Source organism: Cervus elaphus, chromosome X, assembly GCF_910594005.1.
Source record: "Cervus elaphus chromosome X, mCerEla1.1, whole genome shotgun sequence".
Classification (NCBI taxonomy): Eukaryota; Metazoa; Chordata; class Mammalia; order Artiodactyla; family Cervidae; genus Cervus; species Cervus elaphus.
In genome coordinates, this window is record NC_057848.1 from 77,941,539 (window position 1) to 78,012,543 (window position 71,005).

The 71,005-nt window shown below is 46.6% G+C and overlaps 3 protein-coding genes and 2 pseudogenes across 3 annotated transcripts; all 5 read left to right on the forward strand.

Annotated features, from left to right (window-relative positions):
* Positions 1-6,342: 6,342 nt before the first annotated feature.
* LOC122690369 (PAX-interacting protein 1-like) lies at positions 6,343-12,249 on the forward strand. The gene is made up of 6 exons (XM_043897397.1): positions 6,343-6,455; positions 6,938-7,122; positions 8,283-8,326; positions 9,450-9,520; positions 10,857-10,959; positions 11,974-12,249. The coding sequence occupies exons 1-6, from the start codon at positions 6,343-6,345 to the stop codon at positions 12,247-12,249; spliced, it is 792 nt and encodes a 263-aa protein (XP_043753332.1).
* Positions 12,250-20,539: 8,290 nt separating this feature from the next.
* LOC122690370 (testis-specific Y-encoded protein 1-like) lies at positions 20,540-22,047 on the forward strand. The gene is made up of 3 exons (XM_043897398.1): positions 20,540-20,544; positions 20,726-21,227; positions 21,964-22,047. Exons 1-3 carry the CDS (start codon positions 20,540-20,542, stop codon positions 22,045-22,047), a joined length of 591 nt encoding a protein of 196 aa, XP_043753333.1.
* A 107-nt stretch (positions 22,048-22,154) lies between these two features.
* LOC122690371 lies at positions 22,155-25,188 on the forward strand (annotated as a pseudogene).
* Positions 25,189-29,728: 4,540 nt separating this feature from the next.
* On the forward strand, positions 29,729-36,624 carry LOC122690372 (PI-PLC X domain-containing protein 1-like). Its single transcript, XM_043897399.1, has 4 exons — positions 29,729-29,786; positions 34,531-34,712; positions 35,420-35,600; positions 36,352-36,624. The coding sequence occupies exons 1-4, from the start codon at positions 29,729-29,731 to the stop codon at positions 36,480-36,482; spliced, it is 552 nt and encodes a 183-aa protein (XP_043753334.1). The 3' UTR covers positions 36,483-36,624.
* Positions 36,625-68,529: 31,905 nt separating this feature from the next.
* LOC122690373 overlaps positions 68,530-71,005 on the forward strand; it is a 3,346-nt pseudogene continuing 870 nt past the window's right edge.

Below are 71,005 nucleotides of genomic sequence, written 5' to 3' on the forward strand. Positions count from 1 at the left end.
GTCCACAAGTAACTATCACCACTAATTGCATATTTTCTGCATGTAAGTCTGTTTATCAGCTTAAATATATTATTTCACATAATTCCCTCAATAATCGTGACATTAATGAGTCATTAATTCCAATTTGCAGATAAAATATTAGATGTTTGGAGATGTACTGTGAGCAGTGGCACAGCTGGCAGTCAGCTGGTTTGGAATGGGAATTCAGCTCTCACGCCATGCACCTGCACTGTCCTACACATGTCCATCCAGGCGGTCCATTGGAGATGCTGTACTCCTTCCTGCCAGACACCCTTGGCCTCTCCAGCGAAAATCTGGGGTGAACTCACTTCAACTCTCTGTTCAACCATGTGTTTGAGTCTGCCTTCATGTCTCAGTGATTCCAAGGGCACCAAAGGCAGCAGTCTTGCACTCCCTGCCCACATTCCCACCTACTTCTCCCAGAGCAGCCTCAGTGGATGATGCCCCAGTGTCGACCTGGTCAAGTTCCAAATAACCATCTGCCCACCGATGGACCCGTCCCATCGGAAGAGCAAAACTAGAAGTGATTGATCTAACTAGCGTGTCCCAGCCTCTATTACTCCATGTCCACCAAATAATTCATCCCTGGTGCACTATTTAATCTCCAGGGTTGAGCTCAGCCCCAGTGCCAGGAAGTTATTTGCGGGACTGAACCTCATTTGAGGCAACTCAGGACACAGGAGTGACATGTCCAATCATGATTTGTATAGGCTCAAGCAACCCTGGAGTTCTACCTGCAGGAGGGAGGAAAGCACATTCATGCCAGGAACGAGCAAGGGTAGTGTGGAAAGCCAATGGGGTGGGGGAGTGGAGACAGGAGGCCCCTGGCCACCAAAGTCCCCCCACTGGCCTTCAGTCACCTGTTGCTCAGACACAAAACCCAACAGCAGAGTGGGAGAGAGCAGTGAAGTGAGCCTGTGCACCAGCCAGGAGCTAGAAAGGGGAGCAGGTACTGGGGGTGGGAACAAGGGTTGGTTGGGGAAGAATCTAGAGAAGGGTGAAGGACCTTGGTAAGGGCAAAAGATTGGGAGAAGGCCCAGGCATCCTAGGAAGGTCATGAGAGAGGGGAGGCCCAGGACTGGAGAAGGACGAGGGGGTGATGCCGGGTGGCCTATGGCTTTCTGATGAGACAGTGGGTTTCTCCAGTGTCTGGAGAAAGCTGCAGAGTATGGGGTGAGAAAAGGATGTGGGGATGTGGCGGGGAGTAGGGCCAATAAGCAGATTTCAGAGATGGGGAGAGGGCCTCAGGCTTGGGGGAGGGGAGAGTGCTCCAAGGAAGACAAGGGGGTCCAGGAGAGGGCTCAGGATCAGGATCAGGATGGAGCCACAGAGTCTTGGGAAGAACAGGGAGTCCTGAGGATTTCCAAGAGGACCCCAGGGGTCCAGGGAGGTCAACGTGGTAAGAGAGGTCGCTAGGTTCCTAGGAAGGGGCGCAGGGTCCGGGGGAGGAATTTGGAAACAAGGGAAAGGCAGGGGATCTCTGGAAGAAGCACGGGGTTGGAGATGGATGCACCCAGAGTACAGGGAGGAATTCGGGACTGGCAGAGGCTTGGGGTCCCAGGAAGCAACTCAGAATCCATAGGAAGAGCATGGGGTCCTGGGAAGAGATGCAAATTCTGGGGACAAAGCCGGGGTCACAGGGCTGGGGCCTCAGGGGGCTGAGGCAGCGCTTTACCTGCTTCAGATGGGGTTGTCCAGACCCCAGAAAATGTACCACAGGATCACATAGAGGATGAGCAGGATAGCGAAGAACAGGGCCACGAAGATGGCTTTGGTCACTGTGGACAACAGAGCCTGCATGGTCCCCCCGAGGGGGCACCACGGGGTCCTGAAGGAGGGATAGTGATGAGAGCAGCATGGGCTGCCACTTGCACCCAGGGAGAGACGCCCTGACAAGGAGGAAACTTCTGTGGGCTAGCATCCCTGGGACAACTGTGCACTTGGGGCCAAGGGCTTGCCCGGTCGGTGGAGACATCAGGTCCCCTGGACCCCCAGCCCACAGCTCCTTCCATGTGGTGCAGCCTGGAGGCTCTGCCATTGGCTGGTGGGAATCAAAGAAGCTTAAGGATGAGGGAGAACTGTCAGGTGCTGCAGGGCACCTCCAGAGTGGACCAGGGGTCTCCTTGAGAAGAGAGACTGGGGAGAAGTGGGGGGGGTCTCCTTTGTTCCCCAGGGCATCCCTAAAAGATGATCCCACTCATCTCTCTGGCACTTCAGGAAAGGACAGATTGGAGAGGTCATACGCTAGCCCCAGCCTGTCCCAACTGGTGCCCAAAATTACACACTGAAATTTTCCTGCACACAGTGACCTGTTGCAGGGCCATCCTTTGGTGGGTCTTAAATGAAAAGTGAAAGTCGCTCTGTCATGTCTGACTCTCTGCCAGTCTCCTCCACCCATGGAAATCTTGAGGCAAGAACAATGGAATGGTTTGCCATTCCCTTCTGCAGGGGATTTTCCTGACCCTGGAATTGAACCCAGGTCTGCTGCCCTGGAGGCAGGTGCTTTACCATGATTCCCAGACACCAGGGACTCTCTGATCTCTAAGAAGGGAGGAGCCAAAAGGAGCCACGAGGGGCCAGGGCTGCTTGAACAAATCCCGAACCTTCTCAAGGACCACCAGGGTGCGTCCACCTGTGCCTGGGGTGAGTAAAGGACCACTCTGGCTGCTTTGTCTCTATTGCAACCCACCCAACCCCCCACCCCACTCCTGCCCTCCTGTGCAACCCACCAGTGGTTCTGGACCAGCAGCATCCCCACCACCTTGGTGCAGAGAAGAGAACCAAGATCTCAGACTCCACCCAACTACACAGCGAAGATCTTCATATTAACGAGATCCCCAGAATGGAGAGGGACTTCCCTGGTGGCTCAGATGGTAAAGAATCTGCCTGCAATGCGAGAGACTCAGGTTCGATCCCTGGGTCGGGAAGATGCCCTGGAGAAGGGAATGGCAACCCCAGAATTTCATGGACAGAGGAGACTGGCGGCTTTCATGGGGTCGCAAAGAGTCAAATGCGACTCAGAGCCTCACACTTTCACTTTCAGGATGGGGCAAGTCACCATGTGTTCACTGCCCCTTGTGCTGTGGTCATCTGCCTGGTATAGTCTGTGAATGCAGGGTCATTGTGTCTTCCATAGTCAGGAATGGCTTCCCCAGTGGCTCCTGCATGCCTACTAAGTCGCTTCAGTCCTGTATTGTGTTGACAAGCGGGTTCTTTAACCACTACCGCCTGCCAGTGGTAAATAATTCACCTGCAATGCAGGAGATGCAGGACACACGTGTTTGATCCCTGGGTCGGGAAAATTCCTAACGGGAGGAAATGGCAACCCACGCTAGCATTCCTGCCTGTGAAATTCCATGGACAGGAGAGCCTTTTGGGCTACAGTCCATGAACAACTTAGCACAAACACATAGTCAGAAGTAATCAAGCCTGATTTCTTCAGTGGAAACTTTCTAGAAGCTCCAGTTAGTTACCTAGCAAGAGTTGTTTCCAGTTTTTTAGGAGCATGATTTCATTCATTCTTGAGAAGACATTTTTTCATGACTGACGAGCAAGGACCACGGAGACAAAAACTGATCTTAATGGTTTAAAGGAAAACAGAAGTTAGTACTTCTCTTCCCAGCACCCGCTCCACCTCCAAACCTCTGTTCTTGACTTTGTCCTACTCTCCAAGTGGTTTCTCAGGTAGAGACAGGTAATAAGTAGTGATTTCTGTGCTATGCACGTCAACCCTGCAGTCTAGCCTGTTCTAGTGGGAGGGAGAAATAGCATTTTGCCCATGGGGTTGTCAGGAAACATGACTGTCAGATTTGCAAGCACTGGCTGCACAGGCCAGATCACCTTTCATTCCTCCAGCTGCCACCATGCCATTTACCAGCTACTGTCAGGAGAGATCTTCTGCTGGAAGGAATGAGGCCACTTCCAATTTGAGTGAGATCCTGTGTGCTCAGTCGCTCAGTTGTGTCCAGCTCTTTGTGACCCCGTGGACCACAACTGCCAGACTCTTCTGTCCATGGGATTTCCCAGGCAAGAATACTACAGTGGGTTGTCATTTCCTCCTCTAGAGGCTCTTCCCAAACCAGGGACCAAACCCTCATCTCCTGCATTGTAGGCAGATTCTTTTTTTTTTTTTTTTAAGTAGCAAAACCAAAGCAAAACTTTTGTTTATTTATTTATTATTTATTTAACTTTACTATATTGTATTGGTTTTGCCATACATCGATTTAAATCCACCATGGGTGTACATGTGTTCCCCATCCTGAACCCCACTCCCACCTCCCTCCTCAACCCATCCCTCTGAGTCATCCCAGTGCACCAGCCCTGAGCACCCTGTCTCATGCATTGAACCTGGACTGGTGATCCATTTCACATATGGTAATATACATATTTCAATGTCATTCTCCCATATCATCCTGCCCTTGCCCTCTTCCAGAGTCCAAAAGACTGTTCCATACATCTGTGTCTATTTTTCTGTCTCGCATACAGGGTTATCATTACCATCTTTCTAAATTCCATATATATGCATTAGTATACTGTATTGGTGTTTTTCTTTCTGGCTTACTTCACTTTGTATAATAGGCTCCAGTTTCATCCACCTCATTAGAACTGATTCAAATGTATTCTTTTAATGGCTGAGTAATATTCCATTGTGTATATGTATCACAGCTTTCTTATCCATTCATCTGATGATGGACATCTAAGTTGCTTCCATGTCCTGGCTATTATAAACAGTGCTGTTATGAACATTGAGGTACACGTGTCTCTTTCAATTCTGATTTCCTCAGTGTGTACGCCCAGCAGTAGGATTGCTGCGTCATGTGACAGTTCTATTTCCAATTTTTTAAAGGAATCTCCGCACTGTTCTCCATAGTGGCTGTACTAGTTTGCATTCCCAACAACAGTGTAAGAGGGTTCCCTTTTCTCCACACCCTCTCCAGCATTTATTGCTTGTAGAGTTTTGGATAGCAGCCATTCTGACTGGTGTGAAATGATACTTCACTGTGGTTTTGAATAACCTATCTCTGATAATGAGTGATGTTGAGCATCTTTTCATGTGTTTGTTAGCCATCTGTATGTCTTCTTTGGAGAAATGTCTGTTTAGTTCTTTGACCCATTTTTTGATTGGGTCTTTTATTTTTCTGGAATTGAGCTGCAGGAGTTGCTTGTATATTTTTGAGATTACTTCTTTATCCATTGCTTTGCTTGCTATTATTTTCTCCCATTCTGAAGGCTGTCTTTTCACCTTGCTTATAGTTTCCTTTGTTGTGCAGAAGCTTTTAATTTTAATTAGGTCCCGTTTGTTTATTTTTGCTTTTATTTCCAATATTCTGGGAGGCAAGCCATAGAGGATCCTGTTGTGGTTTATGTCAGAGAGTGTTTTGCCTATGTTTTCCTCTAGGAGTTTAATAGTTTCTGGTCTTATATTTAGATCTTTAATCCATTTTGAGTTTATTTTTGTGTATGGTGTTAGAAAGTGCTCTAGCTTCACTCTTTTACAAGTGGTTGACCAGTTTTCCCAGCACCACTTGTTAAAGATATTGTCTATTCTTCATTGTATATTCTTGCTTCCTTTGTCAAAGATAAGTTGTCCATAGGAGCCTGGATTCATCTCTGGGCTTGCTATTTTGTTCCATTTATCTATCTTCCTGTCTTTGTGCCAGTACCATACTGTCTTGATGACTGTGGCTTTGTAGTAGAGCCTGAAGTCAGGCAGGTTGATTCCTCCAGTTCCATTCTTCTTTCTCAAGATTGCTTTGGCTATTCGAGGTTTTTTTTTTTTTTTTGGTTTTTTGTATTTCCATATAAATTGTGAAATTACTTGCTCTAGTTCTGTGAAGAATACTGTTGGTAGCTTGATAAGGATTGCATTGAATCTATAGATTACTTTGGGTAGTATATTCATTTTCACAATATTGAATCTTCCGATCCATGAACACGGTATATTTCTCCATCTATTTGTGTCCTCTTTGATTTATTTCATCAGTGTTTTATAGTTTTCCATGTATAGTTCTTTTGTTTCTTTAGGTAGATATACTCCTAAGTATTTTATTCTTTTTATTGCAATGGTGAATGGTATTGTTTCCTTAATTTCTCTTTCTGTTTTCTCATTATTAGTGTAAAGGAATGTAAGGGATTGTCAGCAGTGACAGCATTCTCAGAGGTGATGTCACCAAGTGCCCCTCAATGCCGGAGGAGGAATGGAAACACGTGTGTCTGTAGCACAACCAACAGGGAGAAGAGTCATACTAACTGGGTTAAACCATCATTACATCTTGACCTTACTGGACCTTCCCGCCCGCCCCCCCCTCCCCAGTTATCTCCATGACTGGGTTCGTCGACAGCAACAGGGACGACCTGAAGCGAATGGTGTACCTGGCAGGTGCCAAGTACATGGGCTACCTGTGCCGCAGCAACACCATCCTCATCTGCAGAGAGTAAACGCAGCCACCACCACGTCTGCCCTCAGCCTGCTTGGCACCACTCTGGGTCCCTCAGTCAGCCAGGGTTCCATCTCTGCCTGCACAGGGCCTCTGAGGGTCCCTCAGTCAGCCAAGGTTTTGTCTCGGCCTGCACAGGGCCATTCTGGAACTCTCAGTCTGTCAGAGTTCCATGGTGGACGTCAGAGTCTGTTGAAAGAATGGCAGTGATATTTGTCGTAATGTTAGCAGAAGAATGAAATCATATGATTAAGGAGGCTGCAGTCAAATTAGGTGACAGTGGTGAGGTGAAAGCAGGGTGGGCGATGATCTCATGATCACATGGACACCTCCTTACAGCCCAATCAGCTCTGCAGAACCGTCCCTGCCATGTCCAGTGTGAGCAAGTGTGGGCTGGTTTGTGTTAACAGAAGTACAAATTTGAACACCGGTAACTCTGATGAATGTGTTTTCTCTCCCCCCGACCCCAACCAAAAAAGACCAACTGGTTTAAAGTACGAGAAAGCCAAAGAGTGGCAGATCCCATGCGTGAATGTCAAGTGGCTGGGGGACATCCTGCTGGGGAACTTCGAGGCCCTGCAGCAGACACAGTATGGCTGCTACACCGCCTTTGGCCTGCAGGACCACTTCGCCCCAACCACACACCTGGTGGTGAACCTTCTGGGTAAGCAGGCCAACTCCCTGTGCCCATGGGCTGGGGCTCCAGACACTGCTCTTGACTTCAGGGTCATGTCGGTTTTTATCTCCTCTCCTGTTTCCTCTCCACGCTGTCTCCCACTGCACTGAGCCCAGAAGTTTTGTTGGCTTGTATTTTTGTTTGCCTTTTTTAATGGACTCTCAGAAGTGGAAGGAACACTAGAAAGCCTTTTGATCTTGTCTTTCAAGCCAGCTCTCATTTAACTTGCTCTGTGAGAAACAGCACCCCCCTGCCCCCACTTTCTGCTGCACAGATCCCGAGGAAGGCCCACTGCCCTGACTGTACACCAGATGGTGCTTACATTTACCCACCTGAGCATCACTCCAGGAAGTGGTCGCTCGAACGCTGCTTTAACATGTGCTTCCATGAAGGAGCCCATCCAGTTCTGGTCCTAAAGGTCTCAGTTGCAAGAAATCCCTTTCTGCTTTTGAGCCACAGCCAGCCTGCTTCCCTGGGACAGACCTGGCTATGACGTCCACTCTGAAGCCCTGGTGCAGACGCCAGGCCCTTCCTCGGTGGACACGTGTCCTTGAGGGCCCAGCCGGGCCGCCGCCCCCACGTGCTGTGCTCCTCACAGTCAGTTTCTAGGACGCCAGACCACGGGGCTCCCGGAACTGTCTGGGGTTCAGCACATGCAGGTGGGCGGTGCCTGCACTGGGCCACAGGCTGCTGGTTTGCTCAGCTTTGTCTCGTACGGAACACTCGGCCCCCGCCAGGCTTCCCTGTAAACTCAGGAATAGTCCTTATGGTCCCCTTGTTGGAGGCCATCACCTGAACCACTGCGTGTCCAGGATGACCCACACCTGGAGAGGCTTCTCATTTCTGCTATTATTGATACACTTCCATTTTAATTTCTTTATTGGGATACGGTTGGTTTATAATGTGCTAGTTTCAGGTGTGCAGCAAACTGAATCAGTCATACTTGTACATATGTCTACTGTTTTTAAAGATTCTTTTCCCACGTAGCTATTACAGAGTATGGAGTAGAGTTCCCTGTGCTATATGGCAGGTCCTTATTGTTAAACTGTTTTATAATAGTGTGTGTGTGTCCTGAAAGGGCTTTTATATTGATAAGGGCTCCTTTATGTACATAGTGTTTCTGAAAAGTAACCTGTTTCTCTCTTCAGATGCTTGGAGAGTTCCGTTGAAAGTGTCAGCAGAGTTGTTGATGGTATGTCAAGTTAGTCACCTTACTTACTGTGTTACAAAGAAGTAGGGATATGCTTGTATCTGTAACTAACTCTTAGTAATTGGCCGTCATGACCAATGAGGGCTGAATCTTTTCGCCTGTCATAAGCTGTTCAGTGCACCCTGTGTCTTTATCCTCTCCGTTGATGATATTTGGAGTTACTCAGTCACATGACACACGTTAGCCCCATGACTTCTTCAGAGGGCTACGTGAGTGCTTACAGAACTGCAGAGCAGAATACATGGAGACCGTGTGTTTCCGTGGTGTTCAGGAGGTGGGAACTGGGGCGCCAGAGTGTCAGCCCTGACCAAGCGCTTCACTGTGGCAGTGGACTTCCAGGCCACTGGCTGGGGTCTCTGATGGGCTGCCTTCAGGATGGGCTGTTCTGCACTGGAGTGCCAGGGGTTGGTTGGTAGGCAGCTCTGGTAGGGCTGCCTTTCACTTGGGGGGTAGGGTCATCTCCACCCTTATCTCAGATGGAGAGGTGGTTGCTCCCCATAGTAGAACATAAATGTGTGTGCTTGTGTAAGAAAGACTGGGTTAGAGGCAAGGAAGGGGTGAGGGGGCAGCAGCCACAGTGCGAAGCTGGCTGTGGGGGCCTCTAGGGGCACTGGCTCCCCATCGGGCTCCACATCTCTGCACGTCAGGGCCTCCAGCTGGTTTTAGGAGCATGGGCGCTGTGCCCGGGACACAGAGTGGCCGTCAGAGGCCTGCCTTCCCCTCCAGTGTCCTGTGACCCGACCGTCCTGCACCCTTATAGGGGAACCTGTGTCTTTCTGGAGGGGTGTAATTGCAATCATTGTGTTTTCCAGATTCCATTGAGACACAAAATATTTGAAGTAAAAAGTGTTTTGAAAAGTTCAAGGTTGATTAAATCTATCACAAGTGCTAGGAGAGGGGTGAAGACATCTTAAGAACTGTTGGGTCTGGTGAATAGAGAGGGTGGCCAGCACCAGGGCCTCCCTGGACAGTTGCATGTGCCCATGGTCTCTGCCAGTTGTTCCTTGGGGAATGTTTCTTGTGTGTGGTGAGATGGGTAGAAAGCACTCAGAAGCTGCTGTGTTACTGGGGTGGTTGACTAAGGTAAATCGTCTGTTAATTACAGGGTGTAAGACTACCTCCCAAACCGAAGCAGAATGAAGTAACTAATATCCAGCCTTCTTCCAAAAGTGCCAGGTAGGAAGAATCACCTTTTTTGTTTGTTTGTTTGTTTTTTTAATGGTTGATGATCTTTTACAGTCTGTTCTAGGAAATGGTGGCAGTTGGGGAAATCCCTAAGATTTTCACTTGGAAGGGCTTTCCAGGTGACACTAGTGGTAAGGAACCCGCCTGCTAATTCAGGTGACATGAGACATGGGTTCAGTCCCTGGGTCGGGAAGATCCCCTGGAAGAAGGCATGGCTACTCACTCCAGTATTCTTGCCCGGAGAATCCTCATGGACAGAGGAGTCGGGCGGGCTACAGTCCATGGGGTCACAAAGAGTTGGGCACGACTGAGCGACTAAACCACCAGGACTTGGAAGGATGTGCTGCTTGCATTGCAGCTGTATCATGACATGTCTCGTTTCATCACTGGAGATAAACAGGGAATAGCCAGTGTCTTTTCCTTTCTTATTAAAAACAAGTCCAATCTTCTGTTTTATCTTTTTTCTATCTTGCCAGAACCCCCATTGTGTGAAACGAGCTGCTGTGGTGGGACGGGGGCAGGGGGACTGGAACCCGGCTCTAGGCATCCTCAGTGTGTGCCCGGGAGCCCACGTCCGACCCCTGACCCAGTTCAGGATGGGGGATGGAGCCCCCTCTGTGGGGCTGGGGCGGGGGTGTTGTCAGACTTGTTCTGGTCTCACCTGGTGGAGGTAAGCCGGTGGTTTAACTAGAGCCAAGAGACCCTCTGAGCTGCATTGAGTGAGGGTCTTTGCCTCTTCCCTGCTCCTCAGTCCCCTCCTTCCAGTCCCCACAGCCACCCAACCCAGGGATTGTTGGATTCTTTAGCAAAAGCCTAATTATGTGATTATATACATCATTAAAACACTACAGATTTTTTTATTTCATAGACTGTCTCAAATATAAGCTAAAAATAGGGCTTGAACAAATTTAAGCAAAGAAGTTTAATATAGAGTGTGTGCTTGAGTTGACCAGCTTTGCTCTGCGTCAGAGCTTCTGGGGTGAGATGGGGCCTGTGGGATACGGTGGGGGACTGGGGACCACAGAGGGCCCTGGAAACCCTCCCTTCCACCCTCACAGACCCCCAGGGACAGTGCAGGCTGGGGGGTGGGGGTAGTGCCTTATCAGCCCTTCCCCTAGGGGTGCCAGGTGAGAGTCCTTTGGGGTGACTTTGTATAAATGGTGGGAAAGAAAGAGCAGATGAGTCACTGCACTTTCCCTTTAAGAACAGAAAACCACACACAGGTAAAGCTCTCAGAGCTTCTTAACGCTGTTAAAATTAAAATATCTTGTTTGGCAAAGAACATATTAGGGAAGTAATAGCTGTTCTTTCTATGTGTGTTTCATAGAATTGAAGATATTCCACCTCCCTCCAAGAAATTACCACCGGAACTGACCCCTTTTGTGCTTTTCACTGGATTTGAGTCTGTTCAAGTTCAAGAGTACATAAAGGTGAAATTTCCTTCTATTTTGCATAAAGATTTTAATGAATGTTCCTTTCTGTTTATACTTGCTTTAGGATAGCAGTTTTATTAGGTTAACATGTAATCAGGAATATCATGTTGTAACGTTGTTCATCATGTTTATTTATAAACTGCGTCATCATTACATCATTGCTTTCCCGCCTCATTCTTGCTGCTACTTCCTCCTTAGATGCGTTCTTTCTTGTTAGGATGACGCAGGTGAGGAGACTAAAAGCAGTCTTGTAATCAAACATTAGCAAAGCTGCACAAAAAATATTTTCATAAGGACATTAGCTTACGAGAGTAGCTCTGCCCCTTCAGGTTTCCTGAATGAACCCACCATCTTCTCAAGACTTGTTCTCTCTGGTGGGGATCACAGGTGTATTTGTATTTATTTACATTAAATGCACTTCTGGAAGTAACACCAGGAGGGATTGTGGGCTTGTGTCTGGGGAGGGGATGGTTAAAGTATAGTTGACCTGTGTCACAGGGATTCAAACATTTCCCTTTATTTATTTTAAGGAAAAGAAATAATTATAAATGCTACTATAAATTATTTTTTACTTTTAAAATTGGGTATAAAGAGATCATCTTTTACATGTCTATGTCTTAAGTCGATTTTTATGTCATCATTTCTTAGAGACTGTGTCTTAACGTGCCTTATCAATACTCACTTCGGCGTAGACAGCCTGGGAGGTTCACTCCTTGTGTAGCGAGCTGCCTTGTTCTCAGAGCTTTCTACATCTTAAAAGGGGTGTCCTCCTGGTGTCCAGTGGAGGTCCTGCTTTAATCTTGACTTGTGTGGCACGGATTAGGGAAATGTACATTGTCACTTCCAGTTTCCACTTTGCTCGCATGGTGGTGTAGGTCTGGCTTCACTGCTTTCACCATCTTGTGCGGCTGAGAGCCCCATTCATGGTCTAGACAAGTCCCGGGCTGAGGGTGGGCAGGCGGCTCTGCAGACCAGATGGTCTCACCTCTGCTCTGTGTTCCCGGCCCCCAGAAGCTCCAGATCCTGGGTGGGGAGGTCGCCGAGTCTGCACAGAAGTGCACCCACCTCATCTCCAGCAAGGTGAAGCGGACCGTCAAGTTCCTGATGGCCGTTTCCGTGGTGAAGCACATCGTCACCCCAGAGTGGCTGGAGGAGTGCTTCAATTGCCAGAAGTTCATCGGTAAGTGGCCGAGCCGCACCCTGTGCACTGGATGCCCAGTTAGGAGGGTTTTTGCCTTCAAATTTATCTCCATTTTCATCCCAGCACACATCAAGTTCATTTTTTAACTCTGTGAATTTAAATGGATAAATAACAAATTATTTCATGTCCCAGTGAGGCATTTGATATCTGTGCATTTTACTGTGAAATAGGAAGGTTGTGGTAATTCGGGAAGTACTGGGGAAGAGCTCTGTAGCCCTGCCTTGTTTCCCTGATGATACATACAGGATGATACATTCCTGGAGGAGTCCCATGTAGTCAGCCCCCATAGGCCACCCCTGCCTTCCCACCCCTGCAGCACACCGCCCCCACCTGGGCTCTGACAGCTTTAAGACTGGACGCTTCCTATCATGGGGGAGAGGTATTTTGACATTTTGTATTTATATCTATATAGTTTGAGACACCAATTGTATAGGTTATTTCTTTCTGGAATACACATGCCCTTTACACGCTCTGGAAAGTTTGACTCTTGCCACAACTCCGACCAAGTTAATGTAACTCAGCTTCTCCTCTTAGAAACCCAGGGTTGTTGTAGCTACTGTGTTCATTTCAGTGTCATCTCTCACCTTAAACACGGACTGCTTCCTGTTCTCCCTCACAGCTCTTCAGCAGGCACAGCAACCTTCATTCTGCTGTAGAAACTAGCATTTCAGATACATCACTTCATTCAAGTATGTAACTTCATGCATGACAATACTTCTTTGTTCATTTCTTAACTTCATTTTTTAGACATTCTTTTCTTCTTTTACCTAGTGTAGTGCCTTCTTTTTCTGCTGGTGGCTGATGGACTTGCATTTCTAGCAGTTGTTAAATCTCAGTGTCTCCTGAGTGGCCTGATGGAGTCAGCAACTATGCTCTCTGAGCTGAGAATGGTTTTCTCATTTTTAAGGCGTTGTTAAAAAAGAGAAGGGCAAGTGACATACCCAGCATGTGGCCTGTCAGCCCTACAGCCTGTCGTCTGACTCAGCCTGACCCTGGACTGTTAGTTTGGTTATGATGATGAAATGCTTTTCTGAATGAGATGTATTCATAAGAAGATGAAAACATTTTGTGATCTTTACTTTTTGAAAAATTGGGTATTATTTAAAAATTCTTAGATCCTCAAAATCTGGTAAAACCATTCTTTATAAAGTGATGTTCTTATACTGTATAAAAGGAACTTGTTTTTGGTACATCTGTAAAATGTGGCTAATCGACTCTTAGTTGGAGTCCAGTGGCTCTGAAGTCACTGGTCCTTGTGAGCACAAGCTGGCCATGAACCTGGTTCCCAGCCTGTCCCTCCACATGGGCACTCTTCACCTGGGTCTGGGTTGGGGTGCTCTGGCCCCCCAACAGTGTGAAGTTACAGCTGAGGGGGAGGTGGGGAGCTGACCAGGGATGAGAGGAGGGTCCATGGACATCTTTCAGGACATTTGTTCCTAAAAGCTAAGAAACACTGATCCAGGAGGGAGGAAGAGTGTCTTTGGCCTGGCTGGCTGTTTTTGGGAGGAAAGTAAATGAAATATAATCTGGGAGACTTACTCATTCACAGGTTTCACAGGTGGATGCCAGCACATGGCTCACTGGGGCACCTGGAGCCAGTCACATGTGGTGTACCCCAGTGCCAGGCACTTTCTGAGGCTGTACCGTCTTCCTTTTCAGACGAGCAGAACTACCGTCTCCGAGATGCAGAGGCCGAAGTGCTTTACTCCTTCAGTTTGGAGGAGTCCTTGAGGAGGGCCCACGTTTCTCCGCTTTTCAAGGTACGCCTGGACTGGAGCTCAGATCAGCTGCTGCAGCTGGGCAACCATGACGGGAGTGTGCGGCTTGCACCCAGAGAGCTGGGCTCTCCCCACTCCCCCTGTGCAGTCAGGCCTCCTCTAGGGTGTGTTCCGTGTCTAAGAGAATCAATATGGAGAGAGATGCATTACAAATAACCCGGGTTCAAAGAGTATGCTATGAATAGTGTGTAAGAGATTTACATTTTTATTTTTGCTTTTACCAACTTACATTAATACTATTCTCATAAAACATATATTCAGCTGGAAAATAGAGACCATTCTTGAGAAAATATTAACTGAGTATGTGTCTAATAATTCTAGACTACAGTGTTTACATGTTTCTAAGATAGGACAGTTTGGAAAATTTTTTTTGTATCAAACAGTGGCTTAGTAGATTAATAGAGGCAGGTTTTTTGTTTGTTTGTTTGTTTGTTTTGCTCTTAAGGAGCCAACTTAGGAATCCAAAGAGATTTTCCGTACTGAGTTAAGAATACATTACCTAAAATAGTCTGTGTTTTTACTTTTAAACTTTACTTAGAATTGAGTGATCCTTTATTGTGACATATTTCCTGCATAGTTTATAGGGTTTTCATTAAGCTGGATCACATTTTAAGTAATTTCCAGGCAAAATATTTTCTAGTAGAATTTTTTCCTGTGGAAGTAATTTCTGGAAAGTAGCCATTTTCTATCAAGGTGAGACATAGACTCCTGAGCAGAGCTATGTTCAGAACATTAGCAGTTATTACAACAGGCACAGACCAGCCAGAGTCATTAATACCACAGAAACCCACATCTCTCCTGCTTTTGTTCCAGATATGGTTCTAATACACTTCCTGTCGGGTTGTAGGTACAAAAACATAAGTGGAGACCATCGTCTTACCAGTGACTACTGACATACCAGTGTGTTTAATATACTACAGGTATTAGTGTGCTCAAGACCAGTGCTGTCACAGAGGTTCAGCCCTGCCCCGATGTCACCGCCCATCAGTGTGCTCCTCAGACACTGAATTTGCCTCCACGGCAACTGCTGAGGTGTTTTCCTAAAGGGAGCTGTAATTGGCTCCAGTCTGTTCTCCAGTTGTGTAATCTCTGCAGTTTAATTCCCGAACGCAGCTTAGGTGGAGCACGTGCATTAATCACCATAGGACTTCCACGTCACAGGAGTGGTCAGCATTGCCGTAAGGCTTTGGCATCACTTAGTTACGTGGAATGTCCTCCTGGCTCTGACCTGGAGCCACGTGGAGTCAGTCCTGCAAATCACCACTCAGTGTCACAGTTGTGAAGTGAGGCTCCACACCTGCGACCTCACCTGTGCTCTAGGCCCTGGACTGTGGTGACTTTCCCGTGACCCGTCTCTTACCATGTGGGCAGCGTTAAGTCTCTCAGCACACGTGGATGACACGCTGATGGTCTTCTAGAAACATCAATCTATAAAGCTCTTTACAACACACCCAGTTGGCACTTGCGTCTTTAACAGACTATCTCACAATGTGTGTCCTTTTCAGTTCCTACTTTTGTACCTAAGCAAACAAACCTACCTATAGAACTGACTGTCTTCTCATGAACCACAATTGGAATGAATGTGAATGTGAATAAATTTAGTAACAGTAAGGTCCTGAAAGTAAAGAGGAGTTTCATGTGTTGACACAAAATGTTGATTGCACAGTATTCAGAGTATGGGCCTGCTTCTTATACCCTTGAAGAAAAGTGAACATGATAATGGCATAAAAGCCTCTGGGTAGAGTGTATGCATCTGTTTAGTCTTCAGTGAAGAAAGGGGTTTGTTTAAGCACCATCCAAGTCTGACTGACTTGATTAACCTTTCAGTGAGTGTTTTTTCAAGAGCTGCCAGGAAATACTCCTTAAAAACTCCAAGGCCTGCACAGCTGCTGAACAGTGACTTGGAGGATCAGAGGAAATTACATAGAAGATTTAAGAAAAAGATAAAGTAAATCAACTTGTTAGGTCGATTAGGTTATAAAATTATTTCTCATAAGAAAGGAAGTCTTTTTTGTCCTGTTGTTTGGTCTGACTCAAGATTTAGTAGAAGTATAATGTTGACCACATATGTAATTTTAAAGTTTCTAGTAGCTCTTAGATTTTAGCTTCTACACATATCCAAAGTGCTATTTCATTAGTAAGTAATATATTTTAAGTTTTTAAAAATATTTCAGATTTCACACCACTTACACTTCAAAAAGTAGATTTACATACCCAAGTTATTTTAAGTATAGGGCTTTTTTTAAAGTTAACATTAACTATGATTGACGGTTGAGCCCATCTTTCACACCAGGCATATTTCCAGTGCACAGTGAGCTGGTGTGGCTGGTCTCCACTGTCTTACTTTGCAAATGGGTTGGAGAAACAGGGATGCCACTGAAGACGGCACACTTGGTATTAGAACAAGAGCAGGATCATATCACTCCTCTGTGTAGACAAGTATGAGACTTTGAAGCCAGATGGCAGAAGGACACGGAACTCACCTCCTCCAACAAATACATCTGCACATGGAACAGTTCTCACAATACCTCCTGGTGGGAAATCTCAGGCAACAAAGAGCACTAGAAAGATCTCCATGTAACCCAGTAAGATGAAAGGGGGGATAAAAAGGGGAGAAGGACGGGCCCGGCACCCTGGGAAGAAGCTCTGAGAGAGGACAGGTTCCGGCCCCATGGATAGGCCCTCTCCAAAGGGGACACCAGCTGGGACAGAGAGGGGGTCTTCAGAGAGTGAGAGGAGCACGTAGCAGGCAGAGCAGAGATCCCAGGAGAGCCAACTGGGGTGGCATGGAAGACACTCAGGCCATTGTAGAAGCAAAGACCTGAAGTTAAGGGGTGTGTGAAGGACAGAGTGGGGAGCCCATTAGGCTCTACCTCTCTCATCCAGCAGAGCACTGGCTCCACGAGCTCTGGGAGCACTCCAGCACCAGCAGGGCCTTCAGCTGCAGAGGAACAGCTGAAATGAGCCTCCTGTGCCTGTGCCATGGGCTGATCTCTACCACTGCCTCTGGCTCTGTCCAAGTGGCACATTCAGAACATGCAAGTGGACATCGGGGGCTCTGTGGCTGGGACAGGTTGGGCCTAGCAGCTGTGGGATTTCTGGGTGCACATGGGGGCCAGGGCAGGCCTGAGCTGCTCCCTGCATCCATGGCAGGTCCAGGTGCACAAGTGCTGATTCCACAAGATCTCCACTGGTGGCTGTGTGAACACAGCACCTGAAGGCCACCAGGGACACCTACCTGCATCCCCACAGAGGAAAGGGTCCCAGCAGACGTAAACAAAGATGAACAACGTGAAGGACTTGAAGGACCTGGAGGGAGCCGGAGGGCAGATGGGTGGGGGGCGCTAGGCAGGCACGTGGGGAAGGGGGTTCCTATAACCTGGGTGCTGGCGATCAGTTTGACCATTTGGAAAGGAAAAATACAAGATGCTGATGCCTGCATGGCAGGCAAGCTGAGGACCCTGAGAGATTGCACCTTCACCTTGTCCATCCTCCTGGTTGGTCCTGGCAGGTGCGGGAACTGGGCCCCCCCCCAGTCCTGCTGCAAGCTGGTATTGTCCTTTCGGGACAACCGTGTCCTTCAGGAACACAGTGATCATTAAGGAGTACACCTTTGCAATTGCTGGTACGACCTGGCTCCCAGGGTGGTGTGGGTGGGTGGAGAGGGAGCAGATGCTCCTCCTAACTGAATCTTCTTCCTGAATCCATGGTCCTCCTCCAGGATACAATGCATGTATTTCCTCTCGAGTCCACTGGTGCTCTGACAACGGATGGGGAGCTCCCAGCCTCAGGCTGGACACCCGCAGGCTGAGCATTCTCTACTGGTTGTTGGACCACAACTCTGCGGGATGGAAGAGGATTCAGAGGTGGGGTCTCCCTGGGTGACCCCAGACAGGGAGATTGAGGTCGGCATTCTCGGGAGCCCCTGGGAGGGTTCGGGGGCCAGACTGCCCCATCGGGAACTCCCTCGTGGGGCCAGCACGTCACTGGCCAGGGCCTGTGGCTCCATCCCCTGCAGCACTACCCCAGGCGGAAAGGTCCTGCCATGAGTGGGAAGTGACGAGGCACAGAGGTTGTGAGGGGATCAGATCATGAGGCCTGAAGGCAGATCCGTGGAGAGGCCAGGACCCTATCCTTTCCCCAGTGGGGAAGCTCAAGCTCCTGCCACCTGGATCAGAGCCTGGCTTCAGGTCATTCGGGTAGGAGGTGACAGGCCGAGACTGGAGGCTTGGAGACGTCATGCACCCTAGTCTCATTCAGAGCAGCTCTGCTTACAGCATGCAAGACCCAGGCGATGCTCACGGAGGCAGGGTGATTCAAGCACCTCTGTCAGAATCATCCTTCCCTGGGTCCTCCTGCTGATGGAGACCCAGGGTTCTCTTTGGAGTGAGCCCGAGCATTCAGGCTGCCGGGGATCTGAGAACTGCTGGCACAGTGGGGCCCTTGAGGAGGTTGCAGGCAGCAGGTGGCCCAGAAGGCGAGGAGGCTGCCTTCTGCAGCTGGGAGACCATGGAGGCAGGCGGATCCTCCCCCTGGAGGAGGGAGAGGTGGTGGGGATCGTCGAGTGCTCCAGGGGCTGGTGGAGGACATCATCGAGGAGATGGAAGTGGTGGCAGCAGAGGAGCAGGAGAAGGTGTCCGTGCAGGAGCGGGAAGAGGGGCCGGAGGAGCAGGGCCAGGAACATCCAAGGACTGGGGCCTCGAGGGACCAGCCCCCAATAGAGGCGCTGGGGGCGTTGGCGGCCCTGCAGGTGGAGCTGAGCTTCGCCAAAGAGCAGGATCGAAGAGCCACTGTGTGGCTATGAAGGAAGGATCACCAAGGGGAAAGCGTCCCTTGCATCAGAGAAGTGCCATCATCCAGGGCCTTGCTGGCTTCTGGGCAAATCCCATATCCTGACCACTGCGACTTAGGGGTCAGATGCTCAGGACGAGGAGAAGGATCGGCAGCAAGAGAAGCAGTGGGGCTGAGGGCACCAGCCTATAGAGGGGGGACACGCGAATCTGGGGGTAAGGGGATTGGGGGCAGGGCGAGTTGTCATCTCCACAGGCACAGTGCCAGCAGATCTGGGGATCTCTCTGCCTGTAGGTATCTGAGCATAGGACTATGGGAGGCTCATTCTGGCTCGCATCCCCACACACATTGGTGGGAAATGTGTGTCATCAGTGACCAGAGAGAGTGTGCTACATGACTCCAGTACATCCATGCCACTGATTGGGAAGACAGGGAAAAGGCCTGATACCCGGGGCTCTCTTGCTAATCGCGAGGACACACGTAACTGCCTCTAGAGCAAGCATGCAGCAGGGACGGCAGATCCTCAAGTTTTAAGCAAGTGACATGCCAGGACTCAGGACACACACGCCAGGTGTACATCAGGCACCGTCAGAAACAGATCCTCCCTTGGGAGATGAAGACCACGGTCTCAGTGCACCACAGGGGGCCCAGAGGGATGAGCAGGTCTGAGGGTACGGCAGGGGCTGGGGCTGTCATTGTGGCGACTGGGCAAGCGGGAGTACCCGGAGCCCTGGCCGCAGAAGCCTTTTCTGCAGTCCTCACGATGCCTGAGCCTAACCCTCTCACTCAAGACTTGCATGCCCAGCATGTGGCATGCCTGGCCCCTTGACCTAAAGCAGATTATGAACCCGTGCCAGGTGCCCGTCATGAGCAGTGCCCACGATGAAGACGTGCTGAACAAAATGATGGACTTGAAGGGCCGGGAGGGAGCCTGAGGGCAGGGGGGTGGGGGCGCTAGGCAGGCACCTGGGGGTGGGGGGCTCCTATAACTCGGGTGCATGGGTTCGGTGTGAGCCTTTGGAAAGGAAAAACGCAAGATGCTGATGCCTGCCTGGCAGGCAAGCTGAGGACCCTGAGAGATTGCACCTTCACCTTGTCCATCCTCCTGGTTGGTCCTGGCAGGTGCGGGAACTAGGCCCTCCCCACTCCCGCTGCAAGCTGTTGTTGTCCTTTTGGGTCAACCCCGTCCTTCAGGAACACAGTGATCATTAAGGAGTACCACTCTGGCATTGCTGGTACGACCTGGCTCCCAGGGTGGTGTGGCTGGGTGGGAGAGGGAGCAGATGCTCCTCCTACCTGAATCTTCTTCCCTGTCTCCCCGGTCCTCCTCCAGGATATAGGGCATGCATATCCCCTCGAGTCCACTGGGTCTCTAATGACAGATGGGGAACTCCCAGCCTCAGGCTGGATACCCACAGCCTGAACGTTCTCTACTGGTTGTTGGACCACAACACTGCGGGATGGAAGAGGATTGCGGAGGTGGGTCTCTCTGGGCTTCCCCAGACAGGGCGATTGAGGTCGGGGTTCTCGGCTGGCCCTGGGAGGGCTCTGGGCCCCATCGCCCGCATGGCGACCTCCCTCATGGGGCCAGCAGGTCACTGGCGAGGTCCTGTGGGGTCCATCCCCTGCAGCACTACCCCCGGGTTGAAAGGTCCTGCCATGAGAGGTTATGTGATGAGGCACAGAGGATGTGAGTGGATCAGGTCGTGAGGCCTGAATGCAGATCCGTGAAGAGGCCAGGACCTTCTCTTTTCCCACGTGGGAAGCTCAGGCTCATGCCGCTGGGTGCAGAGCCTGCATGCAGGTCATGCGGTTAGCAGCTGACAGGGTGAGACCGGAGGCCTGGGGACTTCACGTGTCCTAGTCTCATTCAGAGCAGCTCTGCTTACAGCATGCAAGACCCAGGCGATGCTCACGGAGTGATTTAAGCACCTCTGTCAGAATCCTCCGTCCCTGGGTCCTCCTGCTGACGGAGACCCTGGGTCCTCTTCAGAGTGAGCCCAAGCTTTCAGGGTGCCGGGGATCTGAGAACCGCCGGTGCGGTGGGGCCCTCGGGGAGGTTGCAGGCAGCAGGTGGGCAGAAGGTGAGGAGGCTGCCTTCTGCAGCTGGGAGACCATGGAGGCAGGCGGATCCTCCCCCTGGAGGAGGGAGAGGTGGTGGGGATCGTCGAGTGCTCCAGGGGCTGGTGGAGGACATCATCGAGGAGATGGAAGTGGTGGCGGCAGAGGAGCAGGAGAAGGTGTCCGTGCAGGAGCGGGAAGAGGGGCCGGAGGAGCAGGGCCAGGAACATCCAAGGACTGGGGCCTCGAGGGACCAGCCCCCAATAGAGGCGCTGGGGGCGTTGGCGGCCCTGCAGGTGGAGCTGAGCTATGCCAAAGAGCAGGACCGAAGAGCCACTGTGCGGCTACGGAGGAAGGACCACCAGAGGAGAGAGCGTCCCTTGCATCAGAGAAGTGCCGTCATCCAGGGCCTTGCTGGCTTCTGGGCCAATCGCGTTTCCTGACTTAGGGGTCATATGCTCAGGACGAGGAGAAGGATCGGCAGCAAGAGAAGGGGTGGGGGTGAGGGCACCAGCACATTGAGGGGGGCCACACGAATCTGGGGACAAGGGGATTGGGGGCAGGGTGAGTTGTCATCTCCACAGGCACAGTGCCAGCAGATCTGGGGATCTCTCTGCCTGTAGGTGTCTGAGCATAGGACTACGGGAGGCTCATTCTGGCTCGCATCCCCACACACCCTGGTGGAGAATGTGTGTCATCAGTGACCAGAGAGAGTGTGCTACATGACTCCAGTACATCCATGCCAGTGATTGGGAAGACAGGGAACAGGCCCGAGACCCAGGGCTCTATTGCTAAACGCGAGGATACACGCATTTGCCTCTGGAGGAAGCATGCCACAGGGACGACAGTTCCTCAAGTTTTAAGCAACTGGCATGCCAGGACCCAGGACACACATGCCAGGCGTACATCAGGCGCGTTCAGAAACAGATCCTCCCTTGGGGGATGAAGACCATGGTCTCAGTGCACCACAGGGGGCCCAGAGGGATGAGCAGGTCTGAGGGTACGGCAGTGGCTGGCGCTGGTGTTGTGGCGGCTGGGCAAGTGGGAGTACCCGGAGCCCTAGCCGCAGATGCCTGTTCTGCATTCCTTGCTATGCCTGAGCCTAACCCTCTCACTCAAGACTCTTGCATGCCTGGCAAATGGCATGACTGGCCCCTTGACCTAAAGCAGATTATGAACCCGTGCCAGGTGCTCGTCATGATCAGCACTGAAGATGAAGACGTGCTGAACAAAATGATGGACTTGAAGGGCTAGGAGGGAGCCTGAGGGCAGGTGCGTGGGGGCGCTAGGCAGGCACTTGGGAGTGGGGGGCTCCTATAACCCGGGTGCGTGGGATTGGAGAGAGCCTTTGGAAAGGAAAAATGCAAGATGCTGACGCCAGCCTGGCAGGCAAGCTGAGGACCCTGAGAGATTGCACCTTCACCTTGTCCATCCTCCTGGTTGGTCCTGGCAGGTGCGGGAAATGGGCCCTCCCCACTCCCGCTGCAAGCTGTTGTTGTCCTTTTGGGTCAACCCCGTCCTTCAGGAACACAGTGATCATTAAGGAGTACACCTTTGGCATTGCTAGTACGACCTGGCTCCCAGGGTGGTGTGGGTGGGTGGAGAGGGAGCAGATGCTCCTCCTAACTGAATCTTCTTCCTGAATCCATGGTCCTCCTCCAGGATACAGTGCATGTATTTCCTCTCGAGTCCACTGGTGCTCTGACAACGGATGGGGAGCTCCCAGCCTCAGGCTGGACACCCGCAGGCTGAGCATTCTCTACTGGTTGTTGGACCACAACTCTGCGGGATGGAAGAGGATTCAGAGGTGGGGTCTCCCTGGGTGACCCCAGACAGGGAGATTGAGGTCGGCATTCTCGGGAGCCCCTGGGAGGGTTCGGGGGCCAGACTGCCCCATCGGGAACTCCCTCGTGGGGCCAGCACGTCACTGGCCAGGGCCTGTGGCTCCATCCCCTGCAGCACTACCCCAGGCGGAAAGGTCCTGCCATGAGTGGGAAGTGACGAGGCACAGAGGTTGTGAGGGGATCAGATCATGAGGCCTGAAGGCAGATCCGTGGAGAGGCCAGGACCCTATCCTTTCCCCAGTGGGGAAGCTCAAGCTCCTGCCACCTGGATCAGAGCCTGGCTTCAGGTCATTCGGGTAGGAGGTGACAGGCCGAGACTGGAGGCTTGGGGACATCATGCGTCCTAGTCTCATTCAGAGCAGCTCTGCTTACAGCATGCGAGACCCAGGCGATGCTCACAGAGGCAGGGTGATTCAAGCACCTCTGTCAGAATCATCCTTCCCTGGGTCCTCCTGCTGATGGAGACCCTGTGTCCTCTTCTGGGTGAGCCCGAGCATTCAGGGTGCCGGGGATCTGAGAACTGCCGGCGCGGTGGGGCCCTCGGGGAGGTTGCAGGCAGCAGGTGGCCCAGAAGGCGAGGAGGCTGCCTTCTGCAGCTGGGAGGCCGTGGAGGCAGGCGGATCCTCCCCCTGGAGGAGGGAGAGGTGGTGGGGATCGTCGAGTGCTCCAGGGGCTGGTGGAGGACATCATCGAGGAGATGGAAGTGGTGGCGGCAGAGGAGCAGGAGAAGGTGTCTGTGCAGGAGCGGGAAGAGGGGCCGGAGGAGCAGGGCCAGGAACATCCAAGGACTGGGGCCTCGAGGGACCAGCCCCCAATAGAAGCGCTGGGGGCATTGGCGGCCCTGCAGGTGGAGCTGAGCTATGCCAAAGAGCAGGACCGAAGAGCCACTGTGCGGCTACGGAGGAAGGACCACCAGAGGAGAGAGCGTCCCTTGCATCAGAGAAGTGCCATCATCCAGGGCCTTGCTGGCTTCTGGGCCAATCCCGTTTCCTGACCACTGCGACTTAGGGGTCATATGCTCAGGACGAGGAGAAGGATCGGCAGCAAGAGAAGGGGTGGGGGTGAGGGCACCAGCACGTTGAGGGGGGACACGCGAATCTGAGGGTAAGGGGATTGGGGGCAGGGCGAGTTGTCATCTCCACAGGCACAGTGCCAGCAGATCTGGGGATCTCTCTGCCTGTAGGTGTCTGAGCAAAGGACTACGGGAGGCTCATTGTGGCTGGCATCCCCACACACCTTGGCGGGGAATGTGTGTCATCAGTGACCAAAGAGAGTGTGCTGCACGACTCCAGTACATCCATGCCAGTGATTGGGAAGACAGGGAACAGGCCCGAGACCAGGGCTCTCTTGCTAAACGCGAGGACACACGCATTTGCCTCTGGAGCAAGCATGCGGCAGGGACGGCAGATCCTCAAGTTTTAAGCGAGTGACATGCCAGGGCCCAGGACACACACGCCAGATGTACATCAGGCACGGTCAGAAACAGATCCTCCCTTGGGGGATGAAGACCACATTCTCAGTGCACCACAGGGGGTCCAGAGGGATGAGCAGGTCTGAGGGTACGGCAGGGGATGGGGCTGTCATTGTGGCGGCTGGGCAAGCGGTAGTACCCGGAGCCCTGGCTGCAGAAGCCTTTTCTGCAGTCCTCACAATGCCCGAGCCTAACCCTCTCACTGAAGACTCTTGAATGCCCAGCATGTGGCATGCCTGGCCCCTTGACCTAAAGCAGATTATGAACCCGTGCCAGGTGCTCGTCATGAGCAGAGCCCAAGATGAAGATATGCTGAACAACATGATGGACTTGAAGGGCCAGGAGGGAGCCTGAGGGCAGGGGGGTGGGGGTGCTAGGCAGGCACCTGGGGGTGGGGGGCTCCTATAACTCGGGTGCATGGGTTCGGTGTGAGCCTTCGGAAAGGAAAAACGCAAGATGCTGATGCCTGCCTGGCAGGCAAGCTGAGGACCCTGAGAGATTGCACCTTCACCTTGTCCATCCTCCTGGTTGGTCCTGGCAGGTGTGGGAACTAGGCCCTCTCCAGTCCCGCTGCAAGGTGGTGTTGTCATTTTGGGACAACCCCATCCTTCAGGAACACAGTGATCATTAAGGAGTACCACTCTGGCATTGCTGGTACGACCTGGCTCCCAGGGTGGTGTGGGTGGGCAGGAGAGGGAGCGGATGCTCCTCCTACCTGAATCTTCTTTCCTGTTTTCCCGGTCCTCCTCTAGGATACAGGGCATGTATTTCCTCTCGAGTCCACTGGTTCTCTGACAACGGATGGGGAGCTCCCAGCCTCAGGTTGGACACCCGCAGCCTGAACGTTCTCAACTGGTTGTTGGACCACAACTCTGCGGGATGGAAGAGGATTCGGAGGTGCGGTCTCCCTGGGTGACCCCAGACAGGGAGATTGAGATTGGCATTCTTGGCCGCTCCTGGGAGGGCTTGGGGCCCAGTTCGCCCCAATGGGAACTCTCTCTTGGGGCCAGCACGTCACTGGCCAGGGCCTGTGGCTCCATCCCCTGCAGCACTACCCCAGGCGGAAAGGTCCTGCCATGAGTGGGAAGTGACGAGGCACAGAGGTTGTGAGGGAATCAGATCGTGAGGCCTGAAGGCAGATCGGTGGAGAGGCCAGGACCCTATCCTTTCCCCAGTGGGGAAGCTCAAGCTCCTGCCGCCTGGATCAGAGCCTGGATTCAGGTCATTCAGGTAGGAGGTGACAGGCCGAGACTAGAGGCTTGGGGACGTCATGCGTCCTAGTCTCAATCAGAGGAGCTCTCCTTACAGCATGCGAGACCCAGGCGATGCTTACGGAGGCAGGCCGACTCAAGTATCTTTGTCAGAATCATCCTTCCCTGGGTCCTCCTGCTCATGGAGACCCTGATTCGTCTTCTTGTTTAGCCCGAGCATTCAGCGTGCTGGGGCCCTGAGCCCTGCCTTCGCGGTGGGGTGTCGGGGAAGTTGCAGGCAGCAGGTGACCCAGCAGGCGAGGAGGCTGTTTTCTGCAGTGGGAAGGCCGTGGAGGCAGGCGGATCCTCCCCCTGGAGGAGGGAGAGGTGGTGGGGATTGTGGAGTGCTCCAGGGGCTGCTGGAAGTCATCATCGAGGAGGTGGAAGTGGTGGCAGCAGAAGAGCAAGAGAATGTGTCCGTGCAGGAGCAGGAGGATGTCCTGGAGGAACAGAGAGTAGGTGACCCACAAACATGTACCTGGGCGATGGGACAGTGTCTTTCTAGTACAGGATTGGTGTCCACAGGCATCAGACATTATTCCTCCCATCATATTGAACCCACCACCATCTCAGGCCAGTCAAAATGGGAAGATTAAGCATTTGTTGCACACTGACCCAGATTCTGATGGAACAGAAGTCCAGGTATGTGGAGACAGTAGGGCTCAGGAGTGGGCAGGTGACCTGTGTTGTGGGGAGAGTTGTGGAAACAACACCCAGTGGGCAGGTGACCTGTATTGTGTGGAGGTCTCGTCTTTGAAGGGAAGACAGACACACACCCACAGGTGTCTACAGGATGGTGACACAGACACACCAAAGGAGCCCTATGTGGTGGGGCACACACATCCACAGGTGCTCCCCATTGTGCTGTGCTTGGGGTTCTGACATACTGTTTTGCTGTGTGTTCTACTTGCATCTCGTTGACTATTTGGATTAGAAAAGAGACTTTTATTCTGAAGGGTTATTGTGAAGGGGAAAGGGGACTATTACAGGAGGATGATTTCTTCAGGGAGAGGGTCTATTACTCTCGAGAGGGGATGATTACATAGAGGTAGGACATAATTTGTACAAGGGGCAATATTACTGTAGAGAGGGGACTAATATGATAGAGGAGTGGGGCTATGGCCATGTGGGGGGGATGTTACTGTGGAGAAAGTGAAGGTTGATCAGTCGTGTCTGACTCTATACAGGCCATGGAATTCTCCAGCCAGAATACTGGAGTGGGTAACCTTTCCCTTCTCCAGGGGATCTTCCCAACCCAGGGACTAAACCCAGGTCTCCCGCAATACAGGCGGATTATTTACCAGCTGAGCCACCAGGGAAGCCCTACTGTGGAGAGGGGACTCATAATAAAGGAGGACCTTTACTGTAGTGGGGGACTATTACCGTGGAGTGGGAAAGTTATAGTAGGGTGACTCTGATACTGTGGGCGCTGTTACAGTAGGGGAGGGACTATGACAACACAGAGAACTATCATAATCAAGGGAACTATTACAATAGAGGGGACCATTCTGTAGAGGGGAACTATACAGAAGAGGCAGAACTATTTATGGAGGGAGGACTCTAACCATTTAGGGAGGCTATTACAGTAGAGGAGGACTCTCACTGTTGAGAGAGGATTATTCTAGTATATGTGAGACTATTATAGTAGAGGGTGGTCTATCACTGTAGAGTGGGGACTGTTACTGAAAAGAGGGGACTATGACAAAGAGAGAGGGACTATTATAATAGGAGAGGACGATTACCTTAGAGGGGACTATTATAATGAATGGGGGTCTATAACTGCAGACAGGGACTATTACAATAGAAAGGGACTACTGAAACTGAGGAAGACTGTTACTATAGAGGGGGCACTATTATGATAGAGAAGGGACTATTAACATAGAGTAGGGACAACAGAAGGGGACTATTAGTGTAGAGGGGAAACTATGACAATAGAGGCAGGACTGTTATAGTAGAAGGGGGACTTTGACTGTGGAAGGGGAATAGTGACAACAGAGGGAGGTTATTAGATGAGAGACTATTACCACAGAGACAGACTTATTACAACAGGGAGTGGACTATGACAGTAGAAGAGGATGCTTACTGTAGACAGAGATTATAGTAATGGAGGACTTTTACTCTAGAAGGGGGATAGTATAGACAGACTGTTATCATTTAAGTGTACTACTCCAATCAAGGAGGACTGTTATTGCAGAGAGGGGACTGTAACAGTACTACTGTAGAAGGGGAACTCTGACAATAGAGGAGGGACTATCACTATGTAGTAGGACTATGATTAGTTAGGGGGGTTATTTCAGTAGAGGAGAGGTTTTTACTGCAGAGGGGGGACTATGACAATAGAAAGTGAAGTATGACAGTAGAGACAGGACTATGAGTGTATGGGGTGGAGGACTATGACAATAAAGGAGAACTATTACTCTATTAGTTCTCTAATAGAGAACTGTTACCCTATAGGGGAAACTGTTACTATGACAATAGAGAAGAGCTAATATTGTAGAAGTGGTCCTATTACTGTGGGGGGGCAATGACAATAGGAGGGGAGTAATACAATTAAGGAGGACTATTATTACAGGGGGGGACTATGACAGTAGAGGAGCACAGTTACTGTAGAAGTGGAATTTTGAGAATAGAGGGCTATTGGTCTAAACACTATGACATTAGTGTTGGTCGTTCAGTCGTGTCTCACTCTTTGTGACTCCATGGACTGACTGCATGGAGCCCGCCAAGCTCCTCTGTCCATGGGATTCTCCAGGCAAGAATACTGGAGTAGGTTGCCATGCCTTTCTCCAAGTATGATATTATAGGGGGCTATTACTATAGAAGGGGAACTATTACTCTGGAGGGGCCAGTATGACAATAGAAGGGGAGTATTACTGTAGAGTGGGGACCATGGCAACAGAAGGGGACTATTACTGTGGATGGGGGACTATGACAACAGAAGGGGACTATTACTGTAGAGGGGGGACTATGACAACAGAAGGGAACTATTACTATAGAGAGGGGACCTTAAGAATAGGGACAACCCCTGTCTGTGGAGAGCAGTAAACACAAAAATAAAGGCCCAGGCGTGTGGTTGCCATGAAAGCAGGCCTGATGGCACACGGACCACAGGCCCTGACTCAGGAGGAGCTGTGAGGGGAGGCCTCTGCCCAGGCAGGGACAGTGGCTGCAGTCAGGGCTGGGTAGGCAGAACCAGTGGGTCACAGGCCCATGTTCTGACTGGTCCTGGCAACGACCGGGTCAGCACCGACTGATGATCCTGGGGAGGAATTGGTCTGTGTGGCTGGGTCAGGGAAGTGAGGATCTGAGTCTCTATAGGGAGGGGTCTTTGTAGAAGCTGTTTCCAAGACATGGTGGGTGAGGGAGGGGGTTCCTGGACATCAGATCACCTTCAACACCATGAAGAGGGCTCTGTCCCCTCTCCCACGTGGAAAGACAAGGCACAGAGGCTTGGGAGTGAGATCAGGGTCTGGGTGGGTGAACAAAAGTCCGCAGCCACCACTCAGAAGTCATGGTTCATGTCTCCAGGTGATTGTGTTTTAAATCATCTCCTTGCATGATGGGATGGCCACGCCTGTCCCCACGTGGGTAAAGACTCTATAGTGTTTTTACTCATCTGTCACTGCTCCACCAGGACACCCACCCACAACAGGAGAGAGGGGACACTCAGACCCTGACCAGAGGCAATCCCAGCTTTTTAGCTGCTCAGGTGGGTGCTTCATGCTGGGAGCCTGTCCAGTCACTTTTACTGCAGCAACACCCACCAGATGGAGAGAGCGCCTCTGGGGAGTGAAGGGGGTGTGACCTAGTGCCTGGGCTCCATCGCCCCTAGAAGGGAAGCCCCCAAACCTAGAGACCCCACAGGCTCAACTGGGCCCCTCTCAGCCCCAAGTGGAGGGGGCTGGTGCACAGCGTGAGGGTGGGGGACCCTCTGGAGGGACACGCCAGCTCTAGCCTCAGGGAGAACAGACTTGAGCTGCTGGGGTCTGTCTGTTGGTCCCTGTCTCCTCCCTCCCTTGCTCCACCTCAAACCTTCACTTCACCTCCTGTGTGTCTCTCTCCCTTCACTCTGCTTCTGTCTGTCTCTCTTCATGTCTCTGTCCATTTCTCTCTGTGTCTTAGTCTCTCTGTCTCTAGAGCTCTTCTCCCCTCTCCACCACCCAATCCTCCTTTCTCTTAGAGAGAAGTCTGCCATTTCTCATTTGTCAGAATCATGCCTCCACGCCGCCAGCACTGGGTCTTCTGCACGTCCTGATTTAATTATGCAAAGCCCCATTTCCTCCCCCAGATCTCCCAGGCTCGACCTCTGATGGGCTGGCAGGTGAGCTCTCCCTGCTCCTTCTTGTGCCACCAAGGCGAACACGGACTGGATGTCAGTGCTGAGTTCTCAGCTCTGCGATGTGCCCCTGCACCACCTCTCCATCCTAGGTGAGGCCCCGCAGGCTCAGCTCGGCGGGGATGTGGCTGCAAGACGGGTCCAAGTGCGGGAAGCCTCAGTGCCAAACATGCACCCATGCAGGCACACACAGGCACACTGAACACACACACACATGTACACACATACACCAAACACACATGCACACACACATGCACACCACACACACACACATGCATGCACATACAGCAAACACACATGCACACATACTGCACACACATACATACACACACCAGCACCTTCCCTTCTCTGTCCACTTTATCCCATTCAACCCGGAAGGTATGTGAACCTCTGAGAGCCTGCCTTGAGGACACATGCCAGCCACCCTGGGGAGGGGTTGTGCTTTCTCAGCCACTCTGTCCTACTCCTGGGGACCCCTCACCTTTCCACCCACCTTTGCCATCAGAGCTTGTGCAGCACCTTCTACACTTAATCCTGGAGGGCCCAAAGTTTAAGATGTCCACCTGCCCCCAAAACAACTCGGTAAGTGGTACCGGAAATATCTAATTAAAATGAGGAACCTTTGACTCCAGCCAGTTTGGTTGCCAAAAGTGCTGCAAAGCTCAGCCATGACTGGGCATCTCGACTTGGGGATGCCTGGTGGTGACCAGGCAGGTGGGCACTTCCAGAATGATACTGCTGTGCTCAGGCCATTAGGGGGTGGCCAGCAGACACCGTGGCCTGGGAGGGGAGGGTCCCTGCCAGACAGAAGGTTGCTCACCTCCTCAAGGTGCAAACGCAATCCATTCTCCACCAACACTCCTCTGGCCGTGCGGACACCGGGAACTGACCTGACTCTGTGACCATGGGCACTGCCCACTGGGAGTGCACACGGACAGTTAGACAAACAGCAAGTGCTGTTTTCTATGGAAATCAGCTTTAGACTCTTTCTCACCCTCTCGACAGTTGCAGGGTTCTATGTTGGCCACCTCACCCCTGGGAGGAGGGGCCCCCACACAGCAATTCTCTTGGGTGTGGAGCAGACATGGAAAGTGGACCTGGTCTCTCAACCGTTCCAGATGCTTCCCCCTGGGGAAGGCTGTGCGGGCCCCACAAGGAGGAGGCTTCCACGTCTTCAGGCCTTCTCCATCCACAGAGGGGCCCTTGGATGCTCTCCTTCCTGTACCCCTTACATAATAATTCGTGATGCCTCTCCCCCAAGCCCGGGCACCACTCATCTGCTTCTGCCTTTGTAAATTTGCCTGTTCTGGACATCTCTTATAAATGGGCAAGTAAAATGTGTCCTTCTGTGTCTGCTTCTGTCACTGATCATCATGTGTTCAAGTTCCATCCACAATGTAAGGTGTGTCAGAACTTCACTCCTTTTCATGGTGAGTCATATACTGTGTGCATGTACCACATACTACTGACCCACCCATCCGTCCATCCACCCACACACCCACCCACCCACTCACCTATCCACCCACCCATCCATCCATAAATCCACCCATCCATCATGCATCCATCCACCCACTGACCAATCCATCATCCACCCATCCACTGATCCAACCCCACTGACCCATCTATTGTCCATCCTTCTCTCCATCCATCCATCCACCCACCCACCACCCATTCATCCATCCATCCATCCATCCATCCATCCATCCACTTATCTATTCACCCATCCATCCACTCTTCCATAATATCATCAAATCAAAGTATATTATGAACTTGTAAATCCTCCTTCCCATTCCTTGACCCTAGAGAATAAATATGAAAAAAAAAAGAGAGAGAGAAAGAAATAAAGCTAGTCCAAACCTATGTTCAGAGACGGAAAGGAAGGATTTCTGGATTGTCCCTAGGGGACCGCTAAAGTGTGAACCTCTCCACACTGTCTCTAAAACAGATAGATGACACAGATTTAAAAGGAAAAGAATAAATGAAACTACACACGACCCACAACACTGGCATCATAAAGAGCCTGAAAATACTATGAAAGTACTTGTAACTAGAGAGGGTCTGTCTGTGCTCAGTCGTGTCTGACTCTTTGCAACAACATGGACTGTACCCACCAGGCTCCTCTGTCCGTGGGGTTCTCCAGGCAAGAATACTGGAGTGGGTTGCCATGCCCTCCTCCAGGAGATCTTCCCCACCCAGAGAGCCTCCCAGAAAGGTAGGAAAGGACACAGCTTTACTCTGGAACCAGCCTGAAACCAGAAAGGGGACTCATGTGCTAAGAGCATCACAGTCTGAAGTCACAGAGGCTGGGGGAACTGGGAGGGGAAGGGGGAGGCTGGGTCCCGCACTTTGTGCAGCTGAGCTGACACCAGAGCTCCTTCCTGGTCCCAGAGAAGCAACAGTTGTGTTCCCATGTCCTCTGAGGTGGGTTTGTGTTTGCACCCCGGCACCTCCTCCAGGGAGACTTTCTTGGTGGCTCAGACAGTAAAGAATCAGCCTGCAATACAGGGGACCCGGGTTCGATCCCTGGGCCAGGAAGATCCCCTGGAGGAGAAAATGGTACCCCACTGGAGTATTCTCACCTGGGAAATCCCATGGACAGAGGAGCCTGGCAGGCTACAGTCCATGGGGTCACAGAGAGTCGAGACGACTGAAGCACCCACACCCCTCCCCTGTGGTGCTTCTCCTGGGTGGATCAGGCATTTATGGGGTGGAGAGAAGTTGGGGTGGGAAGCAGTCATTGTGGAGGATGTAGAGGACTCAATGCTGGGGGCCCTGTCTATGTGGAGGGGGCACCCAACTAACAGTGGTCCTGTCACTGGCACACGTTAGCCAGGGGTTGGATGCTGGACTGAGTAGAGAACCCACCTGGGCCCAGGTGCTTGCAGGAGCAGGGGCCCACCTGGAGGGACAGATGGCCCCTGCCTTCCTGTACCCACACTTGAGGGGCACTCATATTCCTGGTTTTTCTATCCCAACCTGGTCCCCCCAAGAGGACAAGAGGCTGTCAAGCACAGCTCTTGCCTTGTGTAATTGCTTCCTCCTGGGAGATCCCTGGTTGCTAGAATCTTCCTCAGGGGATCTGACGGGCAGAGAGCCAGGGATGGAATGTGGGCAAACCTCATTCCTGCTTGCATCAGGTGCCTGCAGCCTGGCCTTAAGAGCTCACACCCAGAGGAGGGACCAAGCAGGAGGGGGTCCACCAGAGCCCGGGAGTCCTGCAGGACTGGGGTCCTTCTGCTCTGAGGGTCCCTTGGTGTCAGGGTCCCTCCGTTCTGCATTACTCCAGGGCAGGGTCCCTCCATCCTGGGGGGCCTTGGTGCTGGGGTCTCAAGTGGTATGACAGTCAAGAGAACCGGGGTGAGTGCTGGGTGGGGGGCACGGGTGGTGGTATTTCAAGGGGTGTTGAAGGTCATTCTCTGCAGCAGCACTTAATTTAATTCTTGTAGAGGTGGATGGCAAGTGTCTGTGTGTAGCTGACAATATTCATATGAGTCTTTGCTTTTTCTTTTAATTTGGATTGGGTGGGCACTGTGAGTTCCTTTCTCATTTTTTATCATTATATATTTTTTCTTTTCCCATCATGACTCTGTAGAGGACACAGTACCATTTTCAGCTACTAGTTTATGTTAATATTAGTTTTTGCTTTTTCTTTTATTTTGGATGGAGAGAATCTATTATTTTCTTTCCCATTTTTTATCCTTGTTTTTTTTTCTTTTTCCATTATGACTCCTTGTAGAGGACACAGTACATTTTCTGCTTCAAATTTATATTAGGGTTTCCCTGGTGGCTCAGTTGGCAAAGAATCTGCTTGCAATGTGGGTGACATGGGTTTGATTCTGGGGTTGGGAAGATCTCCTGGAGAAGGGAATGGAAACCCACTCCAGTAATCTTGCCTGGATAATTCCATGGACAGAGGGGTCTGATGGGCTACCGTCCATCAGGTCGAAAAGAGTTGGAAACAACTGAACAACTTTTACTTTTCAATTTATGTTAAAGTTATTTTTTGCTTTTTCCTATCTTATTTGTGTGGTGGGCAGATTTTTTTCCTTTCATTCTCCCCCCTTGATTCCTTCTTGCCTTTCCTAGAGCTGTTTGTGGGATGGGCACAGACCTTTGTGGGTCTTGTGTGTCCTCATGTCCAAGGGTCCAGCTTGGGTGTTTGGAGCCCAGGCTGTTGAACCCACAGGGAGCTTCCACCCAGGGACTGCCTGAGAAGAGAGTGAGGCTGGACTCTGCAGGAACACTCCCCCAAGACCACAATCTGGACCCGGGCTCTGTGCTCCATGTGACCAGTGACCCTGGAGACCCTGTTCCCAGAAGCAGGGCCTCAACCCCAGCAGCACCAACACTGTTGATTTTGCAGTGGATGATATGGCCAAGTCACTTAATGTTTCACTCTGGGCTTGGCCCCGGTGCCCCCACCACAGAATCTAATGACCCTTGGGGTCTGGAGGTTCCGTCCTGGGCCTCAGTCTGCATGTACCCTGCTGGCCTCACACAGTCACTGCAGTACAGACTTCACACAATATTATAAGCACTGCTCTCTGCTGCTGTGCACACACACGCATGCATATCCGTGCACACACAGACTCTGAACACATGCACATATGCGTGGTCACCTGTACCTACAGGAGCATGTACATATGCACACAAACAAACACATACACACACACACCAGAGCAATGCCACGGCTCCCCACTGCCACTCAGGAGAGGATGGGTCCCTTGGGACCAGGCGCCATGCTTTATGTCTTTGTGTGTCAGGATCCCCCAACCCGTCTGTAGAGTGGCTGTGCTGGGGGAGGTCCCCACCCACGCCCCTGTCTCTCACTACAAGGCCCCTCTCCTCCACCCCCGCCCGGAAAAACCCTCACAGAGATCTCGGCGTGGCTGGAGAACCAACCCCTGGAGGTGGTTATCCTGGCATACAGGAACTTCGAGGGCATGATGGAGGACCTGCATGAGTACCTGATGGGCTGCATCAAGAACATCTCTGGGGACATGCTGTGTCCCCGTGGGGTGAGCAGGGGCCAAAGGCTCCCCATGCTCTTGGCAGCGGGAGCACTAGGATTCACTGTAATCAGACTATCTGCTCACTGCATGAGGCTGATTCAGACACCTGATGACACCATTCACGAGACCCCAGTAATCCACCCACCACTGTCTCCACTGAAACACCCCAGTAACCAGCCCATCACTGGTCACAGGCACCCCCAATAATCCACCCTGCCTGGTCTCTATTGAGACACTCCCCAAATCGATCAACCATGCCTCGAGATGCCCCAGTAATCCACCCGCTGTTTCCTATCAGGAATCCCAATAATCCATCCACACCTGTTTCCACTCAGGCACCCCAATGATTGACCCATCACTGCTCAAGACACCCAAATAATCTACCCACCACTGTCTCCACTCAAACACCCCCAAAATCTACCAATCACTGCTCAAGACACTCCAATAACCCACCCATCACCATCTCCACTCAGACACCCCAGTAATCTACCCACTAGTGTCTCTACTCAGACATGCCATTATTCCACCCATGACTGTCTCTTCTCACAGAGAACCCAATAACCAGCCCATCACTGCTCACAGACCCCCCAATAATTCACACACCACTGTAGCTTCTAGGACACCCCCAATAACTGACACATCGTGTCACAAGGCACCCCAATAACCCCTGTGAACACGTCTCATGGGTACCTGGATGATTCAACCCACAAGAGGTGCCGACTCTGTGCCAGCTGTGGTCCCAGGAACAGCAGGTCATCCTGTCGTCCAAGGACGAGGCATCCATGAGTCAGCATGAAGAACTGTGGCGCAGTATCCCCTACTGGTGGGGGAACCAGGTGAAGCCCCGAGACCTCATCCACTACCTGGAGCACATGAAGGGCTGCAGCCACCCAGGTTAGTGCCGCCTTCACACCAGGACAACTGGTCACACGCAAATCCTAGCGAATGGGGCTGGCTTTGGGTTCAAGAGGAGAAATGGAACAGGATGTATTAGGGGACGTTATTCTGTTCACCACATGGGGACCAGGGCATGGACATTCTTGGGGATGTTACTGTGTCCACCACAGGGGGTCAGGATGTAGACAGGATGTGAACATCCATGCGGACATTATTGTGTCCACCACACGGGGTCAGGATGTGGACATCTCCTGGGTCACTGTCCAGCCCGCCTGCCCTCTGTAACAGGAGAAATTCGTGAGTCAAAACCCCTGTGAGCCCCCGCTGTCTGAACTTTGGTCTCTGTCAGACATCTGAATCTCTGACTGCTGTGGAGGCCAGAGTCTGAGTGGGTGATGGCACAGCTTGGTGACTGGGTGGGCAGGTGACCCCATGGGTTACTGGTCACATGGGCGAAAGACCCTGTGGGTTGGTGACCAGGTGGGTGGGTGACCGTGCGGGTGGGTGATGGTGTGAGTGGGTAATCATGTGGACAGGTGACCTCATGACCTCGCATGTTAGTGACCCCATGGGTGGGTGACCACGTGGAGGGATCACTGCATGGGGTAGTGACCCCATGGGGGGTGACCATGTGAGTCGATGACCACATGGTTTGGTTGGCCACATGACTCCGTGGGTTAGTGACTGCACACGTGGGCGGCTGACCCCACAGCTGGCACCAAGAACAGCAGCCCCTCTCTTGTCCCAGGCAGGCTGTTCATGGCCGGCATCAACCTCACGGAGAACCTGGAGTTTGTCCTCGTCCACCCGGCCTGGTCCCTGGAGAAGCTGACCCAGTGGGGGCTCCCCTACCTTTGCGCATGGGTGTGGGGCCAGTGACTGGGGTCGGCCGCCGGCTGTACCAACACCATCGCAGGCGACTTCATCTGGGCCGATGGGTTTGTTGGCGACGACATCGGGTTGAACCGGAAGCTGCTTAGGGGCTGATGGACGGCGCATGTGTGGAGCTGGGCATCGCGGAGGATGCATCACAGTCACGCGCTGTGATGTTTCCGGCCTGAACCGGAAGCCACCTCGGGGCTGACGGACGGCACACTGACGGGCTGAGCGTTGCGGAGGCCGCTCCTCGTTCACATCCTGTGACGTCACTGGGCTGAACCAGAAGCTGCTTCGAGGCCTACGGACGGCGCGTGAGTGGAGCTGGGTATCGCGGAGGGTGCGTCTCAGTCACGTCCTGTGACGTCACCAGGCTAAACTGGAAGCCACCTAGGGGCCGACGGACGGCGCTTTTAGGAGCTGGGCATTGCGGAGGCTATTCTCAGCCCTGTCCTGCGGGGCTGGTCATCCGTCCGCCCTTCCAATGAATGTTGGTGACTGCAGAGGTGGGGCCAGGTGGCAGGGTCCATGGTCTCTTCGGTCCTCCGTGTGTCTCTCGGCTAATGCAGTGTGTGAGGTGATGATTAAAGGTGAGTGCATAATTTGTACGATCACATCCTCAGGGAGACACACCTGGTTCTCCAGTCTGTGGCTTCCCCATGGGAGAGGCTGGGGTGCCCCCTCCCCCTGGCCCTGAGAGCAGCAGACGGTGACCCCCAGCTCGGGAGGTGGGAGAGGCACTATGACAGTGTTCATAGGAGGGGACTGGGTGCTTTGCGATCCCGCTGAGAAATCCCTTTTATTAGATAAGGGGCTTCCCTGGTGGCTCACCTAAGAAGGCCTCCTTATCTCTCCTTGCTAGTCTTTGGAACTCTGCATTCAGGTGGCTATATGTTTCCGTGTCTGCTTTGCCTTTCTCTTCTTTTCTCATCTATTTGTAACGCCTCCTCAGACAACCACTTTGCCTTTTTGCAATTCTTTTTTTGTGGATGGTTTTGATCACCACCTCCTGTACAATGTTAGGAACCTCCATCCATAGGTCTTCTGGTACTGTGTGCCAAGCCTAACCCTTGAATCTATTTGTCACTTCCAATGTATACTCACAAGGGATTTGAATAAAGCAAAGAAACAGGGAACACAATAGAATGGGAAAGACTAGAGATCTCTTCAAGGAAATCAGAAATGCCAAGGGAACATTTCATGCAAATACAGGCACAATAAAGGACAGAAACGTTATGGGCCTACCTAAAACAGAAGAGATTAAAAAGAGGTAGCAAGAATATGCAGAAGAACTATAAAAAAACCAAAAACATCTTATTAACCTGGATAACCACGATGGTGTGATCAATCACCCAGAGCCAGGCATCCTGGAGGGCAAAGTCAAGTGGGCCTTAGAAAGCAGCAGTACAAACAAAGCTAGTGAAGGTGATTAAATTTCAGCTGAGCTCTTTCAAATCCTAAAAGATGGTGCTGTTAAAGTGGTGCACTCAATAGGCCAGCCAGTTTGGAAAACTTGGCAGTGGCCTCAGGACTGAAAAAGGTCAGTTTTCATTTCAATCCCAAAGAAGGGCAATGCCAAACAATGTTCAAACTACCGCACGACTGCAGTCATTTCACATGCTAGCAAGGTAATGCTCAAAATCCTTCAAGCTAGGCTTCAACAGTATGTGACCTGAGAACTTCACAGACCCCACATTCAAACAGTTGATTCTAAATGCACAGTGATACCACAAAGATGGTCAAGGTAAAGACATACAGTGTGATTTTATTTATGTCTAAGTCAGTGAAACAAAATATTCACTGCAAGGTACAAACTTTTTTAGCATGAAAAATCTTATATTTGAATAGAAAATATCCTGCTGAAATTGAAAAATATGTTTTAAAGTGAAATTCGTTCCTAATTGTCAATTATTTTGAGCCTATGGAAAAAAGAGAATAAAATTACATTCATTGGGACTGCTTCAGTTCAGTTCAGTCGCTCAGTTGTGTTCAACTCTTTTCATTGGGGGCTGCTTAAACTTTCACAGACATTTTTTTTTCTTAAAAATTCCCTTACAGTTTTACAGTCTTAACTAGATATAAAATGATCAGTAGATTTTATACTATGTTTGTTTTCTGGACATTTTCATTGCCTTTAATTTATGAATGTAAATAGAATATTTTTCTATTGAGTGAGTATTAAAAATTACTCCTCTCTCTTGTGTGGAACACGCTGTTTAAACTACTGTTGGGAGACATTTTAGTGCCTAAAACCTTTTATAATTCAGCTGTACAATCTAGGTTTTGTATTTGTTTTGCTTTGTTTAGGCTGAGAATTTTCTCATCTATTTTTAGTATCTTCAGAGTTTCTGTTAGGAATATGTGTCTGCTGTTCTTTACTTGCACAGTCGTGTCCAGCTCTTTGCCACCCCATGGACTGTAAGCCCACCAGTCTCTTCCGTTCATGGGGATTCTCCAGGCAAGAATGCTGGAGTGGGTTGCCATGCTCTCCTGCAGGGGATCTTCCTGACCCAGAGATGGAATTGACATCTGCTATAGCTCCTGCATTGCAGGCAGATTCTTTACCACTGAGTGAAACTAGATCTTGTATACATGAAACCCACTTTAATTATGAAGATTCATAATCAGTGAAAAACAAAGATGGAGAAGCCCAAAGAAGCATTTATCTTTAACCAATTAATAATAAGAAAAAAAACCCTTCATTTCAATTTGCCTTCATTTTTTTTCAATTAATTTTTCACTGACGGATAATTGCTTTCCAGAATTTTGTTGTTTTCTGTCAAAATTCAACATAACAGTCTTTCTTAACTCACAATTTCTCTTCAGTATCATCTTACTCTGTGTAAATAACTTCTTTTACCATTTCTTACAGACAGGGTATCTGCTGAGAATGAATTCCCCAATTTTTTGTTCATATGAGAATATCTCCTTCTCCTTTGTTTTTAAAGGATAATATTCCTGGATGTAGAAGTTAATTTCAGTAGTTTAAAAAAACTGATTTATTGACATATTGTACCTGTACCATGAATTTACTAGTTAAGCCATATAATTCATTGATTTGTAACTTATTCATAGGTTGAATAACCATAACCACAGCCTCATTCTAGAATATTTTCATCACTCCAATGGGAAACACTCTCCAGTTGGCAAACATTTTCCACTTCCCCCTTCATCTGGGCCCTTGCACTCACTCCTCTTTTTTAGGTCTTTAGAGAATTACCTTATCTGAGACATACACATTCACAAGAACAGAATACTGCAATAGAAAGCCTTTTGTTCCTGGCTTTATTAATTAGCATAATCATTTCTGAGCTCTACCATGTTATAGCTTATATAAGAACTCCATTCATTTGATGGCCAAATAATTTTGCATTGCATGTTTTATTTATTTGATCACCAGTTGATGGACATTTGAGTTATTTCAACATTTTTTTTCCTTTTTTAGTTTATTTCTTTTTAAACTTTATTTATTTTTAATTTAATAATTTAAAAATTTTAAATCTATGTTCATCATCTATGTTCATCAGTGATATTGGCCTGTAGTTTTCTTATTTGATCTCGTCTTTGTCTGGTTTTGGTATCAGGGTGATGGTAGCCTCGTAGAATGAGTTTGGAAGTGTTCCTTCCTCTGCAATTTTTTTGAAAGAGTTTTAGAAGGATATGCATTTGCTCATCTCTGAATGTTTGATATAATTCACCTGTGAAGCAATCTGGTCCTAAGCTTTTGTCTTTTGGGAATTTTTTGATCAAAGCTTCGATTTGGAGCTTGTAATTGGGTGGTTCACAATTTCTATTTCTTCCTGGTTCAGTCTTGGGAGATTGAGCTTTTCTAAGCCTCTGTGCATTTCTTCCAGATTATCCATTTTATTGCCATAGAGTTGTTCATAATAGTCTCTTATAATTCTTTGTATGTCTGCATTTTCTGTTGTAATCTCTCCTTTTTCATTTCTAAGTCTGTTGATTTGATTCTTCTCTCTATTTTTCTTGATGAGTCTGGTTAAAGGTTTGTCAACTTTGTTTATCTTCTCAAAGAACCAGGTTTCAGTTTATTAATCTTTGCTATTGTTTCTTTCATTTATTTTTCATTTATTTCTGCTCAGATCTTTATGATTTCTTTCCATGTACTAATTTTGGCTTTTTTTTTGGTTCCTCTTTACCAGGTGTTTTAGGAGACAATTGAGGTGGTCTATTCGATGCTTTTCTTGTTTCTTAAGTTAGGATTCTATTGCTACCAACTTCCCTCTTAGAACTTCTTTTCCTGTATCCCATAGATTTTCAGTTGTCATGTTTTCATTGTCATTTTAGTCTAGAAAAATGTCAATTTCCGTTTTGATTTCTTCAGTAACCTGTTGGTTATTTAGAAATGCAATGTTTAATCTCCATGTGTTTTTGTTTGTTACAGTTTTCTTTTTTCTTCTAATTAATATTTAGTCTCATAGTGTTGTGGTCAGAGAAGATGCTTGATACAATTTCAATTTTGTTCATTTTACTGAGGTTTGATTTGGGACGCAAGATGTGGTCTATCCTGGAGACTGTTCCCTGTGCACTTGAGAAGAAGGTGTATTATTCTTCATTTGGATGGCATCTCCTGAAGATATCAATTAGATTCATCTCATCTCATGTATCATTTAAGACATGTGTTTCTGCATTAGTTTTCTGTTTTGAAGTTCTGTCCATTGGTGTGAGTTGGGTGTTAAAGTTGACTATTGTTCTTTTACTCCAATTTCTCTTTTAATGTCTCTCAGTGTTTGTCTTATGTATTGAGGTGCTCCTATGTTGGGGGCATAGATGTTTACAATTGCTATGTCTTCATCTTGTATTGATCCCTTCATCACTATGTAGTGTCCTTCCTTATCTATTGTAATCTTCTTTAGTTTAAGGTATGATAAGAAGATTGCTGTTCCATCTTTCTTTTGATTCCCATTTGCATGGCATATATTTTTCCAACCAGTCACTTTCAATCTGTATGTGTCTTTAGGTCTGAAGTTGGTTTCTTGTAGACGGCAGGTACATGGGTCTTTTTCTTTTAAAATAATATATTTATTTAATTGGAGTCTACTTACTTTGCAGTATTGTGGTGGCTTTTGCCCTATATTGAGTTGAATCAGCCATGGGTGTACATGTCTTCCCCATCCTGAAACCCCTACCACTTCTCTCCCCATCCCATCCCTCAGAGTTTTCCCAGTGCAGCGGCTTTGAGTGCCCTATGTCATGCATCAAAGTTGGACAGGTGATCTATTTCACGTATCATAATATACATGTTTCAATGCTAGTCTCTCAAATCATCTCACCCTGGCCTTCTCCCACAGAGTCTAAAAGTCTCTTCTTTATATGTGTGTCTCTTTTGCTGCCTCACATATGTGGTCATCATTACTATCTTTCTAATTTCCATATATATGTATTAATATACTCTATGGGTGTTTTTCCTTCTGACATACTTCCCTCTGTATAATAGGCTCCAGTTTCATCCACCTCATTAAAATGATTCAAATACGTTCTTTTTAATAGCTGAGTCATATGTATCACAGTTGTTTTTTTTTTTTCCGTGTGTATGCTGAAGGAAGTCTAGGTTGCTTCCATATCTTAGCTATTGGAAACAATGCTGTGATGAGCATTGTGGTACACATGTCTTTTTCAGCTCTGGTTTCCTCAGTGTGTATGCCAAGCAGTGGGATTTCTGGGTTGTTTGGCAATTCTATTTCCAGATTTTTAAGGAATCCCCACACTGTTCTCCATAGTGGCCGTTCTAGTTTGCATTCCCACCAACAGTTTAAGAGGGTTCCGTTACTCTACAGCCTCTGCAGCATTTATTGTTTGTAGACTTTTTGATAGCAGCCATTCTGACCAGCAGGAGATGATCCCTCATTGTGGTTATGATTTGCATTTCTCTGATAATGAGTGATGTTGGGCATCTTTTCATGTGCTTGTTAGCCATTTGTATGTCTTCTTTGGAGAAAAGTCTCTTCAGTTCTTTGTCCCAGTTTTTGATCGGGTCATTTATTTTTCTGGTGTGGAGTTGCTTGTATATTTTTAAGGTTAATTCTTTGTCAGTTGCTTCATTTGCTATTATTTTCTCCCATTCTGAAGGCTGTCTTTCCACCTTGCTCATAGTTTCCTTTGTTGTGTAGAAGCTTTTAAGTTTAATTAGGTCTAAACAATTAGGTTGTTTAATTTTGATTGTATTTCCATTACTCTGGGAGGTGTGTCATAGAGGATCCTGCAGTGATTTATGTAAGGGAGTATTTTGAGTATGTTCTCCTCTAGGAATTTTATAGTTTCTAGTCCTGCACTTGAATCTTTCATCCACTTTGAGTTTCTTTTTGTGTACGGTGTTAGAAAGTGTTCTAGTTTCCTTCTTTTACATTTGGTAGACCCGTTTTCCCATCACCACTTGTTAAAGAGATTGTCTTTTCTCCATTGTATATTTTTACATCCTTTGTTAAACATATGGTGTCCATGGGTGTGTGGATTTATCTCTGAGCTTTCTGTTTTGTTCCGTTGATCTATATTTCTCTTTGTGCCAGTACCATACTGTCTTGATGACAGTAGCTTTGTGGTATAGTCTGAAGGCAGGTGGATTGATTCCTCCTCTTCCATTCTTCTTTCTCAAGATTGCTTTGGCTGTTTGAGGTTTTCTGTATTTCAGTACACATTGTGAAATTATTTGTTTTCGTTCTGTGAAAAATACCATTGATAGCTTGATAGGGACTGCATTCAATCTACAACTGCTTGGGGTAGTATACTCATTATCACTATGTTGACTCTTCAGATCAATAAACAAGGTATATTTCTCCATCTATTTGTGTCATCTTTGATTTCTTTCCTCAGTGTTTTAATGTTTTCTATATATAGACCTTTTGTTTCTTTAGGTAGTTTTATTCCTAAGTATTTCATTATTTTCATCCCAGTGCTGAAAGGGATTGTTTCTTAATTTCACTTTCTGTTTTCTCATTGTTAGTGTATCAAAATGCAAGGGATTTCTGTGTATTAATTTTATATCCTGCAAATTTTCTGTATTCATTGATTAGCTCTAGTAATTTTCTGGTGGTGTATTTAGGGCTTTCTGTGTAGAGGATCATGTTATCTGCAAACAGTGAGAATATTATTTCTTCTTTTCCAATTTGGATACCCTTTCATTTTTTTTCTTCTCTAATTGCTATGGCTAAAGCTTCCAAAACTATGTTGAATAGTAGTGGTGAGAGTGGGCACTCTTATCTTTTTCCTGACTTTAGGGGAAATGCTTTAAATTTTTCGCCTTTGAGGATAAAGTTTGCTATGGTTTTATCATATATGACTTTTCTTATGTTGAGTTGTGTTCATTCTATGCCTGCTTTCTGGAGCATTTTACTATAAATGCATGTTGAACTTTGTCATAGGCTTTCTCTGCATCTATGGAGATAGGCATATGGTTTTTATCTTTTAGTTTGTTAATGCAATTTATCACATTGGTTGATTTGCAAATATTGAAGAATCCTTGCATCCCTGGAATAAACCCACTTGGTCATGATGTTTGACCTTTTGAATATGTTGTTGGATTCTGTTTGCTAGAATTTGTTGAAGATTTTTCATGCATGTTCATCAGTGATATTGGCCTATAGTTTTCTTTGTGGCATCTTTCTCTGGTTTGGGGATTAGGGTGATGGGGGCCTCATAAAATGAGTTTGTGAGTTTGCCTTCTGCAATTATTTGGAAGACTTTGAGTAGGATAGGTGTTAGCTCTTTAATTGTTTGGTGGAATTCACCTGTGAAGGCAACTGATCCTGGGCTTTTGTTTGTTCGAAGATTTTTTATTACAGTTTCAATTTCCGTGCTTTTGATGAGTCTGGTAAGATTTTCTATTTCTTCCTGGTTCAGTTTTGGAAGGTTATACTTTTCTAAGAATTCATCCATTTCTTCCAAGTTGTCCATTTGATTTTCATATAGCTGCTGATAGTAGTCTCTTGTGATCCTTTGTATTTCTGTGTTGTCTGTTGTGATTTCTCCATTTCCATTTCTAATTTTGTTGATTCAATTCTTCTCCATTTTTTTCCTGATGTGTCTGCCTAATGGTTTGTCTATCTTATTTATCTTCTCAAAGAACCAACTTTTAGTTTTGTTGATTTTTGCTATCGTCTGCTTTTTTTTTTTTTTTTCACTTCTTTCTGCCCTAATTTTTATGATTTCTTTCCTTCTACTAACCCTGGGGTTCTTCATTTGTTCTTTTTCTAGTTGCTTTAGGTGTAAAGTTAGGTCATTTATTTCATGTTTCTTTTGTTTCTTGAGGTAACCTCTTATTGCTATCAACTAAGGAAATGGCAACCCATTCCAAGATCCTTGCCAGGAAAATCCCATGGACTGAGGAGCCTGGTAGGCTACAGTCCATGTGGTTGCAAAGAGTCGGAGAGTCGGACACGACTGAGCAACTTCACTTCACTCACTTTCCCCTTAGCAGTGCATTACTGAATGGCATAGGATTTGGTTTCTCGTGTTTTAATTTTCATTTGTTTCTATGCATATTTTGATTTCTTCTTTATTTCTTCTGTAATTTGTTGGCTATTCAGAAGCATGTTGTTTCGCCTCCATATGTTATTATTTTTAATAGTTTAATAGTTTTTTTCCTGAAGTTGATTAGAGTTTTAACTCATTGTGATCAGAAAAGATGCTTGAAATGATTTCGATTTTTTTTACTTTACCAAGGCTAGATTCATGGCCCAGAATGTGATCTATTCTGGAGAATGTTCCGTGTGCACTTGAGAAAAAGGTGAATTTCATTGTTTTGGGGTGAAATGTCCTATAGATATCAACTAGTTCTAACTGGTCCATTGTATCATTTAAACTTTGTGTTTCCTTGCTAATTTTCTGGTTGGTTGATCTATCCATAGGCGTGAGTGGCACATTAAAGTCTTCTATTCTTATTGTGTTACTGTTAATTTCCCCTTTCCTACTTGTTAGCATTTGCATTACGTATATTGAGCTTCTCCTATGTTGGGTGCATATATATTTATAATTGTTATATCTTCTCCTTGGTTTGATCCTTTGATCCTTATGTAGTGTCCTTCTTTGTCTCTTTTCACAGCCTTTCTTTCAAAGTCTATTTCATATGAGTATTGATACTCCTGCTTTCTTTTGGTCTGCATTTGCATGAAATACCTTTTTCCAAACCTTTATGTTCACTTAGTACGTGTCCCTTGGTATGAGATGGGTATCTTATAGACAGCATATGTAAGGGTCTGCTTTTGTAACAATTGTACAATACTTCTTTTGTCATGTATCTATCCATTTGCCGATGCCTCTGTCCAGTCATCAATTGACCTTTTTCCTTGTGCATTTTCTGGTAAATTGCAGACATCAGTATATCTCTCTGTAAGTATTTTAGCAAGCCTGCCATTTAGTAGTGAGCCATGTTTGTTTACAGCAATTTTCTTTGGATATAAACTTTACATACAATGAAATGTACAATGAAATAGGCACTCTATCAGATCTAGTCCCTTAAATTTGTTTCTCATTTCCACTGTATAATCATAAGGGATTTGATTTAGGTCATACCTGAATGGTCTAGTGGTTTTCCCCACTTTCTTCAATTTAAGTCTGAATTTGCCAGTAAGGAGTTCATTATTGTTCATCACATTATTGACTGTGATCTGAGTCAAAGTCAGCTCCCGGTCATGTTTTTGCTGATTGTATAGAGTTTCTCCATCTTTGACTGCAAACAACACAATCAGTCTGATTTCAGTGTTGATCATATGGTGAAATCCATGAGTAGAATCTTCTCTTGTGTTATTGAAGAGGGTGTTTGTATGACCAGTGAGTTCTCTTGGCAAAAGTCTATTGGTGTGCCCTGCTTCATTCTGTACTCCAAGGCCAAAATTGCCTGTCACTCCAGGTGTTTCTTGGCTTCCTACTGTTGCATTCCAGTCCTCTATCATGAAAAGTATATCTATTTGGGGTGTTAGTTCTAAAAGGTCTTGTAGGTCTTCATAGTACTATTCAACTTCAGCTTCTTCAGTGTTACTTGTCAGGGCATAGACTTGGATTACTGTGATATTGAATGGTTTGCCTTGAAAATGAAGAGAGATCATTCTGTCATTTTTGAGATTGCATCCAAGTGCTGCATTTCAGACTCTTTTGTTGACTATGATGGCTACTCCATTTCTTCTAAGGGTAGTAGATATAATGGTCATCTGAGTTAAATTCACCCATTCTGGTCCATCTGTGTTCACTGATTCCTAGAATGTTGACGTTCACTCTTGCCATCTCCTGTTTGACCACTTCCAATTTGCCTTGATTCATGGACCTAACATTCCAGGTTCCTATGCAATATTTCTCTTTACAACATCGAACCTTGCTTCTGTCTTCAGTCACATCCACACCTGTGTGTTGTTTTTGCTTTGGCTACATCTGTTCATTCATTCTGGAGTTAGTTCTCCACTGATCTCCAGTAGGGAGATACTCCAGTATCCAGATACTCCAGTATATTGGGCATCTACCGACCTGGGGAGTTCATCTTTCAGTGTCCTATATTTTTGCCTTTTCATACTGTTTATGGGGTTCTCAATGCAAGAATACTGAGGTGGTTTACCATTTCCTTTCTGCTTTATAGCAAAGTGATTCAATTATACACATATATTGTATATATACAAGGTGTGTGTGTGTATATACATATACATATATATATATATACACACACATTCTTTTATTTCATCTTTACTTTTTTTTGTTCTTTTGGCTACACTTCTAACCATGTGGGGTTAGTTCCCTGAGCAGGGATTGAACATGCATGCCCTGCAGTGGAAGTGTGGAGTCGTAACCACTGAACTGCCAGGGATGTCCCATATATACTCTTTTCCATCATGATTTATCATAGGATACTGAATATAGTTCTCTGTCCTTGACAGTAGGAACTTGTCAATCCATTCCATATACTCTAGTTTATATCTCTTAACCCCAGTCTCATACTCCATTGCTCCCCCAATTCTCTCAGCCTTGGAAACCACAAGTCTGTTCTCTATGTCCACGAGTGTGTTTCTGTCTCATACATGTGTTCATCTGTGTTATATCTTAGATTCCACATTGATGTGATATCATTTGTTGTTTGTCTTTCCCTGTATGCCTCACTTCAGTTAGTATGATCGTCTCTCGATCCATGCATGTTGACTCAAATGGCCTTATTGTTGTAGCTGTACAGATTCTTGTACCATTTTAACCATACATAGAGGTATTCATCTGTGGTTATTTTCCCGGATATACTATGAAAACTTGTGTAGTACACCACTCTTGGAATAGCACATCCATTTTGAAGCTGTATTAGTACTTTATATGTTTATGTCAGTCAGTTCAGTTCAGTCAGTCAGTCGTGTCTGACCCTTGGCGACCACATGCACTGTAGGACACCAGGCTTCCCTATCCATCACCTCTCCTGGAGCTTACTGAAACTCATGTCCATTAAGTCGGTGATGACACCCAACCATCTCATTCTCTGTCATCCACTTCACCTCCTGCCTTCAATCTTTCCCAACATCAGGGACTTTTCCAATGAGTCAGCTCTTCACATCGGGTGGCCAAAGTATGTGGGTGTGAATAAATATTTACTGTACCTTTGCTGCCCTGTCGTGGAGAAATAGAAGAATGGTTATGAATGCAATTCATAACATCCGGATGTTCTCACATATGTATATGTGGGTATGAATAAATATTTGCTGTGCATATGATGCCCTTTCGAGGATAAACAAGAATGCTAATGAATGTAATTTACAAAATCCAAGGTATCACTCATATGTATATGTGTGTATGAATGCATATTTACTGTGCTTGTGCTGACGTCTCATGGAGTAATAGAAGAATGCTTTTGAATGTAATGTATAAAATCCAGATGTATTCTCTCATAAGTACATGTGGCTATGAATAAATATATACTGTGATTATTCTGCCCTCTCGTGGAGAAACAGAAGAGTGCTTATGAATGCAATTTATAAAAACCAGATGTTTTCTTTACATGTTGAAAATGATACTGTATAACTTTTTTAAAAATTAATGCATGCTTATAACAGAAAATGTGAAGTTGCTAGAAAAATACAAACACACAAAAAATCACCCATGATTTCATATACCATTGGCTCAGAATTCTGAGTTCCTGGGAATGGGAGATAAAAAGATGAGGATGCACTAGTTCTTTTAGTATAAAATCATCTTTTCTGCTACTTGAATGCTAACATAGAACTTGGTTCTGATAGTGATTCTTGCTTTGTTTACTTATCTTCAGGCTTCTATTTTTACAAATGCCTAGTAATTTGACCCCCTGTTTAGAGACTCTTTGCTTCAGTGTTTTTTTTTTTTTTTTTTCATTGTTGCTATGATTTTAAAATGTTGCAGGTCATGGCTATGGAAAATAGTGCTGCGATGAACATTGGGGTGCATGTACCTTTTGGAAATAAGGTTTTCTCCAGGATTATGTAAAAGAGAGGGGTTGCTAGGTCATATGGTAATTCCGTTTTACTTTTAAAGGAGCTGCCATAGTGTTCACCATATTGGCTGTACCAATTTACATGCCCACTGACAGTGCAAGAGGGTTCTCTTTTCTCCACACTCTCCCCATGAATTATTTTTTGTAGAATTTTTGATGATAGCGATTCAGACTGGTGTGAAGTAATACCTCATTGTAGTTTTGATTTGCATTTCTCTAATAATTAGTGATGTTGAGCCTCATTTCATGTGTTTTATCTTCATCTGTATGTCTTTGGAGAAATATCTATTTAGATCTGCCTGTTTTTTGATTGAGTTTTTTTTTTTTTGATACTTGTGCACATAAGCTGTTTGTATGTTTTGGAGAATAGTGCCTTGATGACTAATAGGAACTACCTGTGTAGCACAGGTAACTGTCCTCAATGCTCTGTGGTGATGTAAATGCAAAGGAAATTAAAAAAATAGAGTATATATACACACACAAACACACAGCTGATTTAGTCTTCTGTACAGAAGAAAGTAACACAACATTGTAAAGCAACTACATGTGAACATACTGTAGGCTCCATTTATAGGAAGTTCGAGATGAAGCAAAAGTAATCTATACTAATGGAACTGAGAAAGAGGGGTTTCATGGGGGAAGTGCAGTGTGGGCAAGGGTACCAAAGAGATTTTCTAGGATGCTGAGAAAAAATTGCACTGAGCATCATATAATCTTGGTGAAATTGCATAAATATTTCTGCAATGTAAATTCCAAACAGGGTCTTGCTAAGTGGCTCCATGTATTTACAAATTTACTAGATAATGTCAAATTATCCTTCAGAAAGTTGCATCACTCTATGCTTTCACAACACTGCATGAGCACTCATTTTCCAATCCCTCATCCTCAATTTGGAGGAAACATTTGGTATCTTTCAACTTTCTCATTGAATTATGACAAATTGCATGGTGAGAAATTGTATTCCATTATTGCTTTGGCTTGAATTTCTTTTATTTCCAATTAGTTTCAACATTTCCTCCTGTTTTTTGGTAATTTTTCTTTTTTTTCCTCTTTTGAGTAATTTGTATTAGTTTATACTGTATGTTTACTTCCTGGTTGTCTTCTATTGGATTTTTCATCTTCTTTTCTTATTTTGACTTTTTAACTCTGCATAAATTAGGTAAATGAGCCCTCTGTCAGCTATCTTCCAAATATTTCTCAATTCTCTTTTTATAATTCCTTGTTTATTATTTATTTACAAGAATTTTACCACACAGTGTAAATTTTCCCTTTTTAGCTTCTGGACAAAGGTCACTTAAATTAAGAAATTTAAATAACTGAGAAAACTCCAGGGTGCTAGAGGCTGTACACTAATAGAATTACAGGGTGGCGGGAAACTCACTCTGAGTTCACCTGTGTGCCTTTCTACATGTACTTTTCAATAAACTATTTACTTTGCACTGAAATATACATATATATAGAGAGAAAAACGTAAGTGAAGGCGGGTAGTGCCATGATGGGCCAAGATGAAGCCAGGACGGGTGGAGCTGCACCTGGGACTCCAAACAGATGAGTCAGCCATAGGCTTGGTCAGCCCTGTGAGGCCAACAGGGACACGTCTCTCGAGCTGTGATTGGAGGACTCAGGGAGCCCCAGCACGTGCTCAGAACCAAGGTCACGAGGAGGGAAGCACAAGCAGGGCGATGATGCTGCCCAGTAGGCCTGTCTCCCTTGGGCCAGAGGGAAGGTGATGCTACTTTTATTATGGAAAATGTAGTCTAGGGATATTGGGAAAAGAACTTGGTCAGTGCACAGAGTGTGAAAAAGTAAACAAAAGCCGTGATTACTTTCACCACAGTGCACATTCTACCCCATTTCCTCCCCATCATGGTTCAGCCCATATTTCTACAGTTGGAATTATCCTTCATGTGCATTTTGGTTTTTATTGTTCTTTGCTCTGTACTTTCCCAAATATTTTATTATAAAAATTTCCAGACATTCCACAAAGTTAAAAATTTTTTCTAACTAATACACAGACTTCCCACCTTGATTCTACTGTAACCATTTTATGGTACTTCCTTTGTCATGTAATTATCCATGTGTCCATCCCTCTACCCATCCTTGAATCCCTCTTATTCCCTGGTGCATTTTGTGACAAATTGCAGACAATTGCAAATTGCAATTGCAGACAAATTGCAGTATGCATCTCTGTAAGTATTTTAGCAAGCCTGCCATTCAGTAGTGAGCTATGTTTGTTTACAGTAGTATTCTTTGAAATATAAACTTTATGTACAATGAAATACTCCCATCTTTTTTTCCCAGTCTAGTTATTTTTTATTTGAAGTATAGTTCATTTACAGTGTTGTGTGAATTATTGCTTTACAACAAAGTGATTCATTTATACACATATATATCTTACATACATTGTGTGTATATATACATAGATAGATAGATATGTATTAATTTATTTAATCTTTTTTATGGCTACAATGTGCAGTATGTGGGATTAGTTCCCTGACCAGGAATTGAACCTGCATCGCCTGCAGTGGAAGTGTGGGGTCTTAGCCACTGGACCACCAGGGATGTCCTATATATATTCTTTTTCTTTATGATTTATCATGAGATACTGAATACAGTTATCTATTCTCTACAGTAGGAACCAATCTGTCCATTCCATATACTCTAGTTTATATCTATAATCCCCAATCTCTTACTCCATCCCTCCACCAATTCTCTCTACCTTGGAAGCCACAAGTTTGTTCTCTATGTCCATGAGTGTTTTTTTTTTTTCTGTTTCATACATATGTTCATTTATATCACATCTTAGATTCCATATTTAAGTGATATCATTTGGTATTTGTCTTTCTCTGTGTGCCTCACTTCACTTCATATGATCATCATTCGGCCCATGCATATTGACTCAAATGGCCTTATTGTAATTGTACACATTCATGTATCCTTTTAATCATATATAGAGGTGTTCATCTGAGGTTATTTTCACGAATATATTATAAGTTAAATAAGCAGGGTGACAATATACAGCCTTGATGTACTCCTTTCCCAGTTTGGAAACAGTCTGTTGTTCGATGTCTGGTTCTGACTATTGCTTTTTGACCTGCATACAGATTTCTCAGGAGGCAGGTCAGGTGGTCTGGTATTCTGATCTCTTTAAGCACTTTCCACAGTTTGTTGTGATCCACACAGTCAAAGGCTTTGGTGTTGTCAATAAAGAAAAAGTGGATGTTTTCCTGGAACTCTCTTGCTTTTTTGATGATACAGCAGTTGTTGGAAATTTGATCTCTGGTTCCTCTGCCTTTTCTATATCAAGCTTGAACATCTGGAAGTTCATAGTTCACATCCTATTGAAGCGTGTCTTGGAGAATTTTGAGCATTACTTTGCTAGCATGTGAGATGAGTGCAATTGTGTGGTAGTTTGAACAGTCTTTGGCATTGCCTTTATTTGGGATTGGAATGAAAGCTGACCTTTTCCACTCCTGTGGGCACTGCTGAATTTCTGAGATTTGCTGGCATATTGAGGGCAACATTTTCACAGCATCATCTTTTAGGATTTGAAAGAGCTCAACTGGAATTCCATCACCTCCACTAACTTTGTTCGTTGTGATGCATCCTAAGGCCCACTTGACTTCGCATTCCAGGATATCTGGCTCTAGGAGAGTGATCACACCACCGTGTTTATCTGGGTCATGAAGATCTTTCTTGTATAGTTTTTCTGTGTATTCTTGCTGCCTCTTCTTAATATCTTTTGCTTCTGTTAGTCCATCCCTTTTCTGTCCTTTATTGTGCTCATCTTTGCATGAAATGTTCCCTTTGTATCTCAAATTTTCTTGAAGAGATCTCTAGTCTTTCCCATTCTATTGTTTTCCTCTATTTCTTTGCATTGATTGCTGAGGAAGGGTTTCTTATCTCTCCCTGCTATTCTTTGGAATTCTGCATTCAAATGGGTATACCTTTCCTTTTCTCCTTTGACTTTAGCTTCTCTTCTTTTCTCAGCTATTTGTAAGGCCTCCCCAGAGAACCATTTTGCCTTTTTGCATTTGTTTTTCTTGAGTATGGTCTTGATCACTGCCTCCTGTGTAATGTCACAAACCTCATTAGTTGTCAATGCATTATTCTCCAAAATATACAAAGAGCTTATGTAGGCCTATATCCAAAAAAAAAAAAAAAACTCTGTCAAAAATGGGCATATCTAAATAGACATTTTTCCAAAGACGACATACAACTGGCCAAAAAACACATGAAAAAATGCTCAACATCGCTAATTATTAGAGAAATGCACATCAAAGAAGGAGGAGAAGGGGATGACAGAGGATGAGATGGGTGGATGGTATCACAGACTCAGTGGACATGAGTTGCTAGATCACAGAAAGGGTGTGAGTAGGTATGATGTTATTATGTTACTCAAGATAATGAGGGAAAGTCTCCCTGAAAGATGGCAATTAAGCAGAGATCTGGAGGAAGTGAGGGAGCAGGCCGTAGTGTTACCTAAGGGAAGAGCATTCCCAGCAGGAGGAACAATAAATGCCACAGTCCTGGCGGGGAAATCTACCTGAAATGCTTCTGAATGTCAAGGAGTCCTGTGATACTCTGGATTTGGCATGTTTCAATGGGTTTAGCACTCATTGAAAGGGGTCTGGTGCTGCTGTCTCTGTTTCTCCCACAATTTGTGGTCATCCAAATTTCACAGATGAAGGACTCAAGGCTCCAACATGTGCTGTGTACAGTCTCTCCTAGCTATACCTGAAATTAGGAGTGAAACCTTCTGGTATGATGAGAGACAGAGAGCCTGAGTATACCAGCTGCAGGGATGATAGCCTCCATGCTGAATGTCAGTCAGCCAGTGGGTATCAGTTATAATGTGGGAATCGTGCCTCATAATCATGCTACTCTTGATGGAGGGCAGGACTTAAGAAGGAGAAAGCAACTGGGGCAAAGGAGGGAGGCAGGATGGGGAAGCTGGAGGACAATGAGAAAATAAAACCCAATGGCTTCATCACATTGGTTGGATTTGGCTCAATTTACCTTGAGTAACTGATTGTATTAGAATATATTCACCTTTTCTCTGTCCCTACCCACTTTTCCCCTCCCTTTCTCTTTTGTGCCAGGGATACCACATGGGCCTGGAGATTTCTGTAAATTTTTCAAATGCAAGCTCGGTTTTTAAATAGATTATCAATTTCTTTTTTGCTTAACTTTGTTAGTTAGTTCCTTTCACTGAAGTTGCCAGATGTAGTTATGTAGAATCAGTCATAGAATGCTTTTAAACTCTGTGGGATCTGAAACCTATTTTACTCCCAATATTGGTAAGTGTTGTCTTTAGTTATCTTGCTTTTTTTGGTCTATATGAGTAGAAGTTTATGAATTTGTATTGATCTTTTGAAAGACCCAGCTTTGGGTTTTGTTGATAATCTCTATTTTTTTTTTTCCTAATATCTGTTCTGATCACTATTTCCCTTATTTTGCTGACAGTCTCAGTACTAAAGGGGTTTAATAAAGTCCCTGAGAGTTTCCCAAGCAGAGTGAAAACTCACAGATTCTAGGGCACTATTGTAGCTGGACTAAGTGAGATTCACTGAATGCAGATCACAAAATCTGCAATTTTTTCTTTTTCTTTTAGAATTCCTCAGTTCTGATTGACATGGACAACTTGTCTAGGCACTACCAGAGCAGAGGAATGGTCTTATGTTGCCTACTGCCGTGCTCTGTCTCCAATGGGAGCTTGTGTAGGTGACAGGGGTTTACTGCCTTCTCTGACACACAAACCCAAGACCTCCAGTCTAGCAGACTCACTGACATTCTGTCTGCTGTTCTCAGGAGGCTCTCAGACCGTCGTTTCTACAAAACATCCTGATTCCAGTCTTGCCAAGCCTGTATCTGAAAGATTTCTGAAGAAATCAGATTTCTATTTAGTGTACATTTCCATAATGTAAAATTTGCTTGTGTTATGTGGTAGCTGTTATTCTACATATTTTGCCATAGCCATTGGATCTTACCCTTGACTGAATAAATACAAACACACAATGTTGCACAATGCATCCAGAACAGTGGCTCCCTTACAGCTGGGTGACACTGAGCAAGTTACTTAGAGTCTCTGTGCCTCATTCCTCCATTAGCCCCATGGAAACACTAGCTTGGAGTAAAGTTAGCTACTTCATGGGGCCGTATAGAACACTGACCATGTTAAGACATGGGAAATTGTCAGAACAATATTTGCCATATGGTACGTTCCAGTCAATTCTAGCTGCTGTCATTACTGTTGTTAATGTTATTGCTGTTCCACATTTCCCTGCATAGTGTTCCAGGGACACAGTGTCAACACCACCTTTGACTCACAGCATGGGCCTTGCACTATCAATTCAGCCCTTCAGGACCTCAAGAACAGAGTGTATGAGGCATCAGGGAATGGGGGAAGTCCTTTTTTTCTTTTAGCATAATGAGTATTTGCCTCTTCTTATGGGGAAATTGCAAAACCTAAATGCAACACTGAGGTTTCATTGTGTGCACATATGGAAACATTTAGTGCATATTCTCTATGAAGTTACAGGTCTAATGACCCTTCATATGATGTGTATAATGACAGGAAATAAGTGGTCGCTGGACAGTTATAGAACATGAGTATATATAGTTTTAAAAATCTTATAGAGGGACACTTAAAGGCCAAGAAACCTCATAACATGGCTTTTTTTTTTTGCCATTATTTCTATCCAGTCTAATTCTTCTGTATCAAATTCTGAAAATCTGAATCTGATGAAGATATGAAAATGTCAATAGTCAAACTTTCATCAGTAATGCTTTATTTCTTGTGTAGTTTTCACACAGCCAGTTTTAGAGTGTTTCTGATTTCTTCCGCTAATATTCATGATTTTTTAATCCAAGGGTGATGATATGGATATTTTATGAGGTAAATCATGAGATTTTCAGCCATGTTTTTGGATGGAGAGTCTGAGGATGGGGCACAGATGAGAGAGAGTGGAGTTTGGCTTGGAGGGGGAAAGGGTGGGGGCAGGGACAAGGGAATATGAGTACAAGCAGAAATGGAAGTGAAGAGAGGCAAGAAGAGAAGCTCACCTTTCTGAACCGTGGTTAGCTCTCCATGTATACACGTATAATACAATCTTTGAGTACTCATAGCAGCACTATGAGGTTAAGCATTTTTACTGCTACCATCCTTTTCAGCAGCTGGGGAAGCAGAAACACATAGCGGTTAGCGGGTGAATGAATTTGCACAAAGTCACCTTCCTGGCAAGAGCTGAATCAGATTGGTGCCCAGGCCAGAGAGAAACAGAGACGTGTTGTATCTGACCCCAAATCTGGAATACAGTGCAGTGTCTAGTGTCATCTGAATCAGAAGGCAGATCAACATGTCCATCTGCAGGAAACTTTACTGTATAAGAATCTGTGTGTGGATTGAACACAGTGTCTCCTATGTGCATGAAAGACCGTGGGGTGTCATGTCAACACGCACACATTACAGAGAACAGTTCCTGGTCCAAATGAAGATCTCAACATGTGTTTCCTGTGACCAACATTAGTGGAGCACCCTTATTATTATGAAAAGTGGCATAACCATAGTATAATGATAAACAGAACAGCAGATACAGTATCATGAAGACATTAACTCCCCTATCTCATACTTTTTAAAAATGAAGAGAACAGAACCTGGAAGGCAATAGACCACATACTAAGTTTTTTTCTCTCAACTGTGACATTCTAGATAATTTCCAAATAACCATTTTTTGGCTTTTTAAAAAATATATTTTCACTGATTGATTATTATTTACAGTATTGGTTTGATTTCTGTCATACATCAACCTGCATTAACTATAGTTGTAGGTGTACATATATCCCCTCCCTCTTGAATCCCTGCCACTTCCCGCTCATTCCCACCCCTCTAGGTTATTACAGAGTCCCCATTTGAGTTCCCTGAGGCATACAGCAAATTCCCATTGCCTATCTATCTACATATGTTAGTGTATATGCATCCATGCTACTCTCTTTCCATTGATCTCACCCACTCCCTCTTCTCCCCCACCCTTGTGCATAAGCCTGTTCTCTATGTCTGCATCTCCAATGTTCCTCTGCAAACAGGTTTATCAGTACCATCCTTCTAGATTCCAGATATGTGTGTTAATATATGATATTTGTTTTTCTCATTCTAATGTACTTCACTCTGTATAATAGGTTCTGGGTTCATCCACCTTCTTAGAACTGACTCAAATGCATTCCTTTTTTTTCTATGGCTGAGTAGTATTCCATTGTATATACACACTAAAGCTTCTTTAACCATTCCTCTGTCAATGGACATCTAGCTTACTTCCATGTCTTGGCTGTTGTAAATAGTGCTGCAGTGAACACTAGGATGTTTGTGTGTCTTTTTAGCTTTGGATTTTGAAGGATGTATGCCTAATAGTGGGATTGATGGGTCACATGGTGGTTATATTCCTAGCTTTTTTTAGGAATTTCCGTACTGTCTTCCATAATGGCTGTATCAATTTACATTCCCACCAGCAGTGTACAGGGGTCCCCTTTTCTCCACACCCTCTCCAGCACTTGTTGTTTGGATTTTTTTTTTATTATGCCCATTCTGTCTGGTGTGAGGTGATATCACATTGTAGTTTTGCTTTGCATTTCTCTAATAATGAGCTTCCCTGATGCCTTAGGGGGTGGAGAGTCTGCCTGCGGTGTGGGAGACCTGGGTTCAGACCCTGGGTCGGGAAGATCCCCTGGAGAAGGAAATGGCAACCCACTCCAGTATTCTTGCCTGGAAAATTCCTTGAACAGAAGAACCTGACAGGCTACAGTCCGTGGGGTTGCAAAGAGTCGGACACAACTGAGCGACTAACACTTTCTAATAATGAGTGATGTCAAGCATCTCTTCATGTGTTTATTAGCTATCCATATGTCTTCTTTGGAGAAATATCTGTTTAGGACTTTTGCCCACTGTGAAATATTTTGTTCTAGTTCCATGAAAAATGCCATTGGTAATTTGATAGGGATTTCATTGAATCTGTAGACTGCAGTTGGTAATACAGTCATTTTCACAATATTGATTCTTGCAACCCAGGAGCATGGAATATCCTTCTATCTGTTTATATCATCTTTGATATCTTTCATCAGTGCCTTATAGTTTTCTGTATACAGTTTTATTGCCTCCTTTGGTAGGTTATCCCTAGGTATTTTATTCTTTTAGTTGCAATGGTAAATGGGATTGATTCCTTAATTTCTCTTTCTTTTTTTCCCATTTTTAATATATAAGAATTCATGTGATTTGTGTGTATTGATTTTGTATCCTGCAACTACTAAATTCACTGATTAGTTCTAGTAATTTTCTGATGGTATCTTTAGGGTTTTCTATGTACAGTATCATGTCATCTGCAAATAGTGGGAGTTTTCCCTCTTCCTTTCCAATCTGGATTCCTTTTATTTCTTTCTTTTTTCTGATTGCCGTACTAGGACTTCCAAAAGTACATTGAATAATAGTGGCAAGCGTGGGCACCCTTCTCTTGTTTTTGATCTCAGAGGGAATGCTTTCAGTTTCTCACTATTTAGAATAATGTTTGCTGTGGGTTTATCATATATGACCTTTACTATGTTGAGTCAGGTTACATCTATACTCATTTTTGAAGAGTTTTTATCATAAAAGGGTGCTGAAATTTGTCAGAAGCTTTTTCCGCATCTATTGAGATTATCATTTGGATTTTGTCTTTCAGTTTATTAATATAGCATATCACATTATTCAGTTTGCATATATTGAAGAATCCTTGCATCCCTGGGATACATCGGACTTGATCATACTTGTGGTCTTTTTAATGTGATGTTGAATTCTGTTTGCTAGAATTTTGTTGATGATTTTTGCATCTATGTTCATCCGTGACATTGGCCTGTTATTTTATTTTTTTGTGATATCTTTGTCTGGCTTTGGTATCAGGGTGGTTGTGCTGTCATAGAAGGAGTTTGGAAGTGTTCCTTCCTCTGCATTTTGGGAAGAGTTTCAGAAGGATAGGTATTAGCTTTTCTCTAAATGTTTGATAGAATTTACCTGTGAAGCCATCTGTCCCTGAGCTTTGGGTTTTTTTTTTTGGGGGGGGATGGTTGATCACAGTTTTGATTTCAGTTTTTGTAATAATCTTGTTCATAATTTCTATTTCTTCCTGGTTCAGCCATAGAAGGTTGAACTTTTCTAAGAATCTGCCCATAACTTCTGGTTCTCCATTTTATTAGCATATAGTTGCTCATAATAGTCTCTTGTGATCCTTTGTATTTCTGTGTTGTCTGTGGTAACCTCCCGTTTTTCATTCTTAGTTTTCTTGATTTGATTTTTCTCCTTTTTTTCTTGATAAGTCTGGCTAATTGTTTGTCAATTTTGTTTATTTTCTCAAAGAACCAGCTTTTAGTCTTGTATATCTTTACTACTGCTGCATTCATTTCTTTTTCATTTATTTTGGCTCTGATTTTTCTTTCTTTCCTTCTACTAACTTCGGGTTTGGATTTTTTTAACTTATTTTCCCAGCTGCTTTAGGTATTGAGTTAGGCTGTTTATTTGATGTTTTTCTTCTTTGTTGAGGTAGGATTGTATTGCTATCAACTTCCCTCTTAGCACTGCTTTTACTGATTCCCATAGTTTTTGGGAGCAGACAACCCATAAACTAGAGAACAATTATCCCAAAGAAGTCCTCTCACTGTTTTGAAAGTTCTAGCACCCAAAACAGATTTCCCACCCTGTGGATCCAGCAAAGGGACTGAGAACTCCCAGCATATTTGATTCTGGAGGCCAGTGGGTTTGGTTACAGAACTTCCACAGGACAAGGGAAACAGACACTTGGAAGGCACAGACACAACCTTGTGTACACCAGGACCCAAGAGCAAGGAAGAGTGAGGCCACAAGAGACTGAGTCAGACTTGCCAGTGGGTGTTCAGGAGTCTCTGGTGGAGGCGTGTGTGGACAGTGGCCTGCCATCGGTTCAGGAGCACTGACTCTAACAGTCCTGGCATAAGTCCTTTTGAATGAGGTCGCCATTACCACCATGGGCATCACTGTTTCTTCATGAAATGTGGAATTCTTTGTATTTCTCACACATATACCAAGACAAATTTCCACCATGAGATATGGAATTCTCTGTATCTCTTATATAAAAATCTGGGTGCTAATACTCTTTCATAAAGTTGGGCTTCTCTGTATTTCACATTTGAAGATCAGAATGGGGAATTTCTTATAAGAACTATGGAAATCTCTGTATTTCGTGTGAACCACTGGTTCTTCAGGTACTGAAGCATGTGTTCTCTGTTATGGTTCTGTCCCTGTGTCTCACCCGTGTGCATGTACAGGTGTGGGTTCGTGTTGCCTGTGTTTGTGGATGGTGCATGATTCTGGCCCACTGCAGATGCAGAGATGAGGGTGAAAGAGCATGAGATGTGGAACAACCAGAAGAGGAGGCCCAAGGCACCCACAGCCTAGGGGAGACTGGTCCACGCATCTGTGTGGTGCCCATGCCCAGGACAGCAACGAAAGAAGGATGGCCAGGGATAGCTCCTGACAGTGAGTCCACAACTCTGCAATTAGAGACAGAGACATAAACAAGCTCACAATTTCTGCTGTGTTGTTTTGTCTGTTTGTGTTGTTAAGCAGGGGTAGAGGGTTTGAGGAGTCACCCAGAGTAGATCAAGTGGTGTGGGGCTTTAAAACTGCTGTCTGTGGACCCCTCCGTCTGTGGGGCATTGGCTGCCGTGGGAAAGGTGGATATGGCTCCTGCAGGACCCAGGATTGTGAAGAGACCAAGGTCCTTGAGAAAAGGGTAGAGACTGGGAGGAGGAGGCAAGGAAAGTGAGCCTGCTTCACTGGAGACTTACTTTTCCCACACATGTGAGAAGGAGATAGGTGAAGGTCCTGGGCTACTGCTGCCTAGCATCAGCCTGTCAGCCAGCACCCTCCCACCCCCAGGGTGGCACACATTGGCACCATGCGAGACAAATGACGGGCTAAGGTAAGGCCTCAGTTCGAAAGCCCAGGCATCCTAGGAGAGACATGGTATGGGTATGGAATCCATCCAGGAACTTCCAGCCTAAATGGCCCTGCAGAAAGGTGAGAAAAGCAATGGTGTGGGGTGCATGTGTGTGCCCCTATGCTGGTGTGTGTGTGTGAGAGAGAGAACAGCGATGAAGCAAGGTTGGTGGGCTGTTTGTGTACAGGGACCCTTGGGCAGTGAGAGACAGTTGGAAGTTCAGAGCCTGCTGGTTTTCAGGCTCCATGGAATAGTGAATAGCAGTCCTGTAAAACAGGCCCGATTGCTTGCTCCAGAAGTTTTTTTTTTCTTTTTTTTTTTTTCATTATTTTTATTAGTTGGAGGCTAATTACTTTACAATATTGTAGTGGTATTTTCCATACATTGATATGAATCAGCCATGGATTTACATGTGTTCCCCATCGTGATCCCCCCTCCCACCTCCCTCCCCATCCCATCCCTCTGAATCTTCCCAGTGCACCAGCCCTGAGCACTTGTCTCATGCATCCAACCTGGGCTGGCAGTTTGTTTCACACTTGATGATATACATGTTTCAATGCTATTCTCTCAGATCACCCCAACCTTGCCCTCTTCTACAGAGTCTAAAATTCAGTTCTATACATCTGTGTCTCTTTTTCTGTCCTGCATGTAGGGTTATCGTTACCATCTTTTTAAATATATGTGTTAGTATATTGTATTGGTGTTTATCTTTCTGGCTTACTTCACTCTGTATAATGGGCTCCAGTTTCATCCATCTCATTAGAACTGATTCAAATGCATTCTTTTTAATGGCTGAGTAATATTCCATTGTGTATATGTGCCAGAGCTTTCTTATCCATTCGTCTGCTGATGGGCATCTAGGTTGCTTCTGTGTCCTGGCTATTATAACAGTGCTGCAGGAATAGAAGGAACATACCTCAACATAATAAAAGCTATATATGACAAACCCACAGCAAACATTATCCTCAATGGTGAAAAAGTGAATGCATTTCCACTAAAGTCAGGAACAAGACAAGGGTGCCCACTCTCACCACTACTATTCAACATAGTTTTGGAAGTGTTGGCCACAGCAGTCAGAGCAGAAAAAGAAAGAAAAGAAATCCAGATAGGAAAAGAAGAAGTAAAACTCTCACTGTTTGCAGACGACATGATCCTCTACATAGAAAACCGTAAAGACTCTACCAGAAAATTACTAAAGCTAATCAATGAGTATAGTAAAGTTGCAGGATATAAAATTAACACCCAGAAATCCCTTTCATTCCTGTACACTAACAATGAGAAAACAGAAAGAGAAATTAAGGAAACAATACCATTCACCATTGCAACAAAAAGAATAAAACACTTAGAAGTATATCTACCTAAAGCTCCAGAGGTTTTGACATTAATTTCCTCCTTTCTTGGCAGTTTCCTCCTTGGCCATGGAAGGCAAAGGGTTAAAGGTGTCAGTCTGCACCTGAAGGAGAGTCCTGAAAGCCTCACTGGAGCACAATGGAGTTCCTGAAGGAGACCTGCACCACGTGACTCTCACAGGGACCCTGGATTCTAAGTGAGTGTCTTGGATGTCCCCCAGCCCAACCATTGGCCAGGTTTGGTGGCCCACACTGTGTATAAGAGTTAGGGACAGCTGAGCTGTAGGCAGACCTACCACAGCCTAGCAAGGGCAGCAGAAAGAGAGCCTTGCCATTCAGCAAGTCAGTGAGGCCTGGTGGAATCAACCCCTCTTGGTGCATTTAGGAGAGGAATGCTGCTTTCTGCACAAGGGAGAGGAGAGCTGTGGGCGTAGGGTGGGCAGACATCCCAGGGTGCCTTTCGTGTGGGGCTCTTTGTTGGTAGTAGTAAACTGTAGAGCCGACAGGAAAGGAGGTCAGCTTACCATTTCAGCTGTGTGTTCAGTGCTTCGTTTTGGCAGAGACCCTTTGGATCCATGTGCACCTTCTTCACGGCACTGTATCAGAGTCAGAGGCCTGTCACATTCTCTTTGGCCTTTTGGGGGACCGGGCATCTATTTGGCGTTTTCCTGCTATAGGAAGATAGCAACTGAGTGTAAAGTAAAACAGTTGCAAATGGAAAAGTACAGAGTAGGGAACAGCAGGGGAACCTCGGTCAGAAGGTGCTGGCCCTGGACAGGGGGTGCTGGGCCTGCGACGAGCGCGGCATTGGTAAGGAATATTCTTAGGACGTGCATGCTGAGAAAAGGTTGTTCTAAGTCAGCTCCATGTCTGTTGTTCCACATCCGGTTCTAACTGGTGCTTCTTCACCTGCACACAGATTTCTCAGGAGACAGGTAAGGTGGTCTGCTATTCCCACCTCTTTAAGAAGTTTCCACATTTTGCTGTGATCCACACAGTCAAAGGCTTTGGAGTAGTCAGTAAAGCAGAACTAGATGTTTTCTGGGAACTCTCTTGCTTTTTTGATGATCCAACCGATGTTGGCAATTTTATTTCTCTGGTTCCTCTGCATTTTCTTAATCTAGCCTGAACATCTGGAACTTCATGGTTCACAAACTGTTGAAGCCTGATTTGGAGAATTTTGAGCATTACTTTCCTAGTGTGTGAGATGAGTGTAACTGTGTGGTCGTTTGAACGTTCTTTGGCATGGCCTTTCTTTGGGATTGGAATGAAAACTGACCTTTTCCAGTCCTGTGGCCACTGCTGAGTTTTCCAAATTTGCTGGCATATTGTGTGCAGCACTTTCACAACATCATCTTTAAGGATTTGAAATAGCTCAGTTGGAATTCCATCAGCTCCACTAGCTTTGTTGGTAGCAATGCTTCCCAAGGCCCACTTGACTTCGCATTCCAGGATGTCTGGCTCTAGGAGAGTGATCACACTATTGTGGTTATCTATGTCATGATGATCTTTTTTTATAGTTCTTCTGTATGTTCTTGCCACTTCTTCTTAATATCTTCTGCTTCTGTTAGGTCCATACCATTTCTGCCCTTTATTGTGCCCATCTTTGCATGAAATATTCCCTTCATATCTCTGATTTTCTCGAAGATGTCTCTAGTCTTTTCCATTCTATTGCTTTCCTCTATTTCTTTGCATTGATCACTGAGGAAGGATTTCTTATATCTCTGTGCTAATTCTTTGGAACTCTGTATTCAAATGGGTATAGCTTTTCTTTTCTCCTTTGCCTTTAGCTTTTCTTAGATTCTCAGCTATTTGAAAGGCCTCCTCAGACAACCATTTTACTGTTTTGCGTTTCTTTTTCTTGGGGATGGTCTTGATCACTGCCTCCTGAACAATGTCTTGAACCTCCTTCCATAGTTCTTCAGGCACTTTGTCTATCAGATCTAATCCCTTGAATCTATTTGTCACTTCCACTGTATAATCGTAAGGGATTTCATTTAGGTCAGACTTGAATGGCCTGGTGGTTTTCCCTACTTTCTTCAACTTAAATCTGAATTTTGCAGTAAGGAGTTCATGATCTGAGCCACAGTCAGCTCTTGGTCTTCTTTTTGCTGACTCTATAGAGCTTCTCCATCTTTGGCTGCAAACAACATAATCAATCTGATTTCGGTGTTGACCAACTGGTGATGTCCATGTGTAGAGTCTTCTCTTGTGTTGTTGGAAGAGGGTGTATGCTATGACCAGTGCATTCTCTTGGCAATACTCTGTTAGGCTTTGCCCTGCTTCATTTTGTACTCCCAGGCCAAATTTTGCCTTTTACTCCAGGTATCTCTTGATTTCCTACTTTAGCATTCTAGCCTTTATGATGTAAAAGACATCTTTTTTTTGGTATTAGTTCTAAAAGGTCTTATAGGTCTTCATAGAACCATTTAACTTCAGCTTCTTCAGCATTACTGGTTGGGGCATAGACTTGGATTACTGTGATATTGAATGGTTTGCCTTGGAAACGTGCAGAGCTCTTTCTGTCATTTTTGAGATTGCACCCAAGTACTGCATTTCAGACTCTTTTGTTGATTATGAGGGCAACGCCATTTCTTCTAAGGGATTCTTGCCCATAGTAGTAGATATAGTGGTCATCTGAATTAAATCCACCAAATCAAGTCCGTTTTAGTTCACTGATTCCTATAATGTCAATGATCACTCTTGCCATCACCTGTTTGACCACTTCCAAATTACCTTGATTCAAGGACCTAAGATTCCAAGTTCCTATGCAGTATTGTTCTTCACAGCATCAGATTTTCCTTCCATCATCAGTTACATTTTGCTTTGGCTCTGTCTCTTTATTCTTTCTGGAGCTATTTCTCCACTCTTCTCCAGTAGCATATTGGGCACCTACTGACCCGGGGAGTTCACTGTGCAGTGTCCTATCTTTTTTGCCTTTTCACACTGTTTGGTTCTGAATTGGGAACGGAGTGTGTCAACGCTGTATATTGTCATCCTGCTTATTTAAATTATGTGCAGAGTACATAATGCGAAATTCCAGGCTGGATGAAGCACAAGCTACAATCAAGATAGTCAGTAGAAATATCAACAACCTCAGATATGCAGATGACACACCCTTATGGCAGAAAGCGAAGAAGAACTGAAATGCCTCTTGATAAAAGTGAAAGAGGCAAGTGAAAAAGTTGGCTTAAAAATCAGCATTCCAAAAACTAAGATCACTGCATCCGGTCCCATCACTTCATGGCAAATACATGGGGAAACGATGGAAACAATGACAGACTTTATTTTGGGGGGCTCCAAAACCACTACAGATGGTGACTGCAGCCATGAAATCAAAAGACTCTTGCTCCTTGGAAGAAAAGCTATGAGCAACCTTGACAGCATATTTAAAAGCAGAAATATTACTTTGCTGACAAAGGTCCATCTAGTCAAAGCTATGGTTTTTCCATTAGTCATGTATAGACGTGAGAGTTGGACTGTAAAGAAAGGTGAGTGCTGAAGAATTGATGCTTTTCAACTGTGTTGTTGGAGAAGACTCTTGAGAGTCCCTCGGAATATAAGGAGATCAAATCAGTCAAACCTAAAGGATATCAGTCCTGACTATTCAATGGAAGGACTGAAGCTGAAGCTGAAGCTGAAACTCCAGTATCTGACCACGTGATGCGAAGAACTGATTCATTGGAAAAGACCCTGATGCTGGGAAAGATCAAAGGTACAAGGGGATAGGCGACAGAGGATGAGATGGTTAGATGGCATCACTGACTCATTGGACATGAGTTTCAGTAAGCTCCAGGACTTGGTGATGTTCAGGGAAGCCTGGAGTGCGACAAGTCCTTGGGGTCGCAAAGAGTGGGACACAACTGAGCGACTGAACTGAACTGACCTGAAGTCAGCCAAGTGCGAAATCCCTGGCCATCTCTGTGTGGTTCCTGGAAGGAAAACCCAGGGAAAGGAAGCATGCCAAAGTGATGGGCACTGTGAACCTGTCCAACATGATGGGAGAACACAGAACACAGGGGCACATCACTCAGCTCTCCATGGGGAGAACCTCCAAACCCGCCCACCTCTTTACAGGTCGGTTCCCCTCACGAGCAAATCCAAGGACTGTATAACCTTCCAGGGTAAGTCACAGAGGTCGAAGAGGACATTGACTTGATTGGAGAGCAAATGAAAGAAAGTGACCAGGACAAAAAAAGAGGGGTGGTTACAAATTCCATTATTCTGGATAAGTAGACCTATAGTTCTGTATTTGTGCAAGTCTCCTTTAAGGTTTTGTGTGTGTTTGTGTGTGTGTGTGTGATATCAGAACTGGCTGGGCTGGGAGACGGAAGAATGGACACCAAAAACGTGAAAGAACTTGTGTAAAGGTCTTAGACCGTGGGGCAGCAGAAGCATGGAAGCCAGGGAAATGAGCCCAAGGATCTCACCGAGCAAGCAAGCTGTAAGTGGAATCAAGCTGCTGCACCCTGGATCCCTGCCAGAAAGGAAAGGCTGGAAGAAAGCAACTGGGGGTGGTCAGTGAGGATGCACAGAGTATGAAAAACAGAACGGGGTGGATTCCCAGGCACAGACGAGGCGGGGCCTACAGCTCTTGGATGCCCAGCTACAAAGACCTTTCTGTCCTTCTCAAGTGCAGGAACATTCCCCAGTATGACCAGGCACATGAACACACCTTGACTTTTTTGTAAGCTTTGGGAGACAGACAGGCACTGCAGCATAAGCAGCTGCTACCTGCAGAGTTTGCCAGTTTGAAACGTCATTCTTTGTATTTGCAGAACTCTTGGGTATCAGGACTATGCAAAGGATGGATTAGGTTGATTCTCTCACTGCTCCCAGCCCCACAGGGCTGGGGAGACAGGATAGGCTGCGAAGTGTTCTCATCTGGAGGCTAGATGAAAACAGAACAACTTGGAAAGGGCCTCTATATGGTAAATGGGCAGACTTCAGTTCGTCTAATACCAAAGAATCATGGCCCTTAATGCAGTGCTGTCCTTAATATCTCACTGGCTGGCATTGCAACAGGGTTCTGGGAGTTCCTTCATGCCAGCAAGAGCATGCTTTGTTTCTCCCTCTCTCCAAAGTGTGGCCAAGTCGCCTTAGTCCTGTGCAGTGTTCATGTCTATCATGCAAGGGAGGGAAGGACACCTGTCCCCTGCTGTGGTTCAGCAGACATTGCCTGTGTTCGCCTCTCAAGTTTGAGAAAGCATTCTTCAACTGTGTGGACTGACAAAGTCGCCTCTCCCTGGATGCAACTCACACAGGAGAGGGCTTTGGCTTCATGCCAAGGTTAAGGGTCTTTTCCAAGTTCTGTTGTCCAGAGATTGACAGAGGGCACCAACACCAGTTAGAGAGACAGAGTCAAACAGACAAAAGCCCCTTACTACACACACGGAAAGATGGGCAGGAAAACAGAAGCAGAGACAGACACAGAGAGAGCTCTGTGCCCTATGGCTCTGGTGCCCTGAGCAGTGGAGCTCAAATGTAGCAAACAGGTGGGTTTGTACCCGATCCACTATCATCCAGACAGCATCTGACTCTCTGTCCAATGGAGGGCAACTATCCAGCCACATTGAGCCCTTGCCTTTCATTGGACACATTGGGAAAGCTTTCAGTGGTTAAAGGTCCTGTGGGACACGGGAATGTGCTTTTTGGATATGGGAGCAGGGAACTCGTGGTTCGGATTTCCGGAGGCGAAGTCAATGGCTGTTGGCACCCGGGAGGTGCCAGATACAAGGCAGGGAAAATATGTGGACAGGCATGTTCACTGGAGCAAAGGCAGCCACATGTGGGCGCTGGAGCCCAGGACCCCCTGGAGCAATTCCCTCTGGGCTAGGGGCATGTCCCTGGAAGGTGCCTCCCACTACCTTCTCTGTGATTGGTCGAGATTTTGGCCCAGCAACCTGGGCGTGACTCACAGCTCCAGCAGCCTAGGGGGCCCGAGTGCCTGGGTGATTGGGGCTGGAATGCGCACCATGCCCCAGGCCATTCCCCACCATTTTCTTCAGTCTCAGAACACCCCCAGAAAGATGAAGCTATCTCCAGAGGGTGACTGCAGCCTGTGGACAGGCTGGGCATGCCACCTGCGATGTTGTCATGTCCAGTCCCTTAACTGCTGCCCCAGCTCGGGGTCAAGGCCAGGGCCACGTGAGAGTGAGACACAGCCAGAAGGCCAGAGCTGTGGAGGACTGTGGAACTTTGTAGTTGTGATCCCGGGTTCAGGGGGCAGGGCCCCTGCGACCTGCCAGCACCGTGGGGTCACAGGGATGTTGCAGGCACCAGGGGACGTTCCAGGCGAGGAGGTTGCTCTCTTCAGGGTGGAGGCGGTGTGGAAGTCGCGGACCTGGAGGGGGCAGAATTGGTGGGGATCGTGCTGCTGCTGGTTCCAGATGCTGGTGGTAGACATTATGTAGGAGATGGAGGTGGTGACTGACAAGGAGAAGGATCAGATGTCCTCGTAGGTGTGTGAGGAGAAGCCAAAGGAGTAGACCCAGGAACATTCAAGGCCAGGAGCCCCGAGTGAATGGCCTGCGCTGGAGGGACTAGAGATGCTGGCAGCCCTGCAGGTGGAGATGAGCTCTGGGAATGAGAAAGACCACAGGACCTGTGCTCCTATCAGGAGGAAGAACCAACAGAGGAAGAAGGCTGGAAGAAGTGCCATCATCCAGGGCATCCCTGGCTTCTGGGCCAAAGCCGTATCCTGACCTCCACTCCATGGGTTCGGCTTCTCAGGAGGAAGACATGGAGGAGGGGCAGGAGGAAGGTTGGGGAAGAGGGCACAGGCAAGGTGAGGGGGCTGAGGGAAGAGGGGCTGGTGGAGTGGCAGTCTCCAAAGCACCTTGAGAGGAGAGCCTGGGCAGGGCCATCACAGCTGTAGGTGTCAGAGGCATGACTCTTGGTGCCTCTTTTACTCCTGCATCTGAAGAGCAGATGCACAGGAGTCTCCTGACGGGGACACTATGTCAGGAGTTACCAGTGACAGTAGGCCAGAAGAACATTCCCAGAGAGCTTTCATAGCAATTGTGGATAATCCTGGAAAGTAGTAGAGACAGCAGAAGTCTCACAACCCGTCCCGGTCCATCAGAGCCCCTGAAGGTTTCCCCACGAGTGCAGTGCAGAAGCACGAGGGTGTCCACCCTTGTGGAGCTGGAAGGGACTGCTGTCCTTGTATGCTACGAGTGAAAGACGACTGCAGACACATCCTTGCCACCCCTTTTGAAGACAGGTAGCAGATGAGAGACCCAGGGTTTTCTTGCTAAACATACACACAGACACACAAGTATACCCACACACAACGTACACACTTGCCCGCAGACACGATGTGCCACAGAGACTGCCATTCTGACATTCTAAACAGTGACATGGCGCTACCCAACAAACACAGGCCAGGCAGAAATCAGGAGCAGTCAGAAACACTCTCCCTAGGCGGATGCACATAGCCTCATATGCAGAACACCACGGGGGACTGAGACTCATGAGCATGTCTGATGGTATGGCAGGGGATGGAGATATCGGTGGGGTGGCTGAGCATGAAGGAGTGCCCAGAGCCCTTGCAGATGCCTGTTTCAGTGTCCTTGTTCTGCCCCAGACAAGCCCTGTTGTTCGTGGCACTCCCTTGCCTGGCATGTGACATGACTGGCTCCTTGACGTAAAGCAGATTATGAACCACCCCCAGGTGTCCATCATTATCAGCAACCAAGACAAAGACTTGGTTAATGACATGATGGATTGGAAGCTCAGTGAGGGAGACTCCCATTCCAGCACTCTTGCCTGGAAAATCCCATGGATGGAGGAGTCTGGTAGGCTGCAGTCCATGGGGTCGGGAAGAGTCGGACACGACTGAGCAACTTCACTTTTCACTTTTCACTTTCATGCATTGGAGAAGGAAATGGCAACCCCGTCCAGTGTTCTTCCCTGGAGAATCCCAGGGATGGTGGAGCCTGGTGGTCTGCCGTCTATGGGGTCGCACAGAGTCAAACACGACTGAAGCGACGTAGCAGCAGCAGCAGCAGAGGGAGACTCAGAGGACCGGTGGGTAGAGGAGCTACATGGGGAAGGATGAGGGGGAATCATGTTATCCCTGTGCATGTGGTGTGAGCATTCGGAGAGGAGTAGCAGAAGCTGTTGATGCCTGCCTGGCAGGCAAGCTGAGGACCCTAGAAGCTTGCACCTTTTCCCTCTTCCTGGTCCTGAAATGTGCAGGAGCTGAGCCGTCCCTGGTCTCGCTGCAAGCTGATATTTTCCTTTTGGAACAACCCCTACTTGTGCAAGACAGTGATCATTAAGGAATACTACCTTGACATCGCTGGCACAACTTAGCTCCCAGTGCATTGTGAGTGGGTGGGGGAGGGAGTGCATGCTCCTCCTGCATGATCCTACCCTGTCTCCCCTGTATTCCTCCAGGATACAGGATTCCTCCAGGGTGCGTCATTCGCCTCTAGTCCACTAACTCTGGGATTACGAAAGGGGAGCTCCCAGCCATGGGCTGCACAGCAGCAGCCTTAACTTCCTCAACTGATTGTCAGACCACAACTGCCCAGGATCAAACAGGATTGCTGAGGTGGAGTCTCTCTGGGCCTCTGCAGAATTGGTGATTGGTATTAGAGTTCTTGGCTGCTCATGGGAGGGTCCGGAGCATGATCAGCCCAGTGCTGGCCTTGTTCGTGTTGCCAGCAGATCATCGACAAAGACTTGTTGATCAGTCCCCTGCAGCACTACCCAGGTAGAAGGTTCTGAAATGAG

Excerpts from the sequence above, each read along its gene's own strand:
- LOC122690369 (XM_043897397.1), top strand. The coding sequence starts at position 6,343 with ATGACTGGGTTCGTCGACAGCAACAGGGACGACCTGAAGCGAATGGTG. Across the intron at positions 7,123-8,282 it reads CCTGGTGGTGAACCTTCTGG|ATGCTTGGAGAGTTCCGTTG; the intron begins GTAAGCAGGCCA and ends TTCTCTCTTCAG. Across the intron at positions 8,327-9,449 it reads TGTCAGCAGAGTTGTTGATG|GGTGTAAGACTACCTCCCAA; the intron begins GTATGTCAAGTT and ends TGTTAATTACAG.
- LOC122690370 (XM_043897398.1), top strand. Across the intron at positions 21,228-21,963 it reads CTGGCTTCTGGGCCAATCGC|ATTATGAACCCGTGCCAGGT; the intron begins GTTTCCTGACTT and ends GACCTAAAGCAG.
- LOC122690372 (XM_043897399.1), top strand. The coding sequence starts at position 29,729 with ATGTCAGTGCTGAGTTCTCAGCTCTGCGATGTGCCCCTGCACCACCTC. Across the intron at positions 29,787-34,530 it reads GCACCACCTCTCCATCCTAG|GCCCCTCTCCTCCACCCCCG; the intron begins GTGAGGCCCCGC and ends TCTCACTACAAG. Across the intron at positions 35,601-36,351 it reads GAAGGGCTGCAGCCACCCAG|GCAGGCTGTTCATGGCCGGC; the intron begins GTTAGTGCCGCC and ends CTCTTGTCCCAG.